We start from the raw sequence: 70338 nt of genomic DNA, 5'->3' as shown, positions 1-70338 counted from the left end.
TCCTGCAGGATTACATTGGAAGTGGACCAGGCTTTTCTATCCTAAGCAGCATAGTTTTGACATCAACCCACCAGTGTTTAGAGTACATTGGGAGCTAGATGAGGTCACCCATTCTATTTCAAGGCTACATGTTTGATAGGAGAGGTTTCCCTCCATGACAGGAGAAGTTCGGTATGTTCTTGTTACTCACGCTGGTTCACTCTCCCCTCCATGCATGCCACTGGGGTCTGCTGAGAGCCTGCCAGCATCTTCCCTGACCCCCTCCTCCTGCTCACTGCCTGCCCCTGAGCAGGCAGCACAGTAACTGCAGCTTTTCCTTGCTGGGCTAGGGGTTAGGACTGGGGCTTGCTGAGTAATGAGCAGCTCACATGGGTCTGTGAGGCTTGGGGAAGCCAGAATATGTTAACTAGGAAAGCCCTGTCCCACCGAGGTCCCAGTGGGTCGAGGCAGTGACAGCGGGTGCTGCTCGGGATCAGGGATCATGCCTGATGTTGTGGCTGTGCGCTCCCAGCTGACAAGCAGGGCTGAGCACTCCTGGGACCACATCCAGCATGCAAGGCAGCAGAAGCATTCAGGCTGGGGATCTAGAGCAGGAGAAGCAAAATAATTGCTTGATGAGGGAGGAGATGTGTCTTCAGCTCCCTGAGTTCAGCATGCCTTCCTGCAGGATTGCTGGGCTGAGCTTGCTGAATGTGAGCTCTGGCCTTCAGGAACAACAGAGCAGGAGTGTTTCTGGCAGCTGATGGAAACTAGAGGAGAACCCTTGGAGCCAGGCAGTGCTCACTGAGGGGAGGCAGGATGATGATTGCCTGGCTGGGAGTATGTGAGTGTGCGTGCTGAGGCAGGTTCCTGAGATCACTTTGGGATGAGCACTCTGGATTCCCTCATCAGAAACAAATCTCATGTCACTCATTCCTCCTTCTGCTCCTCCTGGATATCTCTAAGCATCTGGACACCATGACCCAAAAGGTGCAAGGATGCCCATGCCAGTGAAGACTTGAGTCACTATGCCTGTGCAGCACCATGAAGCCCTGCAGACTTCAGAGCTCTGGCCTTGATCCCATGGAGCATGGTACCTTTCTGAAGCTGTGCACAAATAGGGGTAAGACGTGTTACAGAAAGCACACTGCTGAACTGAGGAACTGGGACCAGTGCTGGACCCAAGTGACTCATGTCCCACCGGCTCTGCTATGCCTGTGTGCCCCGGTACAGAGTTAGCAGCAGCAGAGCTAGCTCTGTACTGCTTAGGTGTGTCTGTGTCACTGAGGTGGCAGACGCTGCAGGACCATGCAGATTCAGGGCATTGGCTAACCTGGCAGATGAGCGAAGTGTAGCTTTCATAAGAATTGCTTTGTGACCAGGTGTCATCCCTGTCACTGTAGAGATGTATCCTACTGTGCAACCCTGCCTTGCTTCATAAGGTTCACTCTGGTTATTGCTATGGCTCATGACTGTGAACCTGTAGAGAACCCAAAGACAAATGGAAATAACTGGAGTGTTGAAAGCCTCTTCTTTGTAATTCCATCCTGCAGGACTTTACGTGTTTGTCAGAGCAGATGGTTAGAGGCCAACTATAGGGGCAGAGCCAGAGCTGGGGAAGTGTAAGGGTTAACTTAGCAAAACCACTGTCTGTCTGTGGTTCAAGACTACTTGTGCTTTCAAGTTCTGCCAGGCTATCAGGCTGGAGGTGATGTCAGTCTCCTGTACCTGGCTCACACATGACTTAAAGTCTGTGCTCCTTTTCACACCAGACGTGCCAGAGGTCTGGAGAACCAGCTATGTGCTGGTTGTTACTATGCCCACACAGGTAAGCTCTTCCCTTTGACCTGGCAGTGCTGAGCACCATGCATTATACCAGTCGGGCCTTCCCCCCTAGAACCTCTGCAGTCACCTACATGGTCTAGATACCAGCTCATGCTGAACCTGGAGCAGGCAGCTCAGGCTGATGACAGCTGAGAGCCATTACTGCAGCAGAGGTTTTTTTCCAGCAACTGTGGTTGTTAATTTGCCTGATAATAGCAACAGACATTTGGGCAGGAAAAAATCAGCAACAAAACACCAGTCCAGTTTGAACTTTTAATTCTCCTACTGTGCCCACTCATGGCACCCAGCCTCTGTGCCCTCTTAGTCTGTGTCCTAGCTGTATGCGCCAGCTTTGATTGATAGGTTTCTGTGGATCATCACGTACACATACATGCAATTCCTCTAGCTCATCTCAGCCTCCCATCCCTGATCCGATGTGCTGGCCTGATGCCTGCCCCTGTACTCACCCTGGAGCACTGTACCATCTCAGGAGCTCCTGGGTGGAAGGCTGGGCTGGGGATCACTGGGGCTGGCAAGAGGGGAAATGAGGGACAGCATAAACCGCTCTCACTTTGGAGCACTCTGGTCCGGTTCTGACGGCAACTGGCTTAGTGCTTAAGCACAATTGCTGGAAAACTGACCTCTGGTTGCCAGCTGTAATCTAAATTAATCCACCAGAACCCAAGCACAGACTTCTGCCCATTATTTAGAATCATAGAATGGTTCAGGTTGGAAATGACCTTAAAGATCATCCAGTTCCAAACCCTTGCCATGGACAGGGACACCTCACACTAGACCACATCACCCAAGGCTCTGTACAACCTGGCCTTGAACATTGCCAGGGATGGAGCATTTACCACTTCTCTGGGCAACCTGTGCCAGCACCTCAGCACGCTTACAATAAAGAACTTCTTCCTGATATCTAACCTGAACTTCCCCTGTTTAAGTTTAAACCCATCACCCCTTGTCCTATCCCTACAGTCCCTATACAACTGCTGCTGTGCAAGGCGAGCGGCTGGTACGCTGAGAGCATGAGGACACTATACCCAGAACATCCATCCCTGCCTTGTGCAGCCTGGTGCACACAGTGTTATTGATGTTGGGTGCCGGGTGCAGGCAGGAGGGTGCCTGGCTGTCCCCACTGAGCTGAGGGCTGGCAGCAGGAGGACTGTCAGCTCCAGCCCCAGCCCCATGAGCAGCAAGAGGAGTGAGTGTGAGTGTGTGCGCAGCTGCAGCATTGAGCAAGAGATGCTAATGGAAACCAGAAACAATTCAAGCTGCATAGTGGTGGGGGAAACACTAACAACATTATGGGCTTGGAGCTTATAACAGTCCTGCTGGTGAAATAACTGCCAGTGAAATCACTTCTTTTTTCCCCCTTTTGTTCATTAGGACACAGAAGTTTTCCAGCTTGTTATACCGGGGCCAGTGATATTCTTCAGTGTCAACTTGGGCGAGCCAAAGTTTTTCCTGCTAAGCACTACCAGAGAAAGAAGAGCAGTGTGTTGTATCCCCTTCCCATGCACCAGTCACTAGGAGCATCCACCACGTGTACCCTCTGCCCATGGACAGGCAGAGGGTGCAGGCGGGACCCTGGCAGGGCAGCAGCAGCTCTGGAGGGAATGCTATCCCCATTTCCCAGCAGCAGTCCACAGGGCAAGCATGCTGCAAATGGCACCCATTGGAGGGAGAGGCTGGGAGGGCTGGAACAAGTCTTCTTTTTCCTCTGGGAGGTGGCAGAGCACATTCCGGATAATCATTTCATGCTGCTTGGGAGTGGTGCATACTTTGGTTTCTCTTTGGTTGTGTTAATTGTGTGGTAAGGTGCCTAGAGCCTTCTACTGGCATCTTTATGTATTTAAATACAAATGAAGAAAGCATTAAATCGATTGTTTCTTTTTCTTTGCTCTCTCTTGTCTTATTGTTTCTATCACGTACTTGTTTGTTGTACCAGGCTTTTGCTTTTTCAGCTGATTCAGGTACAGTAAATGAGAGTCCTAGGCTGAATTTCCTGCAGACTCGGGGAGGCTGCCCTGAGGAAGCACACGTAACATTACTGTCTTTCCCTGCTGCTATTTCACCTACATTTCAGGGCACTTTCAGGGCATTTCCTAACTTTATTTGCTGGCCACAGCTTTGGTCTGTGGCAGTTTGCAAACCTGACCCTCCCCACAATGCAGAAATGAAAGAAAAAAGGTGAAGAGTATGGCATTGATTGAGACTTTTACCCCTCTTCAGCTACTCTTTCATCTGGATGGGCTAAACCTATGTGACTCGGTTGGCCCCACTACTATTTTAACCTCTAGGTTGTCCTACAGCTAGAAGCAGAATCCAGGATTCCTGGGTTTGATCATCTTCCTGCTATTATCATATAGTTTGTAACCAAATGGAAACCCAGGAGTTGAGGCCCTCTCTCCTCGCCAGACTCCATAAAAGATAATTACTCCTGGAGTTCAAGTGGTGGCATGTTTTGTGAGAGATCTGGAAGCCTAGTATGCAGCTCTCAGATAGCCGTTGTAATTGTGCCTGTGATGATTATTCACCCTCCTTTTTTGCTCCCATTGATTTATTAAACTCACACATTGAAAACTTGCTGGCAAACTAGGATGTCTGTCAACAATCTGCTCATCGTGGTGGGCCAGAGATCAAAGTACCTGTGTGCTGATCTGGGGACATTTGTTATGCACATGGACTGGTGAAAGCAGAAGTGTGTGATCCTGAAGACTGAGGAGTCTGTGGTTACATGGCAGTAGCAGTGCAAAGGCAAACGTAGTCGTTCCCAGAGGTATGACTGTACATCTGCACCATGCAGAGGTCAGAGCAAGGGGACTGGGTTTCCTCTGCTTGGAGTCTACATATCTTATTTTAAACTCTGGCTCTTCTTTGTCTCTGGCAGTATCTGCTGCAGAGGGATGCTTGGCCTCTTTGCTTGCCCCAAATTCTCTTGGACTTACTTCATTACTCTCCTAATGACAAGCTGACAAATGCTTTAGCTTGATTTACTGGCGGTGTTACAGGTGTGTAGAACACTTGTCAGTACTACATGCCTAATTTTTCCAATGGCTGGGTGTTCTAGCTTCCTTTGCAAAACCTCTCTGCACATTTAGCTGCTATTATTCCCCTGCCATAGGCTTATCACATACCTGCACCCAAAGCTTCCAGAGCTATGCCCTAGGATTTCCTTCCCCCCTCCCCCCCCCCCCCCCCCCCCAAAGAAAAAAAAGAATCGGACCATATGGACAACTGATGTAACTGACCTTCTGATAAGGAGAATTGAGCAGAGAAGTGACATTATAGAGCAGCCCTTCAGCTGCTTGTGGGTACTCTGGACCAAGGATGGTCCAGCACCCACCTTGGGATAGGCAGCAGTGTCCCTACTTCTCCTACCCTCACGAAAAGCTCCAGGCTGCCACAGCCCATGGTGCAGGTCTGCACCCCACCTTTCACTTCTCATCTGTTTGTCTTTTTAAGCCAGAACAGGATGTTTTCACTGATCAAACCCCAGAACACAGACCTGCCACCACCTCCATGAGGACATCACCGGAATCAGAAGTTTTGGCACCGAGTGGGGAAGGTTGGAGGTCTCCAGCATTGCACAGCAATGGAACGGGACCTGCTCAGGAACGGACGCACATCAGCATTTTGCACTCACTTTTCTTCACCAGTTGGGCAGAGCATTTCTGCTCTTCTTCTGGTTTTGTTGCTAGGAGAGGAGCGCTCTGCCCTCTTCATGGCTATGAATAGCTCCCTCTTGTTTATTCAGCTCAGCTCCGCCTGCTGGTTACAACCACAACCGGCACCATCTCATTGCATGACACTGCCGTAGAACAATGCAGGAACAGTCCCCGCTTCGACTGAGAACACTTCTGGACACTTCTCCAGTGCGCTGCTCCGGAGCCATCCTGCTCCTCTCACTGCACTCCATGGTGCGTCCTCTGCCTTCAGCAGAAAGGTCCAAAGCCAAACTGCGCCCTGTCACCCCCAGAAAGCAATGCTGACAGGCAGGACCTGCAAATCAGGGCATGAACTCAGAAATCTGGCTTGAAAATATGTGCACAGTCATTTCAGGGTCATTTTCTGCTATTCCAGTGTCAGAGGCTTCCATGAGCTAGAAAAGTTACTTTTCCTTTTTAATGAAGGCTGAGATTCTTGCATAAGCCCATGAATCCAAGATCAAGGACTTCAAGAAAAGTAGCAGATGGCTTGAAAATTGGCAATAATGGGATTCTAGAGATTTTCTTAAGAATATTTTGTCTGAAGTCTGACCGAGAATGAAGCATCTATAGCAATGGAATTAGTTGGGTGTATTGACAATGGGAAAAACTAATGGGGCTGAGCAGAAGATGTTCCACAGTGCTGGAAAATGTGACCCAGAACTGCATTTCAGAATATCTCCCAGGGAACGAAGGACAGGCAGCAATCACAACCAGCCTACACATTATGAGATGGGATGCATGTGTACGGGCAACCACAGGGAGCCATGCAAGGTCAGAGTAGCAGAGGAGACACAAAACTTGCAGCCTTCAGAGACTGGGCACTCAGCTGAGAGGAATAAGCACTAGGCAAGGCAGAGCAGCATAGATCAGAAGAGAAACGGATGGTTGCTGCACAGGTACACATGAACCACCCCTTCTTTTTCAGCATAGTGGGCTTCCACATGTGCCTATTTCCCCAGACATCTCATCTTCCTCCACCTGGGAATTTTGTTGGGATGAGATCTTAATACTGCATGCATTTATCCAGAATTTCCACAAGCCAATTGGGCCTTTCAGATAGCCAGGCTGCTGAACATCCAGAAATTCAGGATAGGTCGACTGCACACAGGGGAGGTAAATTGTGTAGCATACACGCATTATGTGTAATGAATCCCAAATTTGTCAGATGTGTTGTGCATATGCTGTGCAGATGATCTGCATATGTACAGTATGCCCAGTGTGCTCTCAAGGTGCCTGGTCTACCCTGCACCCACAGAACATCTACGATGCAGGTGTATGTATTTCTGCTTGGAAACAGGTCAAACATAGGCTGGTTGTGGGGTTTTTTTGCACATTCTTTACGTATTTGTAGAGGAGGGAACAGCTGAATGCTTCAGTGCAGTAGACAAGGAAACTTAGTACTATTCATACACGTGGAGGCTAGATTATCCTGTTACATGTTACTCATTTTACAGCAGCCACCTAAACAATATAACTGAGGTTGGGGTCGTATTATACAAGACATTGTACATTCACATACTGAAAAGTACCTTTAACATGTTTCCCTGCTCCCCATTCCCCAACCCCCCAACCCCACCCTCCCCATACCATCTAAATTAATAGAAGTGCAAGAAAGGGGCATTATAATTCCTACTTGACAGATGTTGAGCCAAGTAAAAGGAGGACCTGGGTGAATTTTAGACATTGAGTGCAAATTACGATCCTGCAAAGCCTTGTTCAGCTCATGCCTGATGCTGGAGATGCCCAGACTCCTCAGGCCCACCAGATTTGACAGCAAAGCCCCAGGCCTTCAGCAGCTCTGCTCTGCACCTATCTGTGAAAGCCTCCTGCTTGACAAGGCTGAGCACAACAGCAGCAGCAGGAGGAGATGGACACAAAATGCTTCTTTGCCTAAAGCAGCATAGTTCAAGGATGGGCTCTGTGCGAGCCTGTTGCTTCCTTTTAAGGTGCAGCATCCAAAGGGGTTAAAAGCACCCATGGAGGATTATGGAAGACCCAGCCCTCTGCTGCCTCCTCTGCCGAAGGGCTTTCCTGTCTGCATCTACCATGGATGTGCTCCAGAGCTGCCAGCTGTTTTAGAGACAGAGGGCATGCTCACTTCTTCTGCCAAAGGCATTATGACTTTCTTAAAAGGGTTATGGCTTCCCTGGGCACACACACACTGGAGAGGAAGGATCTGCAGGGATCACCAGCCTGGCTGTTTGGGGTTTCAGCAGCAGGGAGGGGGAAGCCCAAGCTCCAGTCCAATCCGGAGATAACACTTCTGACTTTTACTTCACATCTCTTTAACATAACATTCACTATAGGCACTGGGCAAAGGTACCCATGTTTTCCCTCGTACATGGAGCGCCACGAGATCAATGAAATTAAACATGTGCTTACATGCTGTCCTGAACTGGGGCCATGAGGAGACCAATGGGAAAATAAACAGAAGGGAAACGTTATGAAAATGAAGGAAGAGGGAAAATCCACCCTGCCAAAAGCAGCAACTCTCATCAGTTGCAAGAAGATATGGCCTCACCCAGAGCTGATTTGGCATTAGGAAGTCCAGGGTCTGGAAAAGAAGACCAAGTCATCTTCAAGGTTCAAAAATGACCTGAAAGAGTAACATTTGAAGCACTGGAGAAAGACTATCCATTGGGCACAGCCATTCCCAGCGAAGGTAAGTTTAGCCCTGGTTATTGTTTCCCATTAGCAGAATGTGAATACTTGAAATGAGCAGGCTTCAACCTGTGACAATACAGAGAGGCTTCTGATCTGCCTTAAAAGACATAACAATTGAGCCGGATGTTAGGCCCAGGAGATGTGTCAGAGCCTTGCTGCAGACCCTGCTCACAGGCAGGCATGGCTGCTACCCCGTGTCCCTTCTGGAGCCTGCAGGAGATGAAGCTGGATGGGATGATCACTCTGCATACAATCTTGCCTTGCTTTCAACAGGTTGAGTGTGGTGGCCATCCTCTTCTGAGGACCTGCAGTGACAGCTTGCGGCATGCAGCAAGGCTAAGGGGGAACCTGACAGGAGGATGGAGCCAGGAAGGGGCTAGTCTCTGCTCTCAAGGAACAAATGACATAAGAGGAAACAGACTCAAGCTGCGCCAGGGGAGGTTTAGACTGGATATTAGGAAAAATTTCTTCACAGAGAGGGTGGTCAGGCATTGGAACAGGCTGCCCAGTGCAGTGGTGGAGTCACCATCTCTGGAAGTGCTTAAAAATCATGTAGATGAGACCCCGTGACATGGTTTAGTGGTGGACTTGGCAGTCCTGGCCTAATGGTTGTATATGATAATCTTAAAGGTCTTTCCCACCCTAGTTGATGCTATGATTGAGAGTCCTGTTGAGCAGAGTGCCTGGGCAGCCTGCTCAGGGGGTTGACTGACATCTTTGCCCAGGGCTTTGGTGAGCATGCGCTCTACCAGCTCCCAAGTGCCCAACCACAAATGGCTTGAGTTGGTTTTCCTGCCTGTCACATTCTAGACTGTACATTCTCCCACTTTTTTACATTCCCCATGTTGCCTCCAGTCCTTTCACCTAGATCTGTTGGCACTACCCTGCTCTTCCAGCTGGGAAATCTGAAAGAGTGTCTCTGATTTTCCAACCTTCCCTCCAGGCTTCACTCTTCCCCTTCTCCCTTCCCCACAGACATTCTTTGCTGCAGCCTTCCTTCCTCCCTTGACCTCTATTTCTCTTTCCTGGGAAGCACCTCATTTGCATCTGTCCCAGTATCTGAGTACAAACCAGACCTGGTTAAAATTTCTCACAGCGAAACCGTGACTTGTACAGAACTTTGCAGTTTGTGGGGGATTGCAGGAGCTATGTGTTTTGGAAGTGGCTTCTCTGTTGAGCACTTGAGTTCAAAAATGTGCATTCTCCTTCTGCTACAGCTTCAGAAGATGACCTTGGGTAGGTCACTTCATCTTTCTGCATCTATTTTACCACTTGTTAAGTTTAGATAAAAATACTTGCCTGGGTTAGTAAAATGTCTTTGAGGTCACTGGACAAGAAAAAAAAAAAAGCAGCTATCCAAGTGGTGATTATTATGATTATTATAATTACTTTTATTAAATGGAACCAGCTGATGCTTGTGCAATGCTCTTCGGGGCTCCACAGACCTTTTCCGCTGAGACTCACAGAAACAAACTTTTGTTGTCCCTGGACAGGGATGTGTTTTTGAGATTGAATTCTGTGGTTTCGTTATGAAATGTATGACAGTCGGTCATGTGGTTTGTTTTCTGGCCTGACTGAACCCTGCTCAACCCATACATGAGGCAGCACAGAGTTTAATGGTTCACGCCAGCTATGGATTGGTTTAGCTTTTGCTGGATGGAGAAGTGCACAAACCTGAACAGCCAAGAACCCTCTCCGCTGAAGTCACTGAAAAACTCTGCCCAAATCTCTGTCAACATGGACCCAACACAGCACCGCTGTTGGATGAGACCGTTTTTGGATATGCAGGGTTCAGAGGCAGCCATGCCTGGAGACACCCTCACTTCCTCCCTGGAGAACTCGGCTCCGCACCCCTGCTGCTCACAGAGCCCTGGGCTACAAAAGGTTTTGGGAGCGAGCCCACCAGTGCTTGTGCTTGTGATTCACTCCCCCCTTGCCCTCCTCCTGCCGGGCTGCCATGAGGTGGGCTGGCGGCTGCGGGATGAGGCTGACCCCTAGGCCCGGGTCTCCCCCATTCGTTGAATGTGGATATTTACGCGACCTTTGGGGAATCCGCCACGTTCTCCACCGGCTCTTCTGTTGATCGCGACCCTCGAGGAGCCGACATGCCAGAACACACCGTGGTGGTGCCTGGGAAAGAGGGATACAGGGCATCAGTATCGTTCACTTGGCGGGTTTACCGCCAGCTCTGGGGCTGCAGCGCAGCACACCAAGCTGAGGAGCCCGGGAACCCCCACCCTGCCAGCGGGGATGGGGGCCGGCGCCTGCCATTTTCCCGGTGAGGCAGCGTCTTTCTCCCTGCCCCCGCGCCCGGCGAGTGCGGTGCGAGGGGAGGCGGTGGCGAGGCCCGGCCCGCCCGCCTGTCAGCGGAGTTGGAGTTCGCATGGAGGAGGCCGGCGGAGGAGGAGGGAGGAGGCCGGAGGAGGAGGGAGGGGGACGTCTTGTTTGTGGCTTGTCAGCAGCCGCTGGAGACAAGCTTCCATGTGTGAAAGCCGCTTGGCATGAATGCCTGGGCCGTACCAAGCGCCGCGGCGCCCGCGGGGGGAGGCCGCCCCGCCGCCCCGCCGCCCCGCTCAGACAATAGGCCCCGCAAGGGTTCCCCCTAAGTTGCCTTGATGCTGCCCTAGCGCCCGGCGAGCGCAGGCCGCGCCGCCGGCTGGGTCCCGCTCCCCGCCGCCGCCCCCCGACATGCCGCCCCGCGCCTTCGCCGGCTGAGGCAGGTAAGCGCCGGCCCCCCCGCCCGACCCGGCTCGGCTTGGCCCCGCCGCCCCGGGCAGCCTGCGCGCTGCGCTGCCGGCGGGGGACCGATGGCTGGCGCCGTCGCCCCCGGAGCCGCCTCCGCGCCGCCCGGCTCCCTCAGCTCGGCTCGGCGCGGCCCGGCTGCCAGCAGCGGGGGGCGGCGTGTGCGCGCCGGCGTGTGTGCATTCCTGCTGCGGGTGCCGCAGTCAACCCCGGCACGCTGCCCGGCTCCCTCGGCCCGGCTCGACCCGGCGGGGGGCGGAAAGTTTGGCCGCGGTGGGTCGGCGGCGGCCGTGCCCGCGGCGCCGTGCCTCAGTTTCCCCCTGGCCGCCCGCGGCGCGCAGGGGGGGGAGCGCCGTGGCCGGCGAGGGGTCCCGGGACCGACGCGGGGGGAGAGAGCCGGAGCCGGACGAAAACGCGCCTTCCACCTGTTGGCTTCTGTCCCGGCGGCTCTGGGAGGCGGCGGAGCGGGGGGAGAACCGGCGGCGGCGGCCCGCACCTTGCCCAGCACGGGTGTGAGCCCCGGGTGGGGAGCCAGGGTCTTTTGTCACTCCTGCATCCCTCGGAGCCCGGGCAGGGCCGGGAAGTCTGCCGCGGGAATGGGAGATGGCGCTTTTCCCCCTTCCTGGATGCTGGGAGATTAAATGAGATGTATTTACCATTGCCGTTTATCAGCAAGTAAATATCTAGCTAGGCGTAAGAGCAGCAGTGTGAAGCCTGCTTGCTTGCTTTGCCTGCTGGAGGTTTTGTGGCTGTTTACCGACTGTTGGTGAGGTGATAATGTGCAAGAGAAAAAAAAAAAAAAAGCAAGCAGAAAAAGGCAGAGGGGAGAGAAACCTCAGTCCTCCTGGCCGGCCTCATTACAGCATCGGCACTGGATTTGGTTAGAATTTGGAGGGTTATTTTTCCCTTTTGGCGTGAGACGCAGAAAGTCTGCCAGTGAGCTCAGTGCATCCTCGCGAGGTCTGTTAAGTTTGTAATGTGCCGTCATTCAGGTTTCATTGATTGTAGTTGTTTTGTTAAAAAATAGCCTACAAGAATCTGAGCTGCACAAATGTTCATCATGCTCATGTCCTGACACAACCTATGAGAGGCAGGAGCCGAAAGAAGGGGAGAGAGTGAGGATACGTGCTTTCCCAGTCGAGGCTGGGAGGAGAGCATCATGTGTTGAAGAATACGAGCTGGAATGGGAGATGGGGGAGGGAGTCTAAATTGTCCTGAGACCCTATTCAATCCAGCAAGGAAGATGGAGGATCTTGCTGCTGCAAAAAAAAATGTACGGCAGAAATCTCAGCCAGCTTCTCTCTGAGTTGTTACCTCCCTTCAGAAACTAAATAAGCAGGGAAAGAATCAAAGCAAACCCCCATGATTTGCTGTAATGTTTTCCAAGATACCTTTATCCTGCACGCTTTACAGTCAGAGCGTCCAGTGATGGAGGGATGTGAGAAGCAGGGAGAAAGACTCTGAGGTTTATCATCACAGGAGGGGGGAGAAGTATCGAATCGTGTTTGAAAGGAGACTTGTGAGACAGTGAGGTAGGGGAGAAAATGCCTGTTCCAGGCAGTTGGCCTGGGGAGGAGGAGGAAAACCTGTGTAGGGAGGATGTACACCGATGGAGGAGCAGGGAGGAAGGATGTCCAAGGAGAACCTTGGACTGTCTCCTTGGAGGGCTTTAAAAAGATGGGGAATTTTGAACTAGATCAGGACATGAGCAAGGACGGAACGTAGCGAAGCTGAATGTGATGCAGCAGGACTTTATGGCATGGAAGAAAACGGAGGTTGGGTTTTCTGATGTAGCAGAGTTTGGGGCAGTTGACAGGGTAAGGACATCTCTGTAGCCAGCTCAAAAGGTGGTAGCAACTTGTGTGAGGACTGCAGCTGAGGGGATGGGGAGAGCATGTGACTTGCCATTTGCATAGGTGGTTTCTCTGGTAGGGGAACATTCTGTTAAAATGTGATTGTAAATATTTGTTAATTACACTGGAATTTGGCAATGACAAAGACAAAATATTAGTCCCTTATGGAAATAAGTGTGGTGATGAAGTAAAGCTTGGTCATGAATGCTTCCTGCACACCCAGCCCCTGTGCGTGAACAGAAGCAGCAAGTTAGTGCTACACCTTGTTCAGCACGTTCTTCCTCCTGAGGGGGAACATGCACACGTTGTATGCGTGGATCCTACACAGACACGGCCCGATTCTTGTGTTTTCCTCAGTTTACGTAATAGCTTATTCTATCAGCATTGGTATTTGACAGCCAACTTTGCAACAGCACCAATTGCAATGTGAGGCAGCTAGGACTGAAAACCAGTATGTGCCATGTTTTGGCTTTTCTGTTTACAGCAGCACTCCCGTGATGGAGCAGGCACATACCACAGACATCACATGCACGAAAAAGTGACTCCGTAAAAATGTTGTGCGCATACATGTGCAGAGGACTGATCTCGGGTCAGACATACTTGACAGTTGCTCTCTTCGGGAAGGAGCTGAAGCACTGCTTGCGCTTTGCAGACAGAACACACGCAGATCACATGCATGTATGCTCCACCTTTCCTCTCCAAGATCACCTGTTTGAATTCCAGTTGGGCTCTCAGCTTGGGGAAGTTTTGCATTCCCCTGAACGGGGATTTGATGATGCCCTTTCAGTTCCAGCTTGGTGCTGGATGGGCTAGAGCCACAAAAGCTTAACAACAGGGAACGCTAATGAGCCCCTGCTTGGCATGCTGAGAAGAAAGGCCAGGGGCTGAGCGGGCATACAAACAGTGGCTTGGAGCCCCCTGGCCAGAGCATGGGCCTCAGCATGGAGGCTGGGGGGAAGGTAGCAGACCCTCCGGAGTCGGGAGCAAGACGGCAGCGCTGCAGCAAAGGCGTGAGAGGAAACCATGCTGGGGGGAGGTGAGCAGACTGCTGTTTCAACATCATCTGAAAACTCAACCTGCTGTCAGGACAGAAGGAAGCCTTGTGCATATTTTATGTCACTTTTCTCCTTCTAGGCTAAGCTGCTGATCTGATCAGCTATGTGCTTTAAAATCCTTGATGCACTGATCAGCAAGTGTGACTCAAGGCCAATAACCAGCCTTGGCCTCCTGCCTCTGCTCCTTTGTGGACAGTGGTTGCATCTCATGCTGCCCTTCCCCAGAGAATGTGTGCACAATTAAACCCTGCATGCTGCTCCTCAACTACAGCATGGGATGTGACTAGCTGCATGGAGACAGGGACAGAAAATGACAACATGTCAGGGTTGGGCGGGGAGGAGGTGGGGAGGGGACTTGGCCATTTCTTATGCTGTTTGCTGATGTGTGAAAGGAGCCTAAGTGGGTAAATCGGTTCTCCTTTGAACTGGTTGTGTGTTGCTCCAGTCAGAGCTGCTCCTGCCTCCGCTATCTCCAGTGATGGCTCAGGAGTTGGTGGGGTGGGCAGCAAACAAAAGCTATTCTGCTCCTTCAGCCTGGGTTTTGTGGGGACGTCACACGAGAGGATTTCTCCTCGGTAGTTACTCAGTGCTGCTCCTGCATGGCAGAGCCACATGAGACACCGACATTGCTTCTACTTGCTGGAGATGCGGGCACCACTGATGCTCCCTGCCCTACACCTAAGGGAGCAGACATTTTGGGCGCTGTAGTTTGGATAACAGTCTCACACACACGAACACATTATTTTGGTATCCTGTGAGCAAACTGGGAGTCCTGAACACCATTTTGGGGCACACAAGGGAGCGAATATTTCTGCTATGTGAGTCAGAGTTGCACACTTAACTGAGTTAATGTCACCCCTGCTTTCCCCTTCACTTGTCCATTTTGAGGAGCTGGTGGTCTTAAACATGGAGGTCTGAAGCATGGAGGTCTTGCAGAACTCAAGATCCTGATGGGCAGCCGTAGGCAAATTGCTTTGAAGCTTGGATGGATCCTCCTGCCGCAATGTGTAAAATGGGGGCAGCACTTGCCCACCTCCCAGGGAAGGAGCTGCATGCTGTGTTGCTGGTGCTGTGTGAAGTGCTCCTGTGCAGACACCACAGTGGGCTTGTGCACTATACCATGAGCAAAGCCTGTGGCTTTACATCCAGCGTGGCTCATGCTACAATAGATTCTGCTACAAGTATGTGCACACTCGGGCTCTCCTGGACGGTGAAGTCTGTTTTGTCCTTCCAGCAGAAAAGAGCGCAACTTGCCAGTGACACAGGCTGTCCATGTATTCCCATAACAGCAATATTACAAACATATGGTAAACCTGGTATAACAACTGCTCTCTGTGTCCTCATGCAAAACAAGGAACCGATTAACAGCAACTTGAGGCTGTCTGAGGCTCTATCTCCCCAGACTGTGATCTCATCAGCTTTCCCAAGCCAACCTCAACCTGGTCACTGCTCACATTGTAAACTTGTGTGTGAGTGCGTAGGGGGGAGAGCGGTGTGCAGGAATGGCTGTTTGTGCTTCAATCCACTTCCCTCTGACTCAGAACTGAACCATCCCTTGGTAGAGTATTTGGGGATAGTAAGCAGAGGACGTTGTGCATCAGTTTAGTTCTTGGAAGAAGTTCTGCAGTGCCTAGGCTTGCTTACAACTGGGTTTTTCTCAACATCCTTTGTAAAAACAACCCGCTGAAAACTGCTCTATTAGAGATGCCGTGGTAATTTTTGCCAAAAGAAAGGGGGGTGGTCTTGGCCCCGGGCTCTTTGCCAGACTGGAGCTCAGGAAATTGCAGTCTATCTAGGTAAAACTTCCCTATAGTTTAAATGAAAAAAAGTATTCATCTCTTACTGTCTTAAAGGGTTAGCACTGCATTTCTCTGGAGCCTTAAACAGTACATTCTAGCCGGAGAGGTGGTTACAGTTGCTTACTGGGAGAAGAATTTTTTTAATGCAAAACCAGGGGCCTTTCTTGCATTTTTTGGATGCTTCTTATTGCAGAATGCTGGATACATTGTAGGTTATTGCAAAGCTTGAACAAATACGTAGATCAATGTAGAAACCTAATTGCAAGGAAACACTGGTGTGGTGTTTGTGCAGGGGGCAGGCATCTTGCAAATGTGTGTTGTTTTCTGAAGCTGGAAAATAAGGACCAGGTTTCAGTCTTGCGCGTGTGCATCTGGAGGCTGGATTTTGTATGTTGAGCAGCAATTGCTTTTGTAAGCTGCTGCTAAGGCACGTAACTGGCTGTGTGCAATTGGAGTAATGGAATGTGAAAACGCAACTACACACAGACCTGTAATCTTGCATGCAAAATACTGCTGGTCTAGCTCTCCAGGTACAAAAAAAAAAAAATGTCCTGAGATTGTACTTGGCTTTCTGTTCAACTCTGTTCACCTGCATTTTTCAGGTGGCAGCTGTGTGTACAGAGCACTGAATGATTATCCTTCCTGTTTTTGCTCCAAGAATGAGAAAATCAAACCCTTACTAGTGATCAGGGTAGCACATGTGGTGTTGTGGGTGAAGTTGGGTGGGGGGGTTGCAGTGATAATTTCATAATCTCTGGAATTCTGGGGAAATGCGTGGGCAAAGGAGGAGAGGTGTGTGAGCTTCTTTTCCTGGTACAGGCAAGAAGTATTGAACCATTGAGTTGGTCAGCGGTGTCAGGATCTGGCCTCTCCTTCAGCTGTATCCACTACTTTCAGTATGCCAAAACCAGATTGTGCATTTCGGTGCAGATGGATGCAGGGCTGAATACTGACACCAGTGAGGGTGTCTTTGGATATTCCAGCCCGGGTCAGTGCAGAACCCAAGTATGGAACAGGTTTCCTCCTTCTCTCTCAGCGGGTGCATCTCAGCCTGGGCGACACATAGGGGAACAGCTCCTTTTCTCTGCCGCTTCACTCTCCAGTGTCTCTGGTGACAGTGATAACAAAGGGCTGCTTAGCATTAGGTGATACGGATCTCTCTCAGCCCACTAAACCAGAGTCCTGCAGGCTTCTCACTAGCCCTTGGGGCTTGGGTGTCACTGTCCGCTCACTGCTCTGCGTAGCCTGGGACAGTCCCCCTGCAGACTGAAGGCTGCACCTTTTCCACGAGGTCTGCAAGTGCAGATTTCTTCCAACTGAAAACCATGGTTATATTTTGGGGTTATTTCTTGCCATCCTGGGTCCTTGACTGCAGTCAATTCCATTTTGCATGCTGCTCTTTGTAATTGAATCTATCAATGTATATTTAATCCACTTGGCTCCACAGTTTGTAACTAGGCACTGCTTCCCAGCCTTCTGTCACTTGTTTTCACAATTACCGTCTTTAAGTGAGGGTGGATGCCTGCCGCTCAGCAATAAGCCTGGTTGCTGTACTGCCTTGGAGGACCCATGCTTGGTCCGGTCAGCACAGCTCCTGTCTTTGCATCTGGATGTCAGCCAGGTGTGTAGGGCTTTGGTAATGGAAGACAAGCCTGTTGGGTTTAATTCTCCTCTCTGCCACTGATTTGCTGTGTGTGATCATGGGCAAGTCCTTTAACCTCAGATGGCCTCAGCTGACTTACCTACTCCAGAAAGGTGTTGTGATGCTTAATTATTGCCAGCCCTTCAGAAAACCCTGGGGGAAGAAAAATGCATTTTATTCAGAAATGTCTCTGACCTTCCTGCCTTTCTTAGCCATCTTGGTGGTGGGAGGAGATGTTCTCTTTCCTCCCTTAATAATGTTGCTTCCATTTTTCATCTGTGCATTCACCCACTCTCTCAGCTGCATGTAAGAATGCCAAGCTGTCTGAAGTCATGGAAATGTTTTTATAAACTTGACAGCCACGACAAACATTCCTCCTCAGCAATAAACAAACAAGGTACACAACCTGCCATTAGCATCAGTTTATAGCAGAGACCTTCGTCACTCACTGACAAGGGAATCCTAGTGCTAGCAGGCCATGAAGTGGTGTTGTTTGAGGTTAGGAAAATACTGGATCCTTTGGCTTCCTGTGTGCAGTGAGTAACTGTGAAGCTCTGTTTGCCCATGTGTGTACGGGAGTGCAAGCAGGCACTGGGTATTTGGTTTATTCAGGGCGCTTACGAACTATATTTGGCTTGGGTGTATGTGGCTTTTGGGGCTTGGTGTTTGTTTGTATGCGCAAAAAGCACTGTCTTCTGTGAAACGTAAAGGTGGTACGAATTAAACTGGATAAATATTGGACACAAAAAAAGGAGCTGCAGATGAAAGATGTTAGTGGGTGTTGCAACAGCAAAGCCCCCATTGCAGGCTCCTGCACCCTGCTTTGGGTGCTGCTGTTAGCTAGTAGGGTTGGCAAGCACCGGAACCCACACTGCAACATCTTTTCCCTGCAGGTAAATCTCCACATAAGCATTCAGATAGTGCTTGTTTGGCACGTTCAAGGTTAGTTTACTCTGAATACGTCTGAATCCAGATCTCCAGAGACTTTCGTGCTGGCAAAAAAAGACCAGGTGCCACTTTTTCCTGTGACTTTGGGTTACCTCTTGTTCTTCTAGCAGGCCCTCTTCCAACCATCTTGGGGTAGTGGGCTCTCTTTGGTGTGCTTTGGAGAAGAAAGTCAAGACTCTGGACCTGAGGCCACAAAGATGATCAGAGGGCTGGACCACCTCTGCTCTGTAGATAGGCTGAGAGAGTTAGACTTGTTTGGAGAAGAGAAGGCTCCAGGGAGACCTTAGAGCCGTTCCCAGTACCTAAAGGGGGCCTATCAAAGCAATTTGGAGAGGAACAAAGGCATGTAGGGACAGGGCATGGGGAATGGCTTTAACCTGACAGAAGGGAGATTGAGAGGAGCTCTTAGGCAGAAGCTCTTCCCTGTGAGGGTGCTGAGGCACTGGCACAGGGTGCCCAGGGAAGCTGTGGCTGCCCCATCCCTGGCAGTGTTCAAGGCCAGGTTGGATGGGGCTTGGAGCAACCTGCTCTAGTGGAAGGTGTCCCTGTCCATGGCAGGGGGTTGGGACTGCATGAGCTTTAAGGTTCCTTCCAGCCCAAACCAGTCTGGGATTTGTCACCTGTGTGTTTGAAAGAAGACTACTGAGTAGGTAGCTAAGTTCCTTTCTACCATCTCACTCATTCACTGGTTCTCTCAGTCTCTATGCCTTAAGTTCCCCCCTTCTCAAAGTGAAGGTGACAAATCTTCACTCTGCTCCCATGAAACCTTTGAAAGCTAAGGACAAAAACACGTAGGGTTTTTGTTTTCCTTCTCCAGGAGACTGTAAATCCCTCTCTTCTCCCCTCTCTCCTCTCTTTTCTCTCCATTTTCCTCTCATTTTAGGAATTCTTATTATATTCTGTCCCTCTAGGTCTCCTCTACTTCCACTGCTCTTGCAATCTGTCTCTTTCTGCTGTTTCCATATCCCCTTCTATTTGCAGCTCCCTTCCTTCTGTTCATGTCATTTTCTTCTCTCACCCTGTATCTCCTACCCTCCCCCACTATTCATGCGCCACACACTCTTCCTATCGCCTCTCTCTGTTTTATCCCCCAAATTTCTCCCTTACGTGCCTCTCTGACGCAGACCCCTTTTTGTTGTCCCTGTCTGCGTGTCCCTGCAGCCAGGCCGCATCAGCTGGCCAGGGCATGGGATTGGCCAGGCAGCCCCTGGTTGTAGCTTGCCCTCTGGCTGAGCAAGGTAAGACTTCCTCTGCTTATGTCCCGCTGGCTCTTGGGGCTGCCCCAGCTCTTGTTCTGAGCTGCAGCATGGTTGTCACTTCAGTGTCTGAGTTCTTTGATTCTTCCTGGGAGCCTGGTAACGTCTGTAGTCCTGAGTTTTGTCTCCTGATGTCACCTTACCTCCCTGGACATGGCCTTGTGCCTTGTTCTGGTCCTGGCCTATTGTGCTAATCCTGTTCCTCCAGCTTCCCCCTGGCTGTAGACACTCTGCCCTGAAAATATTGATTGTGTTCTGCCTGGCTGCTTGGAGACATCTGTGGTTGTTCCCCTGCGACACTCCCAGTGGAGTTCAGGTCCTCTGCTCTGCCAGGGAAAGCTGTGATAGAGGAAGGAGAACACTGGCACTGGGGGTCTGGGGAGGTGTCTGCATCTTGTGGAGAATTGCACTGAGCCCAGAAGCCAGTACCCAGCACATCAGGACAGCTGTGCTCTGTTCTGGGTGCTTTGGACAGGATGGGAACAGCAGGGTCACTGCCTTAGGGAGCACCCCTTTCCCGTCTGCCTGAAGGATAGCCACAAAGAGGTTATCCCACTATCTGATATACGATAGTGTTTCCTCTGTCAGACAGAGTGGATGCAGCATATTTAGTCACCTCCCTGCAGAGACAGGATTTGGCCTGCAAGGATCCTGGCCAGCAGCAACAGTTGAAAGGTGGTGATATGTTTGGATATCCCTTCATGGACTCTGCCTCCCACAACGGGGACATGTTGAAGTCCTTTCCCCAGGGCAGGGAGAGGTGGCTGCAGCTAGGCTGATGGGACAGCTGGCAAATGAGGGTTCATCAAGTGTCCTGACAATAGAGCACAAAGAGGTCATGTAGGTGGCCATGTTCATCCAGTGTCCTACAGGACAAAGCATGGTGACTTTGTAGCCTCCAGTGGAGTTTAGATCTGTTTCTGGGCAGCACCACATTTGCCCCAGCCAGTCGTGACTCAAGCCCAGGCTCATAAAAGTCCTCAGCCTCAGCTCTCTTAACCAGGCAGTTCCTGATTTCTCCCTTCTGTTTCTGCAACTGACCAGCACTTCCTTAGCTTGCTGAGATGGCATCCCTTGTGTGGCTCCATGCAAGGTGCCGTATACCTTTTCCCATTTTTCCCACAGCCCTTTCTCTCCCTCTCCATACCTGCCTCACCTGTTTTACCTGCTTCTTCCCTCCTGCTCTGCCTCTGGGCTAGGTCTCCAGACTCTTTCCAAAACCTTGTTCCTCTGCCTTGTTTGCCCTCCCATCTGACTTCCTTGTCTCTCTGGTCATGCTGTGAGCTGTCAGCAGCTCCAGGAGAAGGACCATTGCAAGAGCAGGACAGAGACTGGAGGTTGCCTGGGAGAGCAGAAGGGGAAGGCAGAGTGTAAGTAGATCAGGGTCCATCGTTTCCTGTTGTCTTTGGTCTCTTCCAGGTATGTGCTGTTAGCAGAAGTTCCCTTCCCCCAGAAGAGTGATTTTCCGACTGCTTCTACTTCACTGTTGCCAAGCTCCTGAAAGGTTAATGAAGTCATTCACTGCAAAAGGAAAAAAGCCCGTCTTCCCGTGTTTTGCATAAATTAATCTTGGAGATTGTGGAGCAGCCCATGTACCCGGCACAGGGCATGCAGCGATGTCCTTGAGTCTTGTCACCCGAAGCGCAGCTCTGGGAGTATCATTTGGGTGATACTGTCCAATCCTTGAGATCAGCTTAGGTTAAAACTTAGGTAAAAAGCTGTGGCCTCTCCACCATCTCTAATCATCCTTTGTTGTGACTAAAGGGGACTAGGGAGGAGGTGCCCAGGAATGCCCGCAAGCCTCCCCTTCCTCTCATTGCAGTGGGTCCTCATTTCCCACAGATCCTCTTTAGAAAATGCCTTGTATCAGGTTTCATTCCCACTGGATTTTTTCTGCCTGAGAAGTATGGAAAAAATCATTCAATTGGTTTTGAATCACATGAGTGGGAGCAGGAACCAGCCCCAGAAGATAAGTGTTCTGACCTTTACCGCACTCAGATAACTGAAAATAATAACAAATAAATACATCTTGTTTCTCAACCTCAGACTCAGGGATGTGTCCCTGCCTTATGCAACAAGAGCCTGAGCTAGGGCTCTCAGGATGGTTGAAGATACGAAGCTGGCAGCTCTCTACAGTAAGCAGTTTGCTTTCCTTTTGGAAATGCAGCTGGACCAATGCAGATATTCAGGATGGGAGGGGACAGGGACAGTGTCCCTCAGTCTCCTGCCATGTTGCTGCTGGGACCCTGGATGTTTTACCATGACTACTGCTTCATGACAATGAAAATTTGGTTATTTCTGGCCCTTGTCTTTGTCCTTGCACTTTTTGCCTCTTCTTTTAAGGCCATACGGGGCTGGCCACCAACTGGACCTCTGTGTGCAGGCAAACCCTGGATAAGAGTATGGGATTTGCTCTGAAAAAAAAACCTGTTAAAGCTCCCACATTGGTGAATGTTTAATAATGCCTGAGGGAGCCTGTCTGGAAGGAGGACGCATTGAACTGTGACTCACAGTGAGCTCCCTGGGTCTGGGTCTCAGGTCAGGGACTCAAACCTCCACCATTCCCTGCAGGTGCCCCTGGGGAGGTCCATGTGAGGTGGCTTCTCTTTGCAGGCCTCTGGTGACAAGAGATACTTGTGCAGTGCATGCTGAAGTGCTGGTATGGGACTGGAGTATTGTGCAAGGTACTGTCCAGACACCAGGGACAGTCCCTCCTGGAGGACTTACTGTAGTCCCAGATTAAAGCATGCATGGTGTAGTGGTTGTGACTTGATGTTCCTCCACGAGAATGTTGCTTCCCTTCTTTCCTGTGTTACGTAGGGAGCTTGTTTGCTTGGTTTCTGCCATCCAAACCACTGCCAGCTGAAGAGACGCCTGTATGCAGAGCTCAGGGAGGATGTTAGGAGGTTTTTGGCACTCTGTCAGTGTAAAGCATCTTATTTATTAGAGTGTAATGCCCATTTGGGATGCACTTCTGATCTAAAGCTCCTGAATTCCTTCCTTTTAATGCTAAAGATGCCATTCAGAGGCCCCCTGGGCCCAATCTGTGCTTCTGCTGAACACTGCCCTGGTCATATATCTACCACTGTCTTGTTCAGACTTTGGGTTCAGTGATTTTGTTTCCATTAGAAAATCTCCAGCTCACCTCTTCCTGCAGGGGTTCCAGCAGATACCTGAATAATACCTATGAGTACTGTATTGCAGCCTATGGAAGTATGTGCATTTTCAACACATAACCTAGTGTGTGTATGGATGCTTGCATTCATGTTTTCTAGCGTATTTGGGCTGGAGGAGGTAGCAGCAGAAGCCTTGGCAGCTGGGAAGAAAGGAATGACAGGCCTGCGGGGGGTGGGACGGAAGAGTTTGGTAGCTGAGGTGAGGCTTGGGTAGCAACAGGAGAGGCAGATTAGATTTAGGATCCATGTTGCTCGCTTAAGAAAATAGGAGAAGTAGTACATTGTTTATTGGGGATTGTGTTATTCCTGTGCATTATTTATTAATCTTCTGCTAATGGTACTGCATAAAGAAGTAGCACTTGTAGAGGAATTTCACAGACAGCAGGAGGATCAGTTCCAGGAGGTATTGTAACCAGGTCAGGCTGGTGTAGGGAATCCTGCTGGGCTTAGTTTTGACAGGCTTTGGAAAAGAGAAGGTTGTTCAGGAGGCATTTGGAGGGAAGAAGGGAGGTGTCTGTGACTCACCAGGGAACAATGATCACTGTGAGGATAAAGGGCCAGGCTGGAAGAAGACGTGGAGACAATGGGGAATTCCTGATTCTTGACAGGGCTTCAAGATTCCAGCCTAAAGTACTAGAAAGTGTGAGAAAATTAAGTGTTTAGCAGGAGTAATAAAGGTTTAGGAGTAATAAAGGCAGCTGGTGAGAGAAAGCCAAAAATAAAGAGACAGCAGGGTTTACTACACGCTGTACCTTGAAGTGGATCCTGGAAGGCTTGAATTGGAGGAAGGATTTGGAAGAAGGGATGTACAGAAAAAGATGGGCTGTGCAGTGATCATGACTGAGCCATTCTTGACTTGCCTGTAGTCCCCAACGGCACAGACCTGTGTGTCTGCAGCCTCAGCAGGGGTCACAGGCTCAGCAGAGGTGTTGGGGTACTCTGACTGCTTAGGGACAGGAGGCCATGGAGGTTTGTGAAGTTTGCAGCACAGACAGGTGGGTGCTCCCAGACAGATCTTGGGTGCAAGTCCTTCCTGGCACTTGAAAGATGTCCAGTCACCTTGGAGAGGTGAGACTGGTATTTTGGTAGGTGGCATTGTTCCTTCACTCAGCCATGAAACTGAAATTGGGCACAGTATCTGCAGTCCAGTGGTTTAGATGGCAGAAACTAGGAGGTTTCCTCCAGCAGGAGAAAATCACACTACTGGTGCAGCCCATCTTTGGGTGAGAAGCAATTTCTGAAACACTGGCTGACTCATAGTCCCCAGAATACCCAGACAAAAATGCAGTGCTCAGAGGGTTTTTTTAAGCTTTGGCCATGTCAACATTAGGGAGGGAACACCATACTTACTGCTTGAAACTGTTCCCATAAGCCAAGGGCAGGTCTAAATGATCGTATCCTTGGTGTCTCTTTTACCTGAGAATCTCAGTGCTGAGCTGGTGCAGAAATGTTGAGGTTGAAGGGGAGAAGGAGGAGCTGCAACATAAACACAGCTTTAAGGTCTGTCCTTCATTTTTCTGACTGCAGTGTAAAGCCAACTTTGTTAGATCTGGTCAGCTTGTGAACACAGGGAGTCTTGTCGCACAGATGGGCTTTGCAAGGAGCTCCCATTAGCTAGAGCCAGGCTCTTCCCTCAGCCATCACATACAGCACAGCTGAGCCACTGCCACTGCGCAGCGCTGGATGCAGCTTCTTATTACATGCAGCGTCGATGTAAAACATGCAACAAGTACATACAGCTGTGTTTAAGACTTTTTGTTTTAAAGTTATTGTAAGTCTTAACACCACACAGCACCCTACAGCAAACCTTATTCTGTGCAGCAGTCAAGGTGGTGTAGGTAGTGCTAAATGCACTGAGAAGTTAAAATCATAACTGTGTGGTTAACGTGTAGCGTTTGAATGAACCAGGCCATGATTGACACAGCTCTGTTAATCACTGTGTCTAATGGAGCAGAAGGTGACTCAGGCTAACCATCTGAAACACCTTCTGAGAGCATTTCTCTAACTTGGGAGAATTGAAGATCATCTGGGACTTGAGTTTTTGACAAGGCTTATCCATTGAGGAGGGACCGTCCATTTAGAAAGCAAAGTGCTGATGAGTTCAGGAATGATAAAATCACCCTTGGATTTTTTTTTTATGGGTGAGCTCCTAGAAGTCATCTATGTTGGTATAAATGAGATCATTTGGCCTAATTAGTTCCAAGCTTAATTAGCAGTAATTATCCCAACATGGGAGTAGTACTCAAGTAGGAAGTACTGAGTCCTCGATTAGATAGATCTCTAATTGGTGTTACAATATTGTAATTAAAGCATGCTTGTACGCCTCTGCCTCTGCAAGTGATTTGTTTTATGTCTGATTAAACAGGGAGTCCAGCAGCCTCAAGGAGGCCAGGCTATCACTACTGATTGAAACAGCGTATTATTCTGTGTTATAGGAAAGAAATGATGAATCACATGTACTGGGGAACACTGTGGGCCAAATTAATCCTTTGAGTAATTGCTGCTGGAGTTAGGGAAGTTACAACAGGGGTGAATTTGGCCTCAAGTGCATAAGCTCTATCTGTATATCATACACTTAAACAAATACTCATTTGAATGTGCAGTCTGGCAATTATACCATCAGACGAGTGCAAGTAACTTATCTGTGCTTGCGATCGCTGGGTTGCACGTGTGAGTTTGTTTGGCTGCTGGGTGATCATTGTTAGATTGCACACTCTGCTCATGTCTTGCAGCAGGTGGTGCCATGTGTCCCAGGATGCATTCAGCAGGACATCTCTCCTTGTTGGGGTGAGACCCAGAAGGTACTGCTGGGGTCAGTGGGAGCACCCTGCAAAGGGAGGAGATGGACAGATAAAGTATGCTCTTTTCTTCCAGCACCATTGCCTTTACCTTAGCCAGTGTGACCCTCCCCGGCAGCAGACACTTCAGAAGAGCAGGTCAACGGGTGGCTTTTGGAGGAGTTAAGGAAAAAGAGAGCAAACCGGGAACTTTCTGAAATTAGTCAGCTTCAAAACATGAAAGCTTCCTATGTCTTTTTAAGAAACCACCTCCTTAGGAGTTGGCAAGTGCACTGCTTTATTACTTATCTGCTCGCTACATGAGTGGGCGACTGTACTTCCTGATTTGGTTCTTCAGTATAGAGAGATCATCAGCATAGGTCTGTAGAGGACAGTAACTCCTCGCCTACAGAAAGTAACAAATAGGAATAAGGATGCATGTATCTTCTGGTTGTCACAAAGGATTTCAGAGCACATTCGAGTCATATCCGAAGGAAAATGCCAGCTTATTTCTATTTTACAGCTGCAGAAGCTAAGGCACAGATCAGTTACTTCTCTTGCTGTAGCTCATGGAGCAGGTGTGTGTATGGCATGTGTGTGGCAGCACCAGGAATGTGGTGCAGATTTCACCACCTTCTGCTTCACCCCCAAAACAATCTTTCCCAATGGGCAAAGTTTAGAAGGAGGGAGATCACTTGAGCAAGGAAATAAAAGTACACAGAATTCTGTTAAAGCAGTATTAGTGATAAGAATTTAAACCCCCCATATATGGGAATTCAAAGGAAGGGTTTCCATAGCAGCGTTGCTTGCCCATATTGTATATACACTGTTTTGCATTGCTCTCATGTTGTCAAAGGCATATTCTAATATCCGCATGTGCAATATGTCTGAATCAGAGTTGCTATGAAACTTAAGGCTGAATTACACCACAGAGGCATATTCTTGTGCGGTGCAGGGAGGAAATAATAGAAGTAGGTTTTGTTCGGATTTTTCTCCAGTGATACATTTTACTTAGAAAATTGCTGATTTGCCAAAACTGTTGCTATTTTCAGGAAAAGTTGATTCCAGTTTTGTGTCCCATCTTGAAAAAAAAACAACCCTGAGAAAAGTTTTGAAGTTGTCAAAATGAAGTGCTCCAAGAAGATAAAATGAAATCTTGCATTTCATTAATTTGCCCGTAGTTTCTAGGTACAAGTTCTGGAAACAATTTTCTTCCCTTGATCAGATGTAGAAAAATTATTTGAAATCTCTTGAAATCTTGAAGGAATACAAAGAATTCCCTTCTCTTTCACCCTGCATAGTCCTGAACTGTCCTGAAAGTGGGGGGTGACAAAGGAGCAACTGCATCACTCACACCATGTGTGTTGCAGTGAGAGAGGTTACACCATTATGGGCAGTTGTAGAAGAAAATGCCCTTGCAGTACTGCTCGAATCTTTTAGAACACCTGACTCTCTCTAAAACCCCCAATATCACCTGGGTATCCTGGGGTTAAGCCTTTGGACCAGAAGGGTTTTGGGTGGGAGCTTCTCACATCATTAAACCTCCCTTCAGCAGATGATGGGATCAGAGTGATGAGGGAGCCGCCTCTTCCTCATTGACACCTCGCACTGGGGATGATAGGGGCTGAACTTCTCACCTCCGACTGCACTGGAAAAGTGCCTCTTATGTGGCAACACAGATCTTCCCTGCTCTTGCTCCCATGTATCCCCTACTTTCAGCAGCTCATCCATGCTCTGAATTTCTCTTGGGGAGAAGGAAGGATGCTGTGCCCCAGACTGGGAGGGAGTGCTTGTGCTCATGGAAAGGCCCTGTGAGTTGGTTTGGCATCATTCTTCCCACTGGCAGCAATGTTTCCTCACTGCCAGCATTTCCAAATGTTGGTGTAGCCTGTATGCCAATGGCTGCTTTCTCCCTGGTCCCTCATGTTGCAATTGCTAATTTCTGTGTCTGTGCCTGAAGAGCTGTAGTTTAGACTTGCTTTGCCATGCATTGAAGCTGTGCTTGTTTAGGAAAGAAACTGCAAAAGGGGTGTGGGAGAGAGGAAAAAGAAAAGAGCTTTTTTTTTTCTCCCCCTATGTGGCAATGGTGGATGCTGGGTATTGGAGAGAGGCAAGCTGACAAACATCTGAATGAGTGGAAGAGACTCCTAACCCAAAGGGAGGAGTTGTGGTTTAGGTTAAAGCCACAAAGGAAGTGAAGGAGGTTACCACTTTCCTGTCTGTGGGCAGGAGGTTCTCCTTGTGCTCATTTGAAGGCTTAGCTCTAGCTCATTCCTCCCTAGGAACATACTCATCTGTGTATTTCTTGAAAAGCACTCGATCTGGCATCTGATCTTGGGAGTGACAAACATCTCCTTTATCCACAGAAATCAGCAGGAGCTGGGAGCTAAAGAACTGGGAATCACAGTCTAATTTATGGAGCCAGACAGTCTAAAGCATCTTGCTAAGCCATGTGTCTGGTGCTAGAGTACATGGTGTATTTCTCCGTGCATCTTCCTCTTTGATTCCAAGATTGCTGATTTTATTGTGAATTTCCATACCTCCAGGGCCTGCTGGCTCCCCACAGGTCTCACTTCTTTCCTGTTCCTGAGTGATGGGCAAATTATGTAGCTATCCTGCCTGGACCTAGCAGTCTTATGTGCTGATACAGGGCAGATTGTGAATGTGTTGGGTTCCTCCCAGCGTGGCCTGTGGTCAGTATTGTGGTCTTGATTTTCACTGCCTGCTTTTCTTTTATTAGCTCCGAGGCTGTAGCTGTATGTGGTTGAGAAGTTTGTTGTCTCAGCTCTGTAGCTTCACTCTTCATCTGCGAGGAGATGAAAGAATGCAGGAGTGCTCTTACAAGGGAGTAAACCTTGCCCTGAGCCTGAGGGGCGCTGGCATGCAAACCGGAGCTATCACCTGGCGACTGCACCATTAGAACACTGTCAGTGACAGTGACTTCAGTACGTGCCACCAGTGCCTTCTGATCACAGTGCACTGCTGTACATGAAAAGAGCACCTGAAAGATGCTCCCTAAAAAGCTGTTATGTGGTCTCTAACCTTCCATTACCAGCTTACCTTAGCCCCTAACCCTGGCCTCAGGGTGCAGCACAGTCATTTCATTTACCAGGTGTGAAAATCATATTTTGCCATGTGAGGATGATTGCTCTATCAGGTGTGTTACAGTATGTGGTTTTTTTTTGTTGGATTTTTCCTTTTTAAGTCTTTGTTAGAATGACAAGATATCATTAAAGATTTATGTGTGGCAAACGTGTCCTTTTTTTCCAGAGTGTTTCCTTTCAGAGAATTTCACGCTATTGATTGCAAGTAGATTTTCCTCCTCTGTTTTAAAACATTTCCTTTGCCTATGGATTTTCAACATTACTCACTGGATCTGTGTTCAGTATGTTCCCCAGACTATATTATCCAGCCAAATTCCCTTACTGTTGGCCTTCAGGAGCCACTTCTGAAGTTGGAAAGACCATTCATTTGCAGTGTTCACTCAGTCCCGAGCAACTATCCAGCATTGCATCCTCCTTACTCCAGGATGTACGCTGTCGTCTAACTGAGCCATGGTCTGCTTTCAGCATGTGCTTTAGTGGGTCCCAAACCCAGCCTGGCAACAGCCTTGAGCTACCCCTTGCTTGGAGTGAGTGGTGTTTGCTTGGATGTTTTAGATGGAAAGGAAAAACTCTATAATGGGGCAGTGAAGAAGCTGGAGTGGTAAGCAGCTGAAATTGTAAGTAAGTTTATTTGGTTTTGGCATCAGTATTATGTTGCTTGATCTTATCCTTGTGGCCATTAGAGCAGGGTGCAAGATTTATTTTTGGCGAGGGCAGAGGCCTCAGCAGGGATGCTGGAGTGCCAATGCAGCCCAGAGCCCAGAGCAGTGAGGTACTGCTGCCCTTTCAAGGGCAAGTGCCCATGAGGAGCAGGCTGGGGTCCACCAGCATTGCTCTCCCCAGGATGAGACCCTGTGGCCCATGTTCTGCTGGTGGGTGAAAGAGCTCTGTGACAGTCAGCTGTATCCCACCTCCTGTGGGTTCAGCCATCTTTTGGTGGATCATATGTGAAAGTCATTGAAGACTTGGATTCAGACCTTAAAGCTTATGGTATTTGGCTTTGTTTACTGTAGTATTACAGCCTTAGGGCCACAGAAAGTGCAGCTTTCTTGAAATCATTGGAGTGGTGGTTGCTTATGGCAGTAGGGAGCTGGGGACATGTTTTTTTGGAATGTGTTGCCAGGAACTTAAACCCTTTTCTTTGGGAGATGCTTTGAAAGGATGGCTCAAGTGCCTGGGAAACATTGTCCTAATGGAAACAAGACATGGGAATGATCGGGTCTCAGAACAACTCTTATTTCTTCCCCACATCTGTGACTTTCAGAGCCCACCATTCTAAGGTTCAGTCCTTCTTTCCTTCCTCGTTACCATCAAATCTTAGTTTTAAACCTTATATATACCACCAGGAGCTGGGAAACAATGGGGGACACTGCAGTCTCTGCACATGGGAGAAATAGGGACTTGATGGCACCCAGGCAGGCTGGGGTTGTGTTAGTGGATAAAACAGCAGACATCCTCATTAGGTGATTCTTAAATGGAAGGTACCCATGCTTTAGCATTTAAATGCTTAGAAGAGATTCATGCTACAGCCTTTGATGCTGGATACTCATATAAAAACAATAACCAAATATGCAAGTGGTTCTTAAAGACACTGTAGCTAGTGTATTACCTGCACTCCTTGCATGCTGGCTGGACTGCTGGCATTCATTTTGTTCTGGTTTGACAGAAAGGACAGGCAAAAGGTACAGATTGTGTGTAGGAACAGCCCACCTTGTGAGCAAGCCAAGGCACAGAGAGTGTATCCCATCACAGTTGCATTACCAAGGCAGGTCCCCTGAGCAACAGCGTCTCACATGTTAACTGAATGTTTTAAAAATATAAGGATACAGACAGAAAAAACCATGCTGTCCTAGGTGTCTCTCAGGACCTGCAAGGCAGGTATTGTCAGCAGATACAATCATGCTAAGGAATAAACAGATAGCATTTAAAATAAGCTGGCAGATTTTGTGTTCAGATGGAGTAGGAACACTCAGGCAGTCTGTTATTGCAGTTCAGCTGTGAGAGGACTAGCAAAATGTTTGGGCAGAAGTATGTCCAGCCATGACATCTGTTGCTAAAGTGGTCCAGAGTTTGCACCATAAAAGCACACAAGTGAAAATGCAAAAGAAGGAGAGTGAAGCATTTCCAGTGAGTGAAGAGCTAAGCCACAACTCTCAAGTGTCCTTTAATAATAAAGAGTCCTGTTTTTCTTGGTATTGTCGTCTATCATCTATGACCTTGCAGATCTGAGAAATGCTGATGATTACTGCAGAAGAAAGTCAGCACCACACTGATAAGCCAATATCTGAAGAGCAAGAGGGAAATCTGCTTGTTTTCTTTGGAAGGATCTCACTGTTTATGTAATCTTTGTATAGCACCTGCAAATCAGTGACTGGTACTTTTGAAATGTATTTCCTTCATCAAAAGCTATTTGAAACAACAGGTAGCACCTATCCATTCAGTCTAAGCTCCCTTGACATTTTTAAATGACAGATAATGAAAACTGTCTTCATTATTACTCAAGCAATTTCATCAGACTGTCACCAGCAAACAATGGCAAATTAAAGACTGAACAACCCTCAACTCTACTCTCTGAGGTATGTGTGCGAGAATACCCGATGTCTTTTCTACAGCTCCTAGGAAATAGAAGAGGTGATTTCGCAGGTGAGAAGTGTTCTGATGTGTGAGGTACTAGAGGTCAACAGGAACATGTTAAAATCTATCTGGAAGCCAGTGGTCAGATGGCATAAACAGGGAGCACAAATGAATGAGTGATTGTGGGCGGGAGATGAGGCTTATCTAACAGAGTGCTGAGTTCTGCGCTGCCTTCAGTTTATGAATGGAGTTAAAGCTTGGTGCCAAACAGAGCATATTGCAATTGTCTAATCCATAGGTGACAGAGGCAGACGTGATAGTAGGCAGAGCTGCCTCCAGAGAGGGCTCATCGGAACAGCCAAGTCAGCCTGGCATTATTGCTACCTGATCGTCAGGAGCCGGTCCAGGCCCCTGATTCTGAACCTAGCTGAAGGAGCCACTGTTGAGGTGTGGTGTGAGCTTATCTTCCCCTGCTTCCCTCTCCCCAGACAAAACTGCTTCAGGCTTGCCTGGTCTGAGCGTCAGTCACCTGCGTCCTTCCCCCTCAGCCCCCTGAATTCATAGACCTCACCAAGCTGCCCCCTGTGGTTAGATTAAAGGGAGATAGAGAGTAGAAGGGGCATTTCACAATAAAACATCATTTATATGAGCTGGCTGCGGTATGGAAGAGGCTAGCACCAGGGAGTGAATTATAGGGGTCCAGAAAAGAAAGAGGCTACGGCAGAGAGAGGGTTGTTATTGGAGAACACAGGGGGCGAAATGACTGAGATAGAGGGTATAGATAAATAGTTAGAAATAACCACAGTGGTGTGATTTGGAGGGAAAATCAGTCACTACTTCAGTTACCAGTGGTGTTCAGTTTAGGGAGCCGAGTGGTAAATTACAGGCAGGTTAGGACTGCAAGAACATCTGTGACCCTGTGAAATGCTGGAGAGAGAAAAGTTGCAGTAGCAGTGAGTAAGATTCAGATCTCATCTATCTGAACATGAGTACCTCAAGGTGAAATAACAGAAGGAGAGGAGGCGGGAATATTGATTTCTGCCTCACAAAACAGACAACAACGCCTACTTTTTCATAGCAAGAATTTAACCATTTGCTTTAATGGGCCAGTCTGCAGTACTGTGGGGGCTTGGTTTCTTCTTTGTGTGCAATCTCACGGGGAAGTCATGCTGAAGTTGTATTTATTTTATTGTAGGGAGAGACATGAACAAAATTTCACCCTCAGACACCTGTGTGCTGATTGCAGGGGCAGCTGTGGTCTGTGAGTGTAACTTGCCTGCAGTTGTTGTACAGCCGGTGGGTACCCTGAGCAGCCGGAAGCTGAAGGAGCAGCACTGGAAAGCACAAAAAGCCTGTTATGCCAAGAGAGCTGTTATATGTGTTGGCGACAGATGACTTCTTCTGTCTGTCTGAGGGCAGACTTAGCTTCCTTCTGTTTATCCCACAAGAAAGATTCTCCTAGTGAAAGGACAAGGGAACATGCTTTAAGCTGAAAGAGGGTCAATTTAGATTAGTCCTTGGAAAGAAGCTCTTCCCTGTGAGGGTGTTGAGGCTCTGGCACAGGGTACCCAGAAAAGCTGTGGCTGCCTCATCCCTGGCAGTGTTCAAGGCCAGGTTGGATGGGGCTTGGAACAGCCTGCTCTAGTGGAAGGTGTCCCTGCCCATGGCAGGGGGTTGGAACTGGATGAACTTTAAGGTCCCTTCCAGACCAAACCAGTCTGTGGTTCTGTGGTTCCGTGAAATTTCCTTTTGTTGGTTTTACACCATGAAAGCACAACATGTGTAGCTCAGTGCTGTGGGGGGGCATGGCAGAGAACATGGCTGGTAGCTGTGCATGGGCTTGCTGTCTTGGACTAGGCTCAGCAGGTGGCTCAATGGAAACAGGAGGTGAGTTTGGCAATTTTCTGAGTTGCTGCCATGTCTCTTCTCGTTGAGGTCAGAGATGGTCAAAGGGAGTGCAAAGTCATGGCTGAGAATCTTAAAAGGCTTGAGGGTCAGGCACTTCCACAGCCAGGTTCTCCTGGCAGCACCACAGCATGCAGTGTGTGTTAGCAGTTCCCTGTAAAACACAGGGATGGTGTAGCAGAAGCAGTGTTCCTGGGCAAACATTGATTTTGGAGTCTCCTGTATGCCAAAATTTCCCACCCTTGTTTAGTATGAATTCATATTTTTCTTGTGCTTCAGAGACATATGTTTCCCCAGATTCTGTTTACCTGATTTCCCTTCTGATTCAGTATCTCTTCTCTCCTTCTTCTCCCTCTTTTTTTCTAATGCTGATCATTTATCTCTGTGGCTGCATGGTGTTTGCCTCATACCTGCTTATTGACTTGAGAGATGACTTTCTAAATAGTGCAATAGCTTCCTGCAATTAGAATGTTATAAAACCTGGAATTTTTTCATCACATTAGAGTTTTGATACGGCATACTGTCTTGAACGGAGCCAGACCAACTAGATGGCTCTCTGGAGATCCCTGAGAGTATTTTAACTGTAGGCCCAGTTCTGTGCTCCAGCCCAAACTTCATTAAGGCTCAGATTGTTCAGGTGCGAACAGGAAAACACAAGCCAACTCTTCCTCTCTTTTTGTTGTAGGTAGGAAAAGAGAGAGCAAAGCCTTTCTTGCCCAGCTGAATTTGCCATCGCCTGTACGCTGTTGCCATAGGGTGATGTGTTGAGGGTGATGTGTTGCAGGTGATCCAACAGCCAGTCTTCTTCCTAACAGAGAGCTCTGTGCACTGTGCAGCTGGTGAGGCGGTAGTAATTGGTACTGGGGAGCTGCAAGTGGTCTTATGCCAGCAGTGGGAACAGTAGGTGTGTGTGTATATGGATACTGATATTGATGCGAATGATGAGGGACTCTTCACCCAAACCAAGTTAAGCATGTTCTCCAGTGTTTGCAGCACTGATGTTCAGCAAACACTGGGAGAACTCAGGGAAATATCTAATACCAAAAGACACTGGACTAGAAAGAAAGCCACAACAGTCTCTCCCCCTCCCCCAGGCCTGATTTCCTAATCTTTTAGGAATGATTTACAATAAATAAAAGGCTTTCTGAAAGAAGGATTTTTTTTTTTTTTTCCAAGTTAACAATGGATGTTAAACTGCCCTTCCCTGTGGTCCTTTCCCATCTCTTTCACACTGTCCAGCTTTAGGCTTCGTCCCACAGAGATTCATGAAGGCAGCTCCCCCGTGCCCATGCAGAGAGATCACTGCGGGTATGGGAACCATAATCACCTGGATTTCTTACAGAAATGGGTTGTTTCCTTTCGAGAAGGCTCATTAGAGCATGCAGCCACGGAAAACTCAAAGCTCATGAGAAAAAGGTTTCACAGAGCCTGATCTCTCTCTTGTCCTGCAGCTCCTCTGATCATTTACACCAGAGCAAAAAAGAGGGCAAAACCCCCCAAACCTAAAGCAAACAAACAAAGCAAAACATCCTCCTAATGATGTGTGCTCTTCATTTCCAGCAGTGACAGCATTTTACACCCACTTTGTGCAGGTGTGCATGAATGCAGAAGTTGGGAGGCAGTACAGAGAGCAAAGCTCTTAAGGAGTTAGTAGAGCTTCTCTGCTGGAAGGTTATAATCACACTGAAAGAGGGAAATCTTGCCTCTGCAGACAGGAAATATGTGAAGCAATTTCAGCACAGAGTTGCCAGAGATAAAATAGCTCATAAACTGAAAAAAAAAAAATTAATGTAGTGAATACTTAGCATTGTCCAAATGTGCCATGTCAAAACTCAGAGTTTGACTGCAGAAGGTGTGTACAGGCTACAGATGTGCACAGTGGCTACATCTGTTACCTGCAAGAAGCACACATCACTGGTCCTGTGTATGGTGATTGCTGACAGATTCTTCTTAATGGTTACTGGTTTTCTTGAGGAAAGGTTTTTAAGCATGAGTGACTGAAAAGGCTTGATTTGCTGTTGCATTTGAGGTGGAACAGTGGAACAACTGTGTGGTTGGGGAAGAGACTCCACTTCAGAGAGTGGATGCTCAGGAGCAGGGTGTGATTTCAGCGTCTCCAGTCTTCACATGCTACAGCTCCATGTCGCCATTTCGCCAGTCCTCAATTCCATCTTCAAAAGTTCCTGTTTCTCAGATCTTTCCACCTCCTCCAGTTGTGCCAGTTCAGCCACTTGCAGGGATGAAATCTATGTTTGAGCTGGTCTGATGTTAAGGATTTGTTCTTGTTAGTAGGGCCTTTAAAAAGAAGTTGGATCATTTAAACAGCTCACCTGTGAGTGTGGCACTAACTGAGCGTGTGGCCAGATCCTCCTAAACTGGGTTTGCTGCAAGTGGAATAGTGCAACAGGGCCACATCCCTGTACACGTTGTTCACATTATTTGTGTGAGTTGCTCCACTGTGTTTCAGTGGGACTCTACTTACACATATAAAATTAAATGTTTGCAGGGCTGGGCCCTTAAAGAGAATAAAAGCCATGATTGGGGTGTGCCATGCTCTGAACCATGTATAGAAAGCATGATGCAAATGTATTTTGCTGGCTGGCCTATCTTGTCTGATCTGTCTGCTCTGTAGAGCTTGAGCTCCTGCAGCAACTTTCGTTAGGCTTGGTTTGCACTGGGTGGAAGAGGACCCTGCTGATCTTCTGTCCTTGAGGCAGCCAGGGAGTTGTGAGGAGAGTACACAGGCTGTAACGTCTCCAAGATGTTCCCAGATTTGCTGGAGTGCTCTGAAGAGCCGGGACAGCTGGCTTCTCTGGGGCACCTTCTATGAGCGTGGCTGAGGGAGAGCAAGATGGGGGGATGCTCTTGAGGTTGGCAGTGGCTGCCCTGGGGTCTGGGGCTCTGATACCTGAAATTCTGCCTTGCAGCCTGTCATCACAGTTGAGATTTTTGGGAGCCTGTTGTTATCAGATCCCATGGTAAAGTCCTTCAAGGGCAACAGAAGGGATTTCTCAGCTGAGAATCCCTCCCTTTGGAATTCACTGCTGATGGCAGTTTGCTGTGGCAGATTCCCAAAGGTGAAGCAGCAACTTAAATCTAGACAGTGAAGCAAAGCACTTTGGTAGTTGCTATCCAGAGCCCCAAAGAGAGGAAGGAAGAGACATAAAGCCGTTGGAGGGGAGAGGCTTGGTGTGGTTATTTGAGACTGCTGCCTGCAGAGTTGCACAGTCATTTATAACTGCTTGAAATGTGGGGGGATGGGGTCAGGGGGATGGGAGGGGGGTTGGAGGAACCACAGCATCTGTGAACTGGTAGCGTTTTGTGCTCCTTTTCCCTGGTCTGACTCCTCAAGGGATGAGACAGCAAAGTCCAGGGTCAGAAGAGGGAAGAGAACGAAAAAGGGAGTCTGCTAACACCTCTTATTTTATCACTGCTCTCGTGTGTGTCAGGATTGAAGCACAGGATAGGATTTTCAAAGGTACCTTTAGGAAGCGGAAGTTGGGTGCCTGGCTTCCTTAGGCTCCTCAGAAAAATCCCAGGTTCTGCTGTTCCAGGGAAACAAACTTCCTGTAAGTGAACCACGATGGGTCCCTGGTGTTGGTGATAGCAGAGCCAGGTTTTCTGTTTAAAGCACCACGAGGCATGTTCATTCCTTACACCCTGATTTGCTGCCTGGCCAGTCTAGTCTGTGCTGCTACTGCTGTTGCAAGCTTTCCTGGACTCAGTCCACTGAACCCTTTCTGGTGTGGGATACATGAGGGAGAGGAAGAATGGTAGGTGTTACATTGAAAAAGACATGTATCAGCGTAAAACCAGAGAAGGCTTTTATGTTAGGCACAGGAGCGGGCTGAATTGATGGTGACAAAGGTGATCGTTCAAGTAGAGCTGATCAGTTTGGTTTCACCAACGCTTCAGCTTTCAAAAGTCCTGCTGCCATCCGTGGAAAGGTATAGGTAGAGCTACTGTTGGCAGATGAGTTGGAAAGACTGGCCAGAGACCAACGGTTTCCACCTTTGGGTCATGGATCATGGGAACTTGTAGCCTGAGGGACTTGTCTAGAAAAGGTAAGGGAAAGGAGTCAAGAGGCAGCAGTGGTCTGCCCGGTGGGGAATGTTCAGGGGCTCTGGTCAGTGTGTCAGAAGGGGTTGCAAACCTGCTGTTGAGAAGCATCCCCCTTCCTCAAGAGTATCTGCTAGGATAAGAGGTGTGAATTAGCTACAGTTGCAGTGATCAGGAAGCCATACAGAGTTCATCAAGGATGTTTCCAAGCGAGCATGGACAAGGGGAGGAGCAGAGCGGGACAAAGAGAAAAAGCCCCTTAAGGACTGAAGAAAGAGGAGACGGTTTTATCTGTCAGCGCAACACCCAGTGTGAATGCTTAGTGTGAAAGGGTCTTCTTCCAAAAAGCCGAGTTACTCAGAAGTGGGAGTTGGACGAGGTAAAGAGCGGTTCGCCTGAGGATAAAGAGAGGGAGAACACACTCCGCATTTCCATTCACTTCTGTTGTATTGGCAAAACAGGTTATTCAGGCATCGTGGATATGCAAAACCGATCAGCTTGCTTTCTCTGGTTAGACTGCAGCGGTTCTGTGCATCTGTGTGCCACGGGTGTTTGGAAAGCTCTCCCTCACAACCCACAAGATCGCCCATTTTAAGAACATTTTGTAGAGGTGAAGGATAGGTGGACGTTGAAAGCGCTCTTTTCACAGAGTAAGTCGAAGACTGAAAAGGCTGGAGGATTGCTACAGATCTTCACAACTCTTAACTGCTAGCCGGTTTCAAGCTACATGGATGTTTAATCCCCCCAGACACGGAGCGTTTGTTCAGGATAGGGCCCTTGAGCATATTTAGGAGTTGATAGGTTGTGTCTGTTTGTCATTACAGTCTGGTTCCTCCCTGTTTAGTTGCAAGCTGCTGCTTAACCCAGGGCTTTCTCCCATCAGAAAAGGCCCTCAGATCTCTCGGGGCGGCTCCACCAACCCGCTGGCAGCCGGTGGGCAGGCAAGCTCCTCAGCCATCAGGTAGGAGAAATATGCTTCTCCTGCAGGAGCTACCTCCCGCTTTCCTCCTGCCCTGCCGGTGCCCAGCCATCGCTTTCTTGCTCCACAAATACTGTGGCAGGCACATTTCGTGCCCGGCTGGTGTCAGGGCGCAGAGCCACCGCGCTGCCTACCCACCAGCCGGCCCCAGAGACTGCGCCCGCGGCTGGCTGCAGTGCCCAGCGTCCACCTCGCCTCCCCAGCGCATCGCAGCCCCTCCGCGGGCGGCTGGCGCTGCCGGGAGGCCGAGGCGGTGCCCGGTGGAGGTGCCATGGCGCGATCTGCCCGGGCAGCCGAAGCGGCGCCGGGCAGAACGGTGCTGAGCAGGGCTGGCAGCGCACCCAGCCCCTGCGTGCGCCTCCCCCGGGGGCCGTGCGAGGCATCGGGGCTTGGCGGCGGAGAACGGCCCCCCTTCCCCGTGCCCCCGCGGGGCCCGCGCCGTTTCCGTTAGGGGTGCCGTTAGGGGGCGGGACCCGCGCGCCTCCTCAGCGGAGCGCGAGGTGGTCGCGCGCCGCCGGCGGGGCGGGCCAGGTAGGTGCGAGGGGGGCGCCGGCTCCCGCGCCCCGCGCTCACAGGGCCCCTCCCTTTCGGTCACTTTAAGAAGAGCCCTGGGCGCGCGGTCTCTTTAAAGGTTGGGGGGGAAGAGGCGGGGCCGGCCCGAGGCGGGGGACAGGCTATGTTAATGGCCGGGGCGGTGCCGCGGCTGAGAGGGGTGGAGGGCGCTCGCCGCGGCAGGCCTGTCCCTTTAAGAGCCGGGCTGCTACCACCGTGTAGGCGAAGGCGGGAGGGGAGCGTGTGCGGGGAGGGGGGAAGGGACTCAAGCTCCTCCCCCTCGCTGGGGAGGGGAGGGGAGGGGGGGGCCGGGCCGGGCGAGACCACGGCCCGGAACGGGGAGTAAGAGGCGGTCCCGCCGGCAGAGTGAGTAGGGGACAGTACCATTCCTGGGGCGGGGCGCGCGCGACGGGCGGTACCATTCCTCTCTCCTGGTTGCGGGACGCGGCGGGAGGGGGGAGGCGTAAAGGGGGGGGGGGGGGGAACGGTGGGAGGAAAAAGGAGATGGGGGGGAGCGGGCGGGGGGAGCATGCGAGAGGGGCTTTATGGGCGGTACCATGTGTGCGGGAAAGAGAGGGGGGAGGCGCTGGCGGACAATGGAGCCTGTGTGTGTTTGCGGGAGGGGGAAGGACCCGCCGTCGCCGGGGGGAGAAGCTGCGCCGCCCTCTCCCGCCCGGGGCTGAGAGGAGCCTCGGCCCGCGCCCCTCCCCCACGGCCCGGCGGTGAGTGAGGGGGGAGGCGGCGCGGCGGGCACCGCGCGACCACCGGCGCCGCCGCCTGCTCAAAGTTTGAGAGTTGGGGGAGGCCGGGGGCATCGGCGGCGGGGGGCAGCGCTGTCTCTGCGGCTCCGCGGCTTGACCCCGGGCTCCGGCACGCCGAGGGTGTGGGGTGCCCTGGGGATGGAGGGATGCTCCGAGGTGCGTGTGGTGTCCCGGAGCTGCGCTCCGTGGAGGGCCGAGCGCGGGGTTGCCCCGAGCTAAGGGAGGGGGGAGCCGTGATGCTGAGGGTGCACTGGGGGCTCTGTGCGGTGGAGGGATGTGTGGGGTGCAGGGGGTGCCCTGAGGCCACACTCTATGGAGGAATGTGTGGGGACCAGGGAGTGCTTTAGGGATTGTGCTCTGTGGAGGGATATGTGGGGAGCAGGCAGTGCTTTAGGGGTTGTGCTCTGTGGAGGGATGTGTGGGGTACAGAGGATGCTTTAAGGCTGTGCTTTATGGAGAGATGTGTGGGGTGCCGGAGATGCCTTAAGGCTGTGCTCTGTGGAGGGATATGTGGGGTGCAGGGAGTGCTTTAATTCTGTGCTGTGTGGAGGGATATGTGGGGTGCAGGGAGTGCTTTAAGGCTGTGCTGTGTGGAGGGATCTGTGGGGTGCAGGGGATGCCCGGGGCCGTGGAGGGATGTGTGGTGTGCTTTGGGGTACATAGGAAGCCCTGGAGCTTGTGCGGTATGGAGCTTATTGCGTTGCGGTAAAGGGGATACCCTGAGGCTGTGCTGTACTAAGGGGTGTATGGGTTGCTCTGGCTTGCAGGGGATGCCCATAGAGGTTGTGCTGTGTGAAGGGATGTGTGGTATGTCCCAGGTTGCTCTGTGGTGCGTAGGGTGCCCTAAGAGCTGTACTATGTGGAGGGCTTTGTGGGGTTCTCTGTGGTGCAGGGGATGCCCTGCGGCATGGAGGGATGTGTGGGGCGCTTTGGGTCACACTGGGGTGCATGGGGAAGCAGTGTGGCTGTGCTGTGTAGGGTGCCCTATGTTGTGCTGGGAGTACTGGGTGCCTGCGTGGCTGTGCTGCGTGGAGGGTTGCGGGGTACTCTGGAGGCCATGCTTCATAACTACGTGTGTGGAGTGTGCTGTGCTGAAGTGCGCTGGTGGGGCTGTGCTGTGTGGAGAGGAGGATGGCGTTGGGTGGGTTAGAGAGGTAGTTCTGAGTTTTTAGTCTCAGTAAGGGATGGGGACATAGGGTAGGAGAGATTGCAACACCAGGGCTGTTGGGACTGAGGTGCAGGCTGTCCTAGGAAAAAGAATGGGGTGCAAGTCGGGTGAGAGCTGGTGTGTAGAATTTGCAGTGGGCCTGAAGTGAGGGGCTGGGGGACAAAGGTTTACAGTAGGGATGCAAGGAGTGAGGTATGAGGTGAAGCATAGAGTGAGGGATGGGAGATGGTACTTGGAACATTAGATCATCTCGGCTGTGCTATGAGGGAGAGATTGAGGGGCTTTGTTGTAGGAAGAACTGAAATACAGGTGTCCACAGGAAGGGATGTGGAGAGGTCGATGAAGAAATGTGGACTATGAGATATGCTGGCAAGAAGTAAACTGGTACATGAGGAAATGGATGTAGTGATGGGAGGATGTGAGGAGCTAAGGCTAGAGTGGTTGGGAGAAAGATATAGGGGAGTGGGATTGTGGTATGGCAAAGCACTGGGTGCCAGAATGTGGGCTAAGAACTACTTTCAGCTCAGGGGAGGTGGTGCACATGGTTATAAAGGGAATTATAGGGGTCCAGAGCTGGGAAGCAGTGGAGATTGTTCAGGGAAGGAGGAATCCAGGGAAGCAAAGCATGTGGTGTGGAACTGGTATGTGGGATAGTTGTGCAAGAGGAGTTTGTGGGAGAAGATCTTGTATGCAGGGATTGTGGGGAAGAGCAGGGGAAATACGTGTATTTGGAATTGCTTGCTAGGTAGAGAAGAGGCACTGTGCATATGCATGAGAGGCAGTCTGAGCCCTGGCCTGCTGTGGAGAGGTGTGAGGGAGGCTGTCAGTGGGATGAGAAGCTAATTCTGTAGATGTACTGAACCTCATCAGGTTGAGGGCTGGATGGCAGTGGGGAAAAAGCCCCAACACTGGAGGCTTCAAATGCTTTGGGAAATGATGGAACAGCTGGATGCATGTAAGCAGCAAGGATCCACTTCTAGGATGAGAGAGAGCACCCTGTGTTTCTGTGTTGTCCAGCTCGATGTCCCTGAGCCACTGCATAGGCGATGGGATGATGGGACTAAAAAGGCCTCTGACAATTGAATGCTTGGGATGTAGATGGTGGATGCTACTCTGGGCGGGTAGAAAAAGCATGAGGACACAGATGGGAAGAATCCAATGTGACAGTCAATTGTGGGTTGTTATTTGGGTATGAAATATTAAGGTGGGATGATTACATGGTTAGTGGTTTAATAGTAAACAAAATGAGAAATCAGGAGACTGGCACGTAGCAAAGAAAGTATGAGAAGTGGCACAGGATTGTGGAGTGGTTCAAAGCCTGCCAGTATGGAAAGGAAGGTGCATTTGTGCTCTAGGTGCCAAGCCTAACCTGGGACTCTGAAACTGGTCTGGAAATAACCCTGATGCTCATGGTTACTTTTCTGGGAGAGGACCACCAAGTCTCGTAGCTCTTACCTTGTAAAGTAACATCTTCCCCTTAGTTTGGGCATTAGCCTCATTGATTCTGGGGCAGAGGAGAAAAGGTTGAGCCAAGCCAAGTTTGTCTCGTTAAGGCTCCCTGTTGGTGTTGAGTTGCTCTACTGTCAAAACACAGTTGGAGGAAGCGGGGGAGACAGTTCTTCCAGTTTTGAGGGGTTTCAGAAACGTTTTTTGTTTCCTTGAAAATATTTTGTCCTCAATTTCTCTGTGAAAAGCCCACACACATCTTAGGGTGCTCTGAAGCATCCTTAAATGTATCAAGCTTGAAAAGCGGGGGGTGGGGGGGGTGGGGGGGAGGAAGAAATGTAGATATTTTTCCCCTTTCTGTTTTGTTCGAAGATAATATTTGGTCAGTCATTGTTCAAAATATAACAAAAACAAGTGTGGAAAGCTGGGCAAGGCATTACATGGAATCAAATTAAAAAACACAGAGTAAGGAATGAATTAACATACCTAAACAGCTTTTTGTTTGCCTTTCCCTGCTGTATGTTGGGGCTGTAATGCCCTATTGCTGTCTGCAGTGGGGTGTTACAGGTGTTGCGCTGGGATGGCTTAACAGAGGATAAACGCACAGGGCTGTACACCCTGTGCTCGCAGCAGAGCACATGCCCACATCCCACAGATCGATCAGCTTTCTTAGGCTTCACGGGTTGCTTTGGTGGAATTCTGTAGCCATTCTGGACAAGTTGCCGTGATGGCTCTGTTGTGTGGTGGTTGAGTTGTGGGTTTGTTGTTTTTTTTTTTGTGTGTTTTTTTTTTTTTTAATAGTGATCTCCAAAGAGATTATTTTTAATGAATGTGTCCTTTTTTTCTTACTCGAAGCAAAAAAAAAAAAAATAAAAAAGGCTCAAGGGCTCATATTCTTTCCCTGTCTCCCTGGCTGGGCCCTCCTCAAACAACAAAAGAAAGGCATGTTTCTGTTTTTAACTTTGAGTTAGCAACGATGTCACTTTAGGGATTTCGGACTTCTCTTTTTTTTATTTTTTATCACTTTTTTTGAGGGTGGGTGGTGGTGTTGGAGTCTCATTTTTTTTTTTGTGGAGGGGTCTGTGAATCTCGGGTCTCTGCACTGTTGTGAACTCTTAACACCTTAATTGAAGGGGTGGAGATGCTGAATCACTAACAAAGAGCTCCTTTATCCAAAATGTTAATCAATCATTGACGTTAAATAAGTGTGAACAAAACCAAACAAAAAAAAAACCCACCCTAAACAAGTTTTTGTCTCAGTCCCCCTCCCCTTCAGCTGCTCATCTTTGGTCAGGAGACCAGAGATTCTTTCAGGGATGCATTTTGTGCATGGGGATGTACTTAGGTTTGGCGATGTTCGGTGAAAGTTCTGCTGCTGATTTACCGGCATAGTTTTCCCAATACAGATTATTGAGCTCACAGATGCAATAAAGATGTTCTGGGAGAAACTGCAGTCTGCTCTGGTGCGAGGGAAGTAGCGAGGCTACGACAGCACTGTTGTAAACAGCTTTCTGTGCGCTCGGGGTGTGTGTGCAGAGGTGCCTTTTGAGTTTTGCTGTTGAGGTTTTTTGGGAGGGGGGTGGGGAGATTTTGCTTTCCTCTCTTGTGATCAGTTAACTTGTTTATCAGCAATACAGTCTTCTGAGCTAGGTGGGACCTAATTTTTAATGTGAAAGAAAATAAGTAGGTTTCTGTTGGTACTACCAGAAACTTTGTAGATCTCTCGTGTATGTTATGAATACAAAGGGTGTGGACTCGTTCTTCCCTGTGCTTCCCCTTCTCCCTCCCCCCATCTTGCATTTCATCTTTACAGCTCGTGTACTTGGATTGTTTTCAGTTAGGTTTAGTCCTCAGCCAGAGAAACTGCATTTGTCACTAAATATCCAAATATAGAAACTAAGGGTAACTATAAACCATGAGGCTAATATATTCATATACAGCAGCTTTTCTGAGCAGTCTGTATGTCTGAGGTGGATAAGAATGGAGTACCTCTGATCCATATTTCCTTGCTGCTCTGTAATATCCTGACTTTTCATAACTATTTCTACTTGTTTGTTTCTAGACCTTTTTAGCTTTTGATTTTCTCATATGGTGTGTCAGTTCTGTTGCCTTACAAACTGTGCCAATGGCTTAGGATTTTGCTGGGTCTCTTACAAATTCAGATGAAAAAGGCCCCCAAAACTATAACAACTTTATCCCACGGAGCAATTTATACTAAAGTGATTGTTCAAACTAATTCCCATCTTAAACATGAGCTGTGTTAGCTAGCAGAGTTTGATGTCTTCTGCTTTCTAGAAGTTTACCAGACTTTCTTTAGAGCAATGCGCACAGCCTTCATAAAATCATTCTGTCTAGTCTGCATGGCCTTGGACTTCACAGAAATCTCAGTGCCTCGCTAAGGTCTGTGATCTGTTTACATAGATATGAAGTCCTTTAACCCAGCAAGATTTGCTGTGGGCTTGGATTTCCTTCTTACAAGCTCTGCTGGAGTCCCTCTAGTCTTCCTGCTGGCAAAATGAAGGTGTTAACATAGGTTTTCGGAGCAACTTGTGAATGGAAGGAGATTTCAGTGATGATTTTTTTTGTCTGCTAAAACTGCTTTCTCCCTGTACCTTTACTTGTCTGATAGGTTTGGGTTTTGATTTCTGTTTTTAAAGTTTAATAATTTTGGAGCTGGACCCCCTTTGTGGTAGGGACTCTGTGCAAGTGCAGAGCAACAGGGACCTTTTCATAATAGGAATTCCAGATGATCTGGAAGAACTCGAGCAAAAAAATCCATCTGTTGGGGGAAATTCCTGAAGAGTTGCCTTTAAGACCATGCAATCTTTACAGATGCTGGTTAACAACAATAGTAAAACCTAAGGTGACATTTGAATGTGTGCTGAAGCCAGATGAACTGTTACAATGTTGGCTGTGGTTTATGTTTTTGAAGTGGGGTTGTACTTTCATTTTACACCCTTACCTATTGGCCTATCCACCTTTACCCCCCTGGTAGCATGCCTGTGGCATTTCTTTTGGTGCTAGAACCTGGCTTTTGAGGAGACCTTGGCTTTTGCCCATTTCAGCTCTGCACCAGCCTTCTGTGTGTGCTGTTACTGCTGTTGGAGCAGTTGGATGCTGAAATGGATCAAGAAACTCATCTGGATTATGAGGAGCCTGGCAAAAAAGAAATGATTATACTCAGCCTGCATCAGTTTGCCAAACTGGTTCACGGTTTGGCCACGCAAAAGGCTGTACGGGCACATCAGACAGTGTGGTGCAGGGGTGGAAGTAAATATTGGTAGCAGCAGCTCTTTAAGCTGGCATTTCTGCCAAATGATGCTCATCTGACTATACCCGTAAAAGTCTTCTAAACTTGCTAAGTGTTATTTACACCTATTTGTTACAGCTTTCCTTGCCTGAGAACAGTTCCTTCAGCTTACCTTGTTCTTTTTGCCAAAAATGTTTCTCATTTGAGCATGTATGCAATGCGTAAAACCAGTCTTTAAGAAGTGTTAAACCAGGCAAAAACAAGAGGATAGTGACTTAGCTATGGAAGAGTTTCTGCTGCTTCAAGACTTGTCTGGTGATACAAAACATGTAGTGTAAATTGACAATAGACTATTTAGTATGGTTGCAATTATGCAGTGAAACTCACGCTGTGAGAATCATCAGGAGCAAGAATTCTAGAGTTAAAAAGGATCTGATGTCTGTAGGAATATGAAGAATATTCAGTTATAATCAGTGACAGTAGAAATCTTGGAAGAGGTATTAAGTCTGTGGTCTAAACCTTGATTTTTATTCTGCTCTAACAGATGTGCTTCTATATTAGGAAAGAGAGGGAGGAAACAGCTTGTTGTGCCTGAGTTTGCTGCAGGATTCTCGCACAATTCTCTGGAAACTTGATTGTTTCCAGTGTGTGAGATGTCCCATTAAACTGCACAGGCTTCTGGCTGCACCCTGGTGACCTATCCTGCAATAGGTCACCTGCCTGAGCTACTGAACTGCTCCTACCTGACTTCGTGCATTTATTTACTCCTCATTCTGAGGGCTGTTCTTACCTGCTCTCAACGCAGTATTTTTTATCTACTTGACAACACTCACTGAATTAATTTTAAAGACTGTTATGAAATTACAGTTTACTATATCTAAAGAATGAATGTTATCTTTTTAGAGTAGATAGACATGCTCCAAGATCCCTGTTTTTCAGAGAGACTTAAAAGCAGAGGTGAGCTTTTCCCTGTTTGGTGACTGAGAAGGCGCTTATGGAATAGGGAAAGAAGATGAAAAGTGGAACTGTAAGGTGGTTGGCTTGTTTGTTTGTTTTTAAAGCCTAGGTAGAATCCATTAAATCCTTCTGAAGGCAGGAAAATGAAAAGTATGCTTTACCAGTGGCCAGTTTCTTTCAACAGCAGGGTTGAGAAGGGGTAGAGCAACAGTGGCTGAAAGGTGATGAAGCAGTGTTCTCTGAGACACTCAACTGAAAATTGGGTGCTGTAGTCTTGAATACAGTACTGGTTCTAAGTGCTCTTTGTTGGTATATTGCAAAAAGAGTGTATGGTGTACACTGATTTAGCTGCATATGGGAATGTGGGAGAGCTTATGGCTTTCTGTAGTGACTTCAGAAGAGCTGTGATTTGGGTAGAGAGCCATACAGCTGCCTGATCGATTCCTAGCATTTGCAGTTATCCTGAGCTGGTTGTCCTGTTTTCATGGCTGCTTGGCCTCTTAAGAAAGCGTGCCACTGTATTTTTGCTGCTTCGCTTTGTGGTGGTGTTGTCTGCATAGTAACAGAGCAAGGGAGCTTCAGATTTCTGACCTCTCTTGTCACCGGATGGTCTCCATGTGCCCCCTGTTGTCCTCTGTGCCTTCTGAACAAAGGGTGCAGATATCTGGTTTACCTTATCAGTAGTGTGGCTGGGGCCCATCCACTCTTTTGAAACCAGGTTAGGTTGGATTTAGTGGTGAACTTGAGAACAGAACCTGTCTCTTAATGTTCCTACGATTTATTTACTCGACCATGTTACTTACACTCTACAAAATGCTTTAAACCTTTGAGTTTGTTTGTATCTGTTGAGTGAGGCTATCTTTGCCACCTTTGCAGTGTGTATGGAATAATGCAAAACCTGAAGCAAAATTCTGGTTTAGTGATTAAGATTAAAAACACTAGGTAAGAACAAGTACTAGACCCTTTTTCAGGTTGCTCAGAGCTACACTTTCTGCACTTTGCTAAACTGACTTCTTCAGGTGTCTTGCTATCGCTGTTCCACTGCCTGTGAAATGGCAGCATTGTATCTAAGTACCAATCTGGTTTTGTTTGAGGATTGATTAGAAATGTATTTGCAGTGTAATATAAAACAAAGCTGCAGCCTGTTGAGGTGAGCAGCCACAGCTTCTACAGCGAGTTTAGGCAGTCTTAGGTATGGAGACACTTCTCAGAGCTTTTGCTAGTGGGACTGAAGTTTTCCACCATGTTTTATATGTATGTATGAGCCAGGAGTAAAGAACTTCAGGCCAGAAGGGGCTTGGAAGAAAACATTTTCTTGCTAACGTCTCTTAAAATAAAAAATTATTTAACCTTCTTGTGATTCGTGATAGAAAGTTGAAATTGTCAGGCAAACATCCACCATCCAGCAGAATGTTCTTGTGAAAGCCAGCTTTGGTTTGACAGTTGTGAGCCTTTGAAAATAATGCTCTGTTTATCCAATACAGTAAATACTTTGGAGCACGTTAGGCTGTGCTGTCCATAGGTGGCTAAATCAGCAAGTATTAAATATGTACATCTTGTGTTGAGGGAGGGAGGATCCTGCAGCAATTGCACGTGTGTGCTTTTCATACTTCCATAAGATCATGTCAAAGCAGTAGATCTGGTAATAGACCTGATTATACAATTGCTTAATTTCTTGTCAAAACAGCATTTTTACATGCAGTGTTGTGAGATCGTTTTGGTGACCTCATGTTATTTATCAAATGTCAGTTTTTCATCCCAGCAGCTTTGATATAATCATGTAGCATCGTGGAGTACTGTGTTCATGCAGTCTTTGCTTGCTGGAGTTCTTTGAAGTGCTTTGCTACTTAGAAGAGTCATTGCTCTGTCAAAGATCCTACATTTAACGACCAAGAAACCAGTATACAGCAGAATACTGCACTGTGTCACTAAAGGTTGTGCCTAATTGTGCCTAACATGCCTAATTGTGAGTCGAAAAGCAGAGAAATGAGAGGTTCAGGGCACCAGGAACCCCTTGACACACATCTTGCCCAGCAGTAAACTGCCAGGGATACAGTAACTGCAGCTTTGTCCCTGTGGGAATGCTGCTTTGCAGCTCCGAGCTCCCTACGTGTGAGCGCCTGGTGCTGTAAAGCAGCGGGAGGGCTTGTGTAAGGGAGAGGAGCAGAGGGATGGCTGGTTGCAGCAGTCCTGAATGAAAACTGGGCTTGCTGGCAGTGCTGAAAGGTAGTGATGTTTGGGGAAGCCTTGGAAAACTGCTCATTTGGGATGAGAGAGACACCAGATACCTGTGAAGATGAAGGTTAACATGACGGAAGGTGTGTGGGTCGCCCCCAGCAATTCTGACAGGCATTGTGTGTGATGTTCCCTTGCAGCATGCTGGGGATTACTGCTTGCTGTAGCACTGGGTTCTCCTCAGAGGAGGTCTGTCCTGTACTGACCCAGCCCAGTCACACTCGGCTTATGAAAACTGACAAGATTGCAGCCCGAGGAGTTATGCCTGAGGATTGTTTCTTGTCTTTCATTCTGGAAGCCTAGCGAAAGGATGCCAAAATGAAAAGAAAAAGAGCTTGTTTTTTCCCATGCTGAACTATCAGCGGTTATTTCTCCCAAGCCTTCTGCTTAAACCGTGTGGTGTTACTGCATGTTGAAGAACAAACTGGTGTCTCCTCGGTCGTGTATTCTCATCTATTATTTCCACATCATTTTTTTTCCCTTCTCCACAGATTAGTTACTGAAGCACAGGCTGCTGAGGAGCTTGATACAGGTGTCTTTTACCTATGGCTGTTTGTGCTGATGTCTCTATTTAAATTAAAAAAAAAAATAAACTCAGAGAAGTAAGGGTGAAGAGATTGCCTCTGGCTCCAAACACATTGCCTACTTCCTGATAAGTAGATGAGGTTTTAAAGGAAGGTGAGGCTATGAAAGCAGCATGCGGAAAGCTGTAGCATTACCCACTGGATTCCTGCATTTAGTGCTGACCAGTGCTGGGGCTGTTAGCTGCTAACATAATGTAGAAAGCTGCAGAAGTCTGTCATTCGGAACTAGATGATCTTAAGGTCCTTTCCAACCTTAACTATTCTATGATTCTATCATTCTATATATGAGGGAAGTACTGTTAAAACATTTACTGAAGAATCCCTTATTGCTAGAGCTTTTGACCTGTATCTGTGTTAACAATAGCAGGAACTCTATAGCGCGGACAGGCTGCAGCTAAGGTATGCGATGCTTTATGTAAAGTGTTTAGAACTCCAGCTGTAGTGTGCATAGACTGCTCCCAGCATTGCTAACATAGGTGGAGCTGAGCCGCTGCAGGTGGCTGAGCTGGAGGACACTGAGGTGGGGTCAGTGTGATGGCATAGCACGGCAGCATTTCCAAAGCCCTGGCAGCACTCTTGTCCATCTCTACCTGCAAGTGCCCCCAGTGTTGGCAGAGCTGGAATGGTGTGAACAGCAAGGGGAGGTGTCCATAGCATTCTTCTACAGAAATGGTTTGTTGTAGTTTAGGCTTTGGGGGTTTTGTACGGTTTTTCTTCCGGCTTTTTTCCCCACACAGCTTTCTGGAACTGTGTCTATCTGCCAAGATGCAGTTCTAGTCCCAGGTGGACCAAGTAGTTCAAGGCTTTTTACATAATAGCAGCTGGGACATTGAAAGGGACTGGTGGCATTCAGCTTCAGTCTGCTTACCAGTGTCCCCAAGTGTCTGTCTCCTCTGTTACTTTGGGGAAGGAGTTGTGGGAAAAAAAAAGGTTGTACAAAATCAGGAGCTGTTTAAGATAGCCATTAATGCCCACAGTACTGGTAACACACTGAAGTGTTGATAGATGCACTGAAAATGAAATTTATCGGATGTGTTACTGTCCTTTGACAAAAAGTGTGTTACAACTCTTGCAAATGATGGTTATGAGAGTAGCAGACAACATCTGTTGCAAAAGACTTTTAGAATGATTTCTCATAAATACTTAAAACCAATAGTTCACATATTCATGTAGCAAAATGAGTTTAAGTGACAAGTTCTTGATTCTTCTTTTGATTGAGAGTAGTTTCTGATATAAGACTGTGATCAAAGAGGTAATGCTTTGCAGACCTGGGATTAGCACTGATTTCTCTGAGGTGCATAAGGAGCAATTCTTGGCTCTGGGAGACAGCGAGGGCTTCATATACGCCATTGCTTTTAATTGCCAAGATGTAAAGTAGACAAGTCCATACTGTTTCAAGATAAGTTAGAACCACCTAGAAACTGATCACTGGCGGTGAGTTGCTGTCTTGTCAGTTTAATGTTAATAAGTTAGCTCTTGATGTTGAGCTAATAGTTTATAAGGGATTTATGTCTTACTGGGGAGCGACAGAACATGGTATTTTCCCCAAATCAGCAGCTGTTTTGGGTAGAATATAGCCCATATTCCGCATGAGATGCCCCTGCTACAAGTGGCCACCGTGTTTCTGGTGGAAGGAGTACAAGTATATCAGCTGAAGGTCTACTATGCGATGATGATGTGGTTTGATTAAAGAATGAGGTCTAAAAACCCTGCAATGGAAAGAACTAGGGCAGATAGTCAGGCGTGCTTGTAAAAGCAGAGTTATATTGTGTCTAGATGACATGTGTATTGATACTGTGTCTCTAACCCCAGCAGTTAGTTCTTCAGGTACCCATGTGTTTCCTAACCTTGTTAAGAAAGAGACGGTGGGACCTGACGGGAGCAGAATGCAAGTGTATTGGAACAACTTGCTTATGCCTATGCTATCAGTCACTGTTGGCTCCTTTGTGCCAGTGCCAGTGAGCGTGTGGTCACCTGGTAGGCGGAAACAGGAAGCTTGTCCCCTGAAAATGGATCATATCTTATCTGGAGTTAAGTTTTCAGGTGGGTCACAGCTGCTAGCAATGGCTGGAAGGGATAGAGTTAGATAGACTTAGGCTGGCTGGAGTTGCTTTCTGGGTCTGTCCAGCATGCGCTTGGTGTGCATAAGGTAAGCTGTCACTTTTAACAAACCTGTTTGAATGCTGATCAATCCCATACTGGTTGTATTACAAGCACATGCTGTACACATTCATGGGAAAGGATGAGGAGGACAGCTTTTGCTAAGAGGTAGAGGCTGATGTAAAGGTGTCATTAAAAGCCCTTAGTAAGGGCCATATCTAGAAATTGGGACTGATTCAAGGGACTGAAGAGTGTCCTGTGCCCTTGTATCCTCAAGTGTCATGGGGAGATGCGTGGGGTGTAGAATACTCATGTCCATTTATCTTTTTGCTTTTACATGATCTTAAGAGAGTCTGACAATTCAATAAAAGCACTGAGTAACACTTCCTGCATCCTCCTTGTATCCCAGTTGCATTCTTTATCAACGAGGAGTGTAATCAAGTACTTTAGTAAACAGCAGCTTATTAAAAAGTGACATGTGCAGTTCAATGTTACCAGTTTTTTGTTAAAACTGGCAAATGCAGCACATGGTGAAAACCAGTGTAGCTCTTGAGGTGTGCTGAATGTAGTAGAGTCACCTTTTCCCAGTGCAGCTGTTCTCCCTTTTACATGGTTGAATAAAGGGTTGGAGAAATAGGATGTGTCCTTCCCAGTAAAATTGCACTGAAGGAGCCTGTGGGCTTATTCATTGCCTTACTCCACCCCTTGGGTCACACAAGGAATCCACTCCTGGATGCACATACAGGGGTTGGCTTCAGGATGAGCCCTTGTTCAAACAACTCCTGGTGCTGGTTCTGCTGTGACTGGTCCCTCTGGAAGCTGCTGCTCTTCCCAGAGCAGTCTCTTACTCCACTGTCTCCTTCCTTGCCCATTCCACTCTCACAGCTACGGGTCAGGGTGCTGGCTCAGCTTGTGTTCAGTTGTCTATTTTCTGTACCAGCAGGTCTCTAGTCTGTTTTCTTTTTCCATGCTGGTTTTGGGCTTTCACCGCCCTCAGTCCAGCACATATGGACAGTCTCAGGCCACAGGGGGGTTAAAAAGAAGCATCCTCTTTCTTGTACACAGAGAAAAAGGTTTCTCGCCTTTAATGCTTTGTGTCACAGTAAGGCCACAAGTTCAGTACTTTTATCTACTTGGTATGCCTTTATTTCATCTCTTCACATTCTCCTTCTCAAAGAGGAAGAAAAGACTGAAGTGATTCAGTGGTAACTGCAGCTGTTCCTGTTGAAGCAGCCGTGATGATGTACACCTCCAAGTACCTGAGCACTTGTCACTATCAAGCTTTTGCAGTTTAAGGACATAAAGTAGGAATAAACTAGTCTGGATGTTTTTTTTCCCCTTCCGTTAGCAGTATGATAATGGGTGGCTACTTCATAGAAGTACAGGGATGGTTTGTGAATACTTTATCAACAGGTAAATTAAGATGTGTGTTTGTGTCTTTAGTTACTCTGTGGTAGTAGCTGCTTGTGTGCATGTTTCCACCCTTTTGTTTTTCACATTCCCTCTGAAGTTGTCTTGTGCTAGCTGTGAGATAAGACTGTGCAGGTGAGCAGCAGAGATGGTAAACTAGGGGGTGGAATTAGGCTGCAATAACTGTCTGGGTAGCCTTAAAAATGGATCGCGTCCTGCAGTCCTGAGCTATGGTCTGTGAGGCTGCCCTGCTCTGGTGCTTTGCCAAGGTGGATTTGAATGTTTCAAGCTCTGACCATTGGCTGTGTTAGATTCTCTCCATCTTGATGTGTCCTGGTGTTCACATGTTTTCCCTTTCAAGGGAAAAGGTGATTTCTGTTGCTGCTTTGATAGAGGTGTGTCAGTACTGGCATGGCTTAGCCTGTATTGTTTGGTTGGGTGGGGTGGGAGAAAGAGGAGAGGAGATACAAATGGGTAATTGGATTCAGGGATGATTGTGCTGCTGTAGTAGGTTTTACTGGATGAAGCAGTTTGTTACGATAGGTGTTTGTTTCAGCTTCTGGCTCCAGGTGTGACTTGGCTAGATAAGGATGCTCTATCGCGATGATTTCATTGTTTGATTTGGCTGGACTGGGTGGGGAATGTAGTTGCATTGTTTGGGACTGGCTTTGTAGTTTGATTTTGTTGAAGTGGATTACATGGCAGCGCATTGCTATATTATTAGGTGAAGCTGCAGTCGATAATAGTTGGAGGATGTTGAAGAGAAGAGAATATGCCCAGGGTTTCACAATGTGTAACTAATTGAGCCTCGCAACAGCTCCAGCGTTCCTGCTGGAAGATCTGGTCAGCAGAGTGTGTTGGGATTACACAGTAAACCTCTGGTAGTGATTTCAGTTTGCAGTTGTTCTTTAACTGCAAGGCTGGCTGTGCTGTGTAAATAGCTGTGAGTGCTCCATAAGACCATGCTGGCTCCAGCAATGTGAACCTTGTCTGCATTCATACTGTTCTTGCAGCCTCTCCAGTGTTCACAGTGGGTGAGGTTGAAGCTGGAGGTAGCTGCTCTCTGTCTTTACTGACCTCAAATTTACCATTAAGCCATTCCTCAGAGTACATGTTTCCTTGTATTACTGAACTTGCGCTTAAACTTGCTTTAACGTTGTGAGTGAGCATTGATGCAGGGCTGTCTCCACCTCTGAAAGTGTGGTTCATCAGTTCCTGGGCTATGGACTCTTTTGGCCTTACAGGAAATAACCATAGTGCAAGGTGGGGTTAACCCCTCTCTCGTAAGGAAACTGTCAGTATGTCTTGCTCAGGAAGGTTTGCAGTTGGATTACCTTCTCCCTGTAGTGTAGCACAATGATACGAAGTAGGAGCTGCCAGAACAGTAGTGCTTCTTCCTTCCAGAAGCTGTCTGGTTTGCCCCTAGATGTGGCTTTACCTGATACTTGATGTTTTTATTTATGCATTGTCTGGCTGTGGAGGAGGTTGTATATATGAAGCACAAGGTTTTGGCAGACATTGCTGGGCACAGTGAGGGGAAGGTGAGCCTTTGCAGAGAGATGGGTACAGAGAAGGGGAGGTTACATGTCCAAACTTTGTGCCAGCTTCTCTAAGAACAGATGAGCTCATGGGAATCCAGCTAGTTCAGCTGTGGGAGTGCTATTTCCCCTCCATGTGCAGCATCCATCTTCAGACTCTTCCAGTCTGATGGTGGCTTTTTCGGTACTGACAAATCTTGATAGTCTTGTTGCCAGTGGCCAGTTTTGATTCCTGTGCTCCTGTTACTGGATGCATGGGAGGGATGCACAGTTTGGGTGTGCATTCTTGTTGGTGAAACTCTCTCTCTCCTTTCCCCAGGTGATCATTTCTTGTGAGACGAGTGGTTCGCAACTCATGGCCTTCAGAATGAGTACTGCAGTGTCGTGACACCAGGGGTCTTGGTAAGCTACTTGTTGGAAAGGGGAGCACCTAGCATATCTCCACAAATGAAGGTTCATCTCTTCTTGTCTCTGCTGTTGAGCTTTGAAGTAATTTTAAGCCATCCAAATTGTAAACTGCAACCAAATGGGGTGAGGCTGCTTTTCACATGTTCTCACCTCCTCTTTTCAGCTTGCAGTGGCACTGATGTGGTTACATCAGCAACCAGATCAGTGAACTAATTCAGCTGAATAGAGATTTCTGCTGTTGCCCTTGGATTAATTCCCATTCAGATCTTTCCCTGATGTGGTCAGGAGAGAGGCGGTGAGAATGAGTAGCCAGTGGAACCATCCCCTTTCCCTGCAGCTGTTGCCCGGCATACCTTAAAGCAATCCTGAAAATACAGCCTTGGATGTAGCTTGCCAAAATATCTGGAAAAGCTGCTTTACCTTTCACAGTGACCCTACCTCTATAATTTTAGAGCAGTGATAAAGGCTTTGCTATGGCAGGCAGACTGCAGCTGCAAAAATACATTACTCTAGAGCTTTTCCATTATTGAACCATAGATTCCCAGACATACATATGTTAGAAGTGCATTTAGAAAAATCGTGAGGAATTCCATTTCACATGATAAAAGATAGTACATTCCCAGCGTGCAGAAATGAGAGGCTGAGGAAGTTGAGTTGCTGTTTTCCCACCAATGAGTATATTGATGTATCCTTTATAGCTTTGTCTGGTAAGAACTTTAAACTGAGATTGGAATATAGTTTCCTTGCAGAGTACGTCAGTTCTAATAGATGGAAGATACATGTATTAGGGTAATAAAAAAGTAAGGTTAAAAAACCTGTAACTTTTTCCTCCCCCCTTGAAGTACTTGAAAGTTCAGTGATGTCAGAAATACTGTGCAGCCAGTGTGATCCTGATTTTGTTCCTCATGTTTTCTTATTGTACTGTGCAAGGCTGGGAGTCTCAAACTTCTCATCTTGTAATAAAAAGTAACATGATAACACATAAATACCAAAAGTGGAAAAGGAGAGGATGAAAGGGTAGAATATGTAAGTTGATCACAGGCATCTGCATCCTGCTTCCAGGATTGACCTCTGCTTGCTTTAAAGCTATTGTTCCCTTTTTATTTTTTAACACAAAATTCACCTAAAGTGAGGACCCCGAAGTATCACTGAATTACACTGACTTTTACAGATAAATGAATCTCTTTTGAAAAGTGGTGTTAGATTCTGTTGATGTTATGGTTTTGTTGTCAAAACATACATAGGAGTAAAATTTGCATGCAGAGATGGTACAATTTAGATACTTGTAAAGATGTGCTCTCTCGTCTTTAATGTATCTTCATAGTACCAGCTCTAGTTACAGCATGATAATAGTAACAGTAGTAATACAGTAAGTCCGACATTGTTCTAAAAATCAGAGGGATAACCATCTGATAGCCCCACAGAGGTATGTGGATCTGGTGATGTTAATCTGATTGTGCCTAATAGGAGGTATTACAAATGAGACCTTTATTGCAGAAGCATTCCCCACATGAATGGGTTTGTGCAGCACAGCGGAAGTGAGAAGAGGGAGCAGGGTTATTTCTCTGGTTCATGAAGGAGGCATGTGGTCTAGAGGAGACTTCTTGGAGATGATGCAGAGCTTCAGGGAACAAGCTGCCGTATGGAGCACTGTCATGTTAAAGTACAGCAGTGCAAAGTCACTAAAAGGTCTAATGGCACACCTCACAACAATAGAAATTTGTGGAATTGGAAAATCATGGTGCTCAATGCTGCAAGTTAGTGATGGATCTCCTTGACCAGAGGTAGTCATCTAGTGCCCATGTTTCATAATCGTTTGTGTCAGCACATAAGCAAGCCAATTTTTGTTTTCCAAATGCAGTTTGCACAGCAGTTTCTTCATAAAATTCAAGCCACCCCCAGACTGGTGAGATTTATTTTGTTTCATTTGATTCACACAGGTAGAAACTGGTGCTTTGGTGCTGAGAAGGCTTATTGGGAATATTTACAGTTGAATAATATTTAATCAATAATGCTTAATACATTAACAATAAATCTTGGTTAGACTCTAAATTAAGTGATTTGCATCTGAGTAGGTGAGATGAACAGGAGAGATTTTGTTGAAACATAAACAAGACAGAAATTTGTTCCAAAATAATTTAGCCCAAAGGACATACAGTGATGTTCAATAGTTTCCTCCTCCAGAAATGGTTGCCTTATTGCATGGGTTATGCATACTGGTTGCTAGAAAGAAGCTGAAAAAGTGCTTATTTTTAGGTGGTGTTGGTTGTTTTTGTTCTTTTCTTAAATCCTCAGTATCTGTATAGTGCTACTGAGCAAATTTAGAGGGTTAGTTGTCTAGTGCTCCTTTGGCCTTTCTGATAGAGATGTTGAGTGACTAACCTGGTGCTTTTGGGGTAATCACAACATAGCTGGTTGCTTACAGGTGGTCAGGAAGGCATTTTGGTTTATTTTCCTCCCTTTATGCAAGCCTTAGCACACATCTTTGAATGTATGTCTAGTTATATTGGACCAGGGAGACAAAAGATTTGAGCAGAGTTTATGTTCTTAAGAAATATCAGATTACAGCCATTCACAAGGGAATTCTGGATAGCTAAATCATGTTGGGGATTTGTAATTTGGGCTTCCTACTGACTTGCTATGAGGTGTCTTCAAGCTGAGCACAGATGTGGAATCAAAATGTCCAGATATGAGGCCCTTCCCTGTTTTGTTGACTCCAGAATGATTTGGTTTGGATGAAGGGGGAAGATGGCCTCACTGGCTGTAAACTGAATGGCCAGCCAGGGCTGCCCTGGTTTGGTATACACAGCTGCACTTAGCTGTCTGAAAGCTCTTCTCCTATGTTCTCAGTAATGGGGGAAGAACTGCCATTTACTGCTTCACACCAGACACATCTGCAGGGGCAGAAGTTCCTCACTGGTTTTCTGTTCTCTTCTGGTGGGGTGGTTTAACAGTGTGCCCTGGAGATGCGAGACTTCCCCTGGGCAGCAGGAGGCATACGTCTAGAGAATGCTGGAGCTGCAGGAGGGAAGCGCCCAGTGCAAAACCAGAGAGGAGCAAAGAGAAAAAAGGCAAGCAGAGAGCCAGCATTGAGAGAAGCGGGTGGCAGAAAGTACTGCAACGCTGCCTCTGGCAGCCCACTCCCAGAAGAACTTGGCGAGAGCCCATCTGCATGCGTGTGAGACTGTGAGCTCAGGATTCCTGTCAATGCATTCCAGTAACCCCAAAGTGAGGAACTCCCCGTCAGGCAACACACAGAGGTAAGGAGAGGAGCCTGCAGTCAGCTGCTCTGAATTTGTATGTGATGCTGTCCCTACTCTGCTGCAGGATTAGCCAAGTGCTGCTGTGTCTGACTTACTGGTCCTCCTTTGTGCTCCCATTGGGCTTACCTGAGCACTGGCTGCACAGTTCTGATGGGCTTCCATGTTTGCTAGGCTCAGGGTGAGCTGAAAGCTGTAAACACATGAGGTGCAGGTTCTCCATTCCGTGCACCCTCCTCTCTCCCTAACCCTATGCAGGTATCTGAATAGGCTGTAGGAGAGTACATATGCTGTTTCTGTCTGGATTTTTTGTGTTTTTTTTTTTCTTCCCCCTCTTCTAATTACCTGTTTCCCCAAGTGGTATCTGGGCAGCAGCAGGTCTTTCTGTCTGCACTTTCACACAAAATGCTTCCTCCATATTATTGACCTGAACAGCCTGGAAAGCTGATCAGCTGTGCACAGAGATCCTCTGCATCATTCACCTGCTAGTGCATCAGGTCAGCATCTCTCCTCTGCTAATTTGGAATGGGAAGAATATGGAAGTGAAGCAGTGCCCAGGGACTTAGAATGGTGTGATTGACAGCATTCTGGAGTTTGATTATTTACTCCTAGGGGTCATCTGGAGCTTGAGAGAGAGTAATTCAGAGGGAATGTCTCTGAGTCAGGTATGTGTCCAAAGGAGGAAATGGCTTGTGGAAGTCCCATGGTGAAGATGCTAGTAAACCCTGCCTGTTGGAAGTGATAGTGATTATGGGAAAACACAATGCAGAAGATCCAATAGCAATGGAGTAAGTGGAGGCTGAGGAGGAGGGAGTGGCTAATATGTGTGTAAAACCCAGAGAAGCAAAGTATTTTTAGGATGCAGTTTGCTGAATGGAAGAGGGGAGGAAAGACTCCAAATCCCCTTTGGCAAATTAAAGAAGCTTCATCTGCCCCATTCTGCAGGAGTGTGCAGGGAGATGGTATCCTTCTCTTCCCTTATTCAGAGGCAGGTTGTGGCTGGTTTAATTGTTTTCATGGTCAGAGGTTTGTGTTTTCCTGGCAGCTCCTCCCAATGTATGACAAATGTTGCAGTAATGCTGGGTTTTCTTTGTGCTCCCTGTAGAACTGGGTAAGGAGGTGCAAGGTGGGGAGGAGGGAGTTGTTAGGGTCTGCTCTCATCAGAGCTGCAGTGTACAGTTGGGGTCCAGGAGAGTGGTGAGGTGCACTTTATTGTGCCTTGTTTGTTTACTCTGAGCTTGTCTTGCTGTGAGCTGCTTCTCTGTGCACATAGAAACCGTTGTCTTTATTGACAGAAGCCCTGGAGGTAGGTCCTCATGTGACAGCAGTTCCTGGGATCTGGCAGGTCTGTAGCTTGCCGTGGTGCCTTCTTGAGCAGTGAGGTCCCATCTTGGATAATAACCCTTTCAGGGCATGTTCAAAAAAGCACCTGTGTGACTTGAAGCTTACAGGCATTTTTTATTTGTCAGCAATTGCCTTAGGTTGCAAAGAAGGTGGCAGTGTTTTTTTCTGCCTCTAATCTGTTCCTATAGGGTGGAATGAATCAATGGTGTGATTTGTCACTATTTGTTTCCTTTTCCTTCCTTTGCTCTGTCCCCAGTAGCCCCAAATCAAAGCAGGAGGTGATGGTCCGTCCCCCTTCAGTGATGTCCCCGTCTGGCAACCCCCAGCTGGATTCCAAATTTTCCAACCAGGGCAAACAAGGGGGCTCAACCAGCCAATCCCAGCCCTCTCCCTGTGACCCCAAAAGTGGAGGTCACCCCCCCAAAGTGCTCCCTGGCCCAGGTGGGAGCATGGGGCTGAAGAATGGGGCTGGAAACGGTGCCAAGGGGAAGGGGAAGAGAGAGAGAAGCATTTCAGCAGACTCCTTTGAACAGAGAGAAGCTGGGACTCCCAATGATGACCCTGAAATCAAAGGTATGTTTGTTAGGATCCATTGCAAGTGCAGACAATTAGTCAGAGTCCTCTGAGATGCAGAATCGCTGTGAAGTGTTAGAGAAACATTTATTTGTGTGGGGTTCCCTTAAGTTCCAGCCAGTGAAGTCTGAAGGTCTCAAGAGCAGGCAAGGGTTGCCATAGTGGCGTTGGTAAATGTCCTGTTCACACTCAGTTGAAGTGCAGACCTGAGTCTGGTGGGAAAGTTCCTTTGTAACTTTGAAACTCCTCCAGAGAATTTGAAAGTACAAATGAAACCTGTTGGTTTCTTTTTGGCCTTTGGCCTTTCAGGAACTGCTCCGTTGTAACTGGGATTTTGAACAATATGCAAGCCTGTTTTGTCAACACACGTACATAACCTGTAGCACCCTTACTGGTAACACAAGCCAGAGGGTTGGGATTTCTGTATTATGTTCCTGGCTCCACCATTGCCTCTGTAAGGCAGTGCAAAACCAGACTATATGTGCAGTTTTCCATGTTTCCTTTGTCCATTTGCTAGATCCTCTGGCTAACGTGGCTGTGGCGTGTGGTGGTGGAGTTTCACAGAGTGGTCTCCAGACACTTACTCATTTTGGTGTGTGGTTTTTCTTCTGTTCTGTGTGGCCATTGGAGAGTTAAAGGGGATCATCTCTGGGACCTGCCACTTTCCTTGGAAAGGGACAAGATGAACTTTGTCCCAGTGGTGTCTGAAGGGCAGCATGGCATTTGAGGTAATATGCCTAGTGTAATAGGCAATATGCCTTTAATGACGCTTGAGGGAGAAGCAGGAAGTTTCAAAGGAGGAAGAGTTCTCATCAGTTTCCAGAAATGGTTTCCATAAAGCTCCCAAGGTAGTGATTCTCTTCTTTTCCTCTTTCTCCACTTCCAGACTGCAATTCTGCTGATCATGTGAAATCCCAGGAGTCTCAGCATACACCACACTCCATGACACCTTCAAACACTTCAGCCCCAAGGTCTTCCACACCTTCCCATGGCCTGGCTGCCACTTTGGAGCCAGCAAGTGGGCAGAAGACTCCATCCAAAGTGGTTTATGTCTTTTCTACTGAGATGGCCAACAAGTAAGTAGGTAGATGCTTGAACATCCTCAGGGAGCGGGGCTTACTTTTGTGCTCCCTTTTGAAGAGATTCTCAAGTGCCCTTTCTCCATCAAGTGCATTCCTGTAGCAAAAAGTCATTACTTGTTTGGGATCCTGAAGGGGCTGGAGTGGAGACTCACCACATCTTGCTCTCTGAGAAATTATTATTTATTCCGCTGAGGTGTGGTTTGCTTTTTGGGGTTTTGTGTTTTTGGCAAGTGCTGATGGATACTGTTTTGCAATCCATGCAGTGAGTAGCAGCCAGTATGTCTTAAACTGAGACATGAACCCTGAATTCTAATGAGTTTGTAGATGTAAGCATTTTTCTTTTGCTACTCATCTAGAGTGAAATATGTGTGGTTAAGGCTTACTCCCCTCTGCTAGCTGAAGGAGAGGACGATGTTTAAGAAAAATTGCTTCTCGGCTTCAACTGGGTTATATGTGTGTGTCTGTCTTTGCAGGGCTGCAGAAGCTGTGCTGAAGGGACAGGTGGAAACCATCGTGTCCTTTCATATTCAGAACATCTCAAACAGCAAGGTGGAACGAAACACTGTACCCTTGGTAGGGAATACCTGCATGTGGGTGGGAAAGGAAATGGTAAATGTGCCTGATTCTGAGAGACGGATGATTTCTTACACTCTGAAACAAGATTTGGGGTGGGAAAGAGAGAGACAGTTGTTATTCTAGCCGCCTTCAAATAAATGTCTTGGATCATCAAAGAAGAGCTTGAGTCTTGCAGTATTTGAGTAGTATATGTCCAACCTATTGCTCATGCAGAGCTAGCACAGAAGCAAGGGGCACCTATGATAATGTTTGAGCAAAATAGGTTTCTGTATGGCCAAGATGCTGCTCTGTAAATTGCTGCATGCAGGCTCCCCTTCCTTGCAAGGTGTGGGCTGGTGGGGTTGAGACAGGATGTTCTGTTTGCACTGCTGCTTATGTGACATGGTTGTAAGAAGAGCAGGTGATAGTGTGTGGCTTTCTCTTGCAGAACCCCCAGATCACTGCACTTCGGACTGAACCCAAGCCCCTGCCACAGGCTCAGCCTCCTGCTGCCCAGGACCAGAACCCTCCCCAGAATGCCAAAATGCAGCCGACTCCACCCTTGTCAGCACCTGTATCCAAATCCACTGCCCCCCCATGTCCCATAGATCAGGACAGTCCGAGCGTTGAAAGCAAAGTGATGTCTGTGGGCAGCCCTGCCAACTCTACCCCGTTGCAGACAGAAGGATTTGGGCAGAGTTCAACCCCCAATAATCGAGCAGTCAGCCCGGTTTCCCAAGGTAGCAATAGCTCCACTGCAGACCCCAAAGGTCCTCCACAGCAGGTGTCTGGTGGGGACCCAGCCAGTTTGGGTGAGAATCCAGATGGACTGTCACAGGAGCAGCTGGAGCATCGAGAGCGCTCGTTGCAGACCCTGAGAGACATACAGCGCATGCTCTTCCCCGATGAAAAAGAGTTTGCAGGAGGGCAAAGTGGGGGGCCACCTACAAATGCTGGGGTTCTGGATGGTCCCCAAAAGAAACCTGAAGGGCCGATACAGGCTATGATGGCTCAATCCCAAAGTTTAGGCAAAGCTTCAGGGTCTCGGACAGACGGAGGGGCCCCATTTGGCCCTCAAGGACACAGGGATATGCCTTTTTCCCCAGATGAAATGGGGCCACCACCAATGAACTCCCAGTCAGGACCTATAGGCCCAGACCACCTGGACCACATGACTCCTGAGCAAGTGGCCTGGCTCAAGCTGCAGCAGGAGTTCTATGAGGAGAAGAGAAGGAAGCAGGAGCAGGTGGTGGTGCAGCAGTGTTCCCTGCAGGACATGATGGTCCATCAGCATGGGCCACGTGGAGTGGTCCGAGGCCCTCCTCCTCCCTACCAGATGACCCCTGGGGAGGGCTGGGGACCTGGGGGTCCAGAGCCCTTCCCTGAAGGCATGAACATGTCGCACTCTCTGCCCCCCAGGGGCATGGCCCCGCATCCCAATGTGCCTGGGAGCCAGATGCGCCTGCCTGGTTTTGCAGGAATGATGAACCCTGACATGGAGGGCCCCAGTGTCCCGAATTCTGCCTCACGGCCTGGGCTTTCGGGAGTTAGTTGGCCAGATGATGTGCCAAAAATCCCAGATGGCCGAAACTTCCCTCCTGGCCAGGGTGTCTTCAGCGGCCCTGGCCGAGGGGAGCGGTTCCCCAACCCACAAGGTCTGCCTGAAGAGTTGTATCAGCAGCAGCTGGCTGAGAAGCAGATGGGCCTCCCTCCTGGCCTGAACATGGAAAGCATCAGGCCCAGCATGGAGATAAACAGAATGATGCCCTCCCAGAGACACATGGAGCCTGGGAGCAACCCCATCTTCCCTCGCATGCCAGTGGAAGGGCCAATGAGCCCCTCCAGGGGGGACTTCCCAAAAGGAATACCCCCACAAATGGCCTCTGGCAGGGAGCTGGAGTTCGGGATGGGCCCTGGCAGCATGAAGGGGGACATGGGCATGAGTGTCAGCATGGGCTCCAATCCACCCCTGGTCCCTCAGAAGCTGAGGGAGGCAGGAGTCGTGCCGGAAGAGATGATGAAACTGCGCCCCGTTGTGCCGGAGATGCTCTCCTCTCAGCAGAAAATGGTGCCACTGCCGTTTGGAGAGCACCCGCAGCAAGAGTATGGCATGGGTCCCCGGCCTTTCCTCCCCATGTCTCAGGGCCCAGGAGTCGGTCTCCGAAATCTCAGAGAACAGATCGGGCCTGACCAAAGGACTAACAACCGGCTCAGCCACATGCCGCCACTACCTCTCAATCCCACCAGTAACCCTAATAGCCTCAACACTGCTCCCCCTGTGCAGCGCAGCCTAGGCCGCAAGCCCTTGGATATCTCTGCAGCCGGTCAGGTGCATTCACCAGGAATCAACCCTCTCAAGTCCCCCACGATGCGCCAGGTCCAGTCTCCCATGATGGGGTCTCCCTCGGGGAACCTCAAGTCCCCTCAGACGCCCTCCCAGCTGGCAGGAATGCTTGCGGGCCCCACTGCTGCAGCTGCTGCTGCCTCCATTAAGTCCCCCCCTGTCTTGGGGTCTGCTGCTGCTTCTCCTGTCCACCTCAAGTCTCCGTCTCTCCCTGCACCTTCTCCTGGATGGACTTCATCTCCAAAGCCTCCTTTGCAGAGCCCTGGGATTCCCCCGAACCACAAGGCGTCTCTCACCATGTCCTCTCCAGCCATGCTGGGGAACGTGGAGTCGGGTGAGTGCCCTCTGAGAGTGGATTTGGGTCTTTGGTTCGTGTTGGGACACTCTGATTTGTGCAGCAAGATGGGGGAGGAAGGTTTTTGCAGGGTGGCAGAAGCTAGATAGCGTTTTGCCCATCTGAAGGGAGGCTATACTGTGGGTCCCTTGGGTGGCTATGCGAGTGGAGTGCAAGTGCTTCGCCTCCTCCCTCTTTGTATTTGTGGGTTTGCTCAAGTGTGTCCCCACATGAAAGTGAAAGGGTGGGGTCAAGAAGTGTGAAAAGATGTTGCGTGTTGGTGGGAGAAATCTCTCCTTGGAGGGGTTTATGGCCATTCTGCCATAGCTCCTGGTGTTCACAGCTTTGTGGAGAAGGTCCTGCTGATGTTAGGAAAGCACTTTGAGATAAAACGCTCCTACAAAGACTGTGCTGGGCATAGTTAACCAGTATGTACTGAGATATGGTTTGGGTGTGGTAAGTGCTTCCTACATGTACCACCACAGACAGGGAGGTGTCTTAACATTTGTTCAGGCTTCTACCATTTTGGAGAGCTCTAACCACCACCACGTGGAGCACCCGGTGGTATGTTGGAGCCGTGCTGTGCCTGGGATGCCGGTGTGCAGATGCTGGCACTGCCTTGCCTGCTCCTTAGCATCTCTGGGCTGCTGCCCTCTGTTCCCTCTCTCAGACCCTCCCGGGCAGGTTCACCTGGGAGCCCTCTCGCCCCTCCGGCCACAGCTCAGTTCACTCCAGGCTCCCAGCACCGCAGACCGAGCGGGCTCCCGGCGGCGGAGCTGTTTGCCCACGTTGCCCTCTAGTGCCGCTCCCGGTAACAGCGCGGCGGCGGTCGGGACGTGTCTGCCGGGCACGGGGGCCGGCGGGGGTCGGGTCTCCGTGCCTGAATGTTGGTGTCTGTCACGGCTGCTGATGCCGTGCCTAGTGTGAGCCCCGGCACATATGAGCCAGAACGGAGTGCTTTTAGGCCATACCTGGTGATGTGCTTAATGAGTCCTTTCAGGTGTAGTTCTTCCAAGGCGTAAATGCTTTGGCATTGAAAGGTTTCTGTATTCTCTATTCTCCTTTCCCTTTTTTTTTTTTTTTTTTTTTGTTGGGGGGTGGGTGCTGAGGAATGTGCAGTTCATTTTCAGTGACAGTACAGCTTCAATTTAGCATCTTCCCTTCACGTGTGGTCTGGATGGCATGAAGCTCATCGGTGACGGACAAAGGGAACTGGAATTGCAGTTATTTCTATTATGGGGAGAGCAAAGGAAGATATTAAGATAAAAGGTGCAGAGAATGCTTCTTTCACTGGGATAAGCAGTAAATATGTGTATATGAAACCTGAAATAAAACATAAACAGGGAGTTTTACTTGTAGCTGCAGGTACAGCTTGTCAGAAATCTGCTCACATGTCTCAGTATTTTATCTGCTACAGCTTTCATTATGCTGTGTCTTTTGTTCTGGGTTGATGCCTCCTAAAGAAAAAAGGAAGGGAGTTACAGTTGGCATTTGGTGTATGTAGGAACAATACTGTAGATTTTGATTTTTATGGCTGGACCTGGTACCTAAGTCTGTCTTCAGTGTATGGAAGTTGAACAGTATGATTTTCAGAGTTACCTGAGAATTCTTCATGTAATTTTGTAGAGGCTCAGGATAGCTCCAGTAGAAGTGCAGAATCTGGGATAAGAGATGTTAACCATCTTGACAAATAGGCTCATTTTTCTGGTTATCTTTCACAAGCATTGACTGCGTTAGTCACATGGTCTCTTGCAGTAAAAAGGTTTTCTAGTTTTTGAGATGTGTAAGAGGTGGGTTTAAGGGGGAAAAAATGGTAAGAAGGGGAAAAAAATTAGTCCTCCTTTTCTTTTCTTTCCTCCCTAAGGTGGCCCACCTCCTTCCACAGTCAGCCAGTCCGCTCCTGTGACTCTCCCTGGAAACCTTCCCTCTAGCAGTCCTTACACAATGCCTCCAGAGCCGACCCTCTCCCAGAATCCCCTCTCCATTATGATGTCCAGGATGTCCAAATTTGCCATGCCCAGCTCTACTCCACTTTATCACGATGCCATCAAAACTGTGGCCAGCTCAGATGATGACTCCCCTCCAGCACGCTCCCCAAATTTGCCACCTATGAACAGCGTACCAGGTAAGAAACTCAAAGACACATAAGACCAAGCTGTCAGGCAATACAGTGAGGATGTCTGTATGGGGCCTTCGTCAAATGAAGATGGTGAGAGGGGAAAATCTTTGAAGAATATATAGCCATGGGTTAGTTTTGAGAAGGGCAGTTGCAGTTCTCTGAAGTGAGGTGACAGAAGTTCTCCTTCCAACCAGTTTACTCTGTCCTTCAGAAAATGTCTAATGTGGAAAGCTGTTCTGTATGGGAGAGACTTTATGCAGGCATACTGGAATTACTTGTGTGAGTGAAGGCTGCTTGTGGGAGTAGAGTAGAGAGAGAACAGAGGAAACCGTTCTTCCCCTGTGTTAAGAGGCAGTGTCATAGAAGCTTCATAGTTTGTGGTGAAGCCACAAGAGCTTGTGCTGAATGACACTGCATCATCTGGTCTATTCTTGGGTTTCGTGGATTGCCTTTGTTATAGAAGAGGGTGTTAGAGTGCTTTCTCAAAACATGCATCTTTTCATATAGGCAATGTGTAATGGCAGGTGTCCTCAGCCAGGACTGAGGGGAAACTGTCCTAGTCCCTGCCTGAGAGAGTTAAAGGAAAAGTAAAATAAAACATTGTGGGGCTGCCTTGTGGGTAAACATGTTCAGAGGAGAAATCCAGTCACTGCTGGTAGCTTCATGTTTGTAGGGTACATATTAAATACAAAGTAAGCTGTAGCCCCTCTACCCAATGAATTGACGTAGATTAAAGAGGGGATGAGTAGCTGTATCATGAAAGTGGCACTTGGTAATGAATTCTTGATGAGTTTACCTGTAGCTTTGCTGTGTGCTTCACGCAGTAATGATCAGTGTGACTGGATATACCTGGGGAAGCTGCCTAATTGAATAAGTTTCTGATGACAGCTCATTAACCTCATTGATTGTTCCTCCTTGTCTTACATGGGTTACCTCATTTATCACTTCTGGAGTTTTGAAAGGACATTCAGTCACTTCCCAGTGGGCAAGCGTCCATATGCTGATAATCTGGCACAGACATGTTTGTTATCTGCCTGCCTCATCTGGATGGCCAGGGAAGTTGTAAAAGTATGAATTGGATTGAGATCCTATTTACAGAGCAGGCTTTAGGCACTTCCTGCTTAGGGAGGCAGCTGTGCAGGTGGCATCAGTTCTCTGCTTAAAATAACATTTTGCAGAGCCACTACTGATGTTTTTTTGCTAGCACTAATTTTTTGCTTATGTGTGTGTGTGCGCAGACTTGGTAACCTTGCAGAAAGCTCACTGGTAGCTTTGTTGATCATTATTGGTTGTTCTCTAAATGTAATTCCTTATTTCTTCCCTAGGAATGGGCATTAATTCTCAGAATCCTCGAATTTCAGGTCCAAACCCAGTGGGTCCAATGCCAACCCTTAGCCCAATGGGAATGACCCAGCCTCTTTCCCATAACAACCAGATGCCCTCTCCAAATGCTATGGGACCCAGTATACCTCCTCATGGGGTCCCTGTGGGACCTGGCCTGATGTCACACAACCCGATGATGGGGCACAGTTCCCAGGAGTCTCCAATGGTACCTCAAGGACGCCTGGGCTTCCCACAGGGGTTCCCTCCTGTACAGTCCCCACCACAGCAGGTGCCATTTCCACACAACGGGCCCAGCAGTGGACAAGGCAACTTCCCAGCAGGAATGGGCTTCCACGGAGAAGGTCCTCTGGGGCGTCCTACCAACCTGCCCCAAAGTTCGACAGATCCAGCACTTTGCAAGACTGGAGGCCCTGGTGGTCCAGACTCCTTCACGGTTCTTGGAAACAATATGCCTTCGGTTTTCACCGATCCAGAGCTGCAGGAGGTGATCCGTCCTGGAGCCACGGGAATACCTGAGTTTGACCTGTCCAGGATTATCCCATCAGAGAAGCCTAGCCAGACACTACAGTATTTCCCTCGTGGGGAGGTGCCGGGCCGCAAGCAGCCGCAGGGTCCTGGGCCTGGCTTCTCTCACATGCAGGGGATGATAGGAGAGCAGGCCCCGAGGATGGGACTAACACTGCCTGGCATGGGAGGCCCTGGGCCAGTGGGAACTCCGGATATCCCTCTTGGGACGGCTCCATCCATGCCAAGTCATAACCCGATGAGGCCGCCCGCCTTTCTGCAGCAGGGCATGATGGGGCCACACCACCGCATGATGTCACCAGCACAGACGGCGATGCCTGGGCAGCCCGCACTCATGAGTAACCCTGTGGCCGCCGTAGGCATGATCCCAGGCAAGGACCGAGCCCCTGCGGGGCTGTACAGCCACCCGGGGCCTGTTGGGTCACCTGGCATGATGATGTCAATGCAGGGCATGATGGGACCCCAACAAAACATCATGATTCCCCCACAGATGAGGCCCCGAGGTATGGCTGCTGACGTTGGCATGGGAGGATTTAGCCAAGGCCCTGGAAACCCAGGGAACATGATGTTTTAAGCTGCTACCATAAGACTGGACTTTCTGATCCTTGTCAAGATGAGATTCCAAGTCCTGAGGGCTTTTTTGAGAGCTTCAGGAGTACAGTTTGGCCATGCAATAGGTGAAAAGAGACCAGAGGACGCTTTGGGAAATCTCGAATGTATGGAATTACCTTAAAAAAAAAAAAAAGGAAAAAAAGAAAAAAAATCATTTTAACAGGTTGGGGTTTTTTTTTGTTGGTTTTTTTTTTTTTAAGATTTATTTTTTAAAAATTATTTTTGTGGACTTGGGTATCCCGTGAGGCACCTGCTTTGAGAATCTGTAGCTGTATTTTGAGAATTGCCATTTGTCACAAGTTGCACCATTCTCTGTATGTTTACGTCCTTCGGACTGGCTTCTCCCAGGACTCTCGGTTATTTTGGTTTTTTGTTTTGTTTTGTTTTTTTCTTTGTGTACTGTACTATATTGTAAAAGGGATTTTAGCAGAGACTTTAGTCTTTGGGGTGAGAGGAGAATGGGATTCTAGGCTGTTTAGGTGGAGAATCCATCTTCAGAACTTTGGACTATTTTCCTTCAACTCCAGTGTATAGAAAAACCAAACTACGACCTCAGAGCAGAGTATTAATGAAAAGCACAAAAAAGGAACTTAAGTTCAGTGAGGGGAATCTTTTAAAAGAAATAAATAATAAGTTAAGGACATATTTTTCAAATTATGGCGTGCTGTCCAGCACCTTCTGTCTCTCCCTCCCACTCTTTATTAAATAGGCTTCTCTCTCCCTCCGTCCCCCTTCTGTCTCCTCCTATGGCAGCTGCAATACATTGTGTTATTCTGGGGAGTAAATCTAGGAGAGCCTCTCCTCATGTGGGGAGCCTTCCCACTTTTAGGAAAGGTCTGGACTTGGACACTGTTACATCCTACAGTAGTCTCTCTCACTGTTTCCTAATCTCCTTTTCTTAGAAACCCCAAGTGATTTTATTAATGTGGGAGTGGAACAGACACTAAAAGTTATCCAGGATTTTTTTTTGCGGTTGTTTTTTTTTCCTCCCCAGCGTAAAACGTTCTGTGTAACCTCCATTAAATTTGGTACAAAACCACTTGCCAGGGCTGTGGTGTCAGAAAAATAAAATATATTGTTTCTTACAAAAATGAACTGTCTTCTTTATCCATTCCACTTGTTTCTGTGTACATCACACAGCTGGCCAGGTGACTGTTTGCTCTTCTTTCTGATCACAGCCAGCCTAGGGGCCAGGTGGGGCAAGTTTTGGCAGTGTGGTCTTGTGGGCAGCAGATGTTTCTTGTGAGGTACTTATGTGTGCTTAATGCTGAGCTGAGCTTGTTTTTCCTTGGAGCGAGGTCCTGTTTCAGAATGCCTCAGGGTGATAGTTACTGTCTATCTTAGCTTATTGAGGGTCTAGGAATGGATGAAACTTGTCTCCATCACTTCCTCCTGGTGAGTGTTTGCAGCACTACAAGGTACACGGGTTTGATCTTTCCTGGAGTCCGGCACTGTGCAAGGCACTGGGGCTGTGTGTCCCTGTGGGGGCTTTGGGTTGGGTAGGGCCTCTCGGAGGCTGAGAGAGTGGGGATGAACTTAAATAACAAAGGTGAGAGAGAAACTGCCAGTGAGCAGTTTTTATGAGGACACCCCTGCTGGGTAAATTGTTGCTTTGCCATAGCTCTCACTGATCGCTTCCTAATCCTTTGTCTTTTCAAACCTGCCTCTTGAGAGGATTTCAGCAAGAAGCTTTTATGGTTTTGTCTGTGAGGAGTGAAAGACTAGGTGAGGAAACATGGATTGGGAGTTGAACCCTTCTGGAGAAGACTGGGATGAGCCAACTGT

The 70338-nt window shown here is 48.3% G+C and overlaps 1 protein-coding gene across 8 annotated transcripts; it reads left to right on the top strand.

The window, feature by feature from the left end:
• The first annotated feature begins 10467 nt into the window (after positions 1–10467).
• BCL9 (BCL9 transcription coactivator) lies at positions 10468–69648 on the top strand. Of its 8 annotated transcripts, none has more exons than XM_057410476.1 (9): positions 10468–10903; positions 54373–54455; positions 57416–57721; positions 59322–59638; positions 60525–60714; positions 61194–61293; positions 61724–63953; positions 65818–66078; positions 67398–69648. In XM_057410476.1, exons 3-9 carry the CDS (start codon positions 57669–57671, stop codon positions 68513–68515), a joined length of 4269 nt encoding a protein of 1422 aa, XP_057266459.1. In that variant the 5' UTR covers positions 10468–10903; positions 54373–54455; positions 57416–57668; the 3' UTR covers positions 68516–69648. The 8 variants fall into 8 exon arrangements, with proteins under 8 accessions (XP_057266459.1, XP_057266460.1, XP_057266462.1 ...); XM_057410477.1 differs by lacking the exon at positions 10468–10903 and adding an exon at positions 38916–38970; XM_057410479.1 differs by lacking the exon at positions 10468–10903 and adding an exon at positions 38998–39019.
• The last annotated feature ends 690 nt before the right edge of the window (positions 69649–70338 follow it).

Source organism: Pezoporus wallicus, unplaced genomic scaffold, assembly GCF_028554395.1.
Source record: "Pezoporus wallicus isolate ANWC-B61680 ecotype Strahan unplaced genomic scaffold, APGP_CSIRO_Pwel_v1 contig_229, whole genome shotgun sequence".
Taxonomy (NCBI): Eukaryota; Metazoa; Chordata; class Aves; order Psittaciformes; family Psittacidae; genus Pezoporus; species Pezoporus wallicus.
This window is presented reverse-complemented; position numbering and strand designations above follow the sequence as displayed.

Excerpts from the sequence above, each read along its gene's own strand:
- BCL9 (XM_057410474.1), top strand. The coding sequence starts at position 59,260 with ATGAATCAATGGTGTGATTTGTCACTATTTGTTTCCTTTTCCTTCCTT. Across the intron at positions 59,639-60,524 it reads TGATGACCCTGAAATCAAAG|ACTGCAATTCTGCTGATCAT; the intron begins GTATGTTTGTTA and ends CTCCACTTCCAG. Across the intron at positions 60,715-61,193 it reads TCTACTGAGATGGCCAACAA|GGCTGCAGAAGCTGTGCTGA; the intron begins GTAAGTAGGTAG and ends CTGTCTTTGCAG.